Source organism: Musa acuminata, chromosome BXJ3-2 (assembly GCF_036884655.1).
Source record: "Musa acuminata AAA Group cultivar baxijiao chromosome BXJ3-2, Cavendish_Baxijiao_AAA, whole genome shotgun sequence".
Lineage (NCBI taxonomy): Eukaryota > Viridiplantae > Streptophyta > Magnoliopsida > Zingiberales > Musaceae > Musa > Musa acuminata.
In genome coordinates this window covers 24,444,624-24,512,351 of record NC_088350.1, presented here as the reverse complement: position 1 = coordinate 24,512,351, position 67,728 = coordinate 24,444,624, and the positions used below count along the sequence as shown (strand labels likewise).

Here is a 67,728-nt window from a genome sequence, read left to right as displayed (position 1 = left end):
GTATATCAATTGCAGTTTTAATTAATAATATCATATTTGTTAACTAACAATTATTAATCATGATGATATATAATTAAGATTCTAAGTTGTATAAGGGCATCTATATAACTTTGTGATATCTATATGCAAAAAGATCAATCTAAAATAAATTAGCGAAAGTGAATATATATATATATATATATATATATATATATATATATATATATATATATATATATAACTTTCACTCGATGCTCGCCCAGTGAAGCAGAGGCCCCAACGACAGGCCCTCGACCGACAACTGACTGTCCGTGAGGAGGTGGAGCGACTTTTGGTAGCGGGCTTCATAGAAGAGGTCAAGTACCCGTAGTGCCTGTCCAATGTAGTCCTCGTGAAAAAATCTAATGGGAGCTAGAGGATGTGCGTTGATTACACCAATCTCAATCGTGCGTGTCCGAAAGACTGCTACCCCCTTCCGAGGATCGACCAATTGGTCGATACGACCACCGGGCATGCTCGCCTCTCGTTTATGGACGCCTTCTCTGGCTACAACCAGATCAGGAGGACACCCGAAGACCAAGAGCACACGACCTTCCTCACCATTCAGGGGGTATATTTTTACAGAGTTATGCCGTTCAGACTAAAGAATGCTGGGGCTACATATCAGAGAACCATAAACAAGATGTTCGCCCGGCAGATCGGGCAAAATATGGAGGTCTACGTCGATAACATGATCGTGAAAAGCCGTACGGCAGCGGCCCACCTGACCGACTTGGTCGAGACGTTTGCCACATTGCGAAGATACGATATGCGACTCAACCCGACAAAATATGCTTTCGGCGTCAGCTTGGGAAGATTCCTTGGATTCATCATACATGAAAGAGGAATTGACGCCAACCCGGAGAAGGTCAAGGTCATCATCGGTATGCAAGCCCCTCGGACAATCAAGGAGTTGCAACGGTTGAACGGGAGGCTCATCGCCTTATCTTGGTTTCTTTCCCGATCGGGTGATCGATGCCTCCCATTCTTCCGGGCCCTGAAAAACCCGAAAAACTTCTAATGGACGGCAGAATGCGAGGAAGCCCTCGTATGCGTAAAACAACACCTGGCCAGCCTCCCCCGCCTTGCCTCAGTCTCTTCCGGGGAGAAGCTCAGTATCACCTAGTTGCCTCCCGGCATGCGGTTAGCTCCGTCCTGACCAAAGAAGCCTCCAGGGAGCAGCTACCAGTCTACTACATCAGCCATGTCCTAAGCGGGCCCGAGGAGTGATACCAGCCGATTGAAAGACTGGCACTGGCGCTCGTGTTAACGACCCGAAAGTTGTGCCCCTACTTCCAAGCCCATCCAATTGAGGTAATTACCGACCAACCACTCCGGCAGGTTTTGTCTAAATTCGACGTTGTAGGTCGCCTCCTCAAATGGTCGGTGGAGCTCGACGAGTTTGACATACAATATGTATCAAGGACCGCCATCAAAGCCCAATCGATAGCTGACGTCATCTCAGAACCGACTCAACTCGAGGGCGAGGATTCAGAACAGCTAGAGAAGGATGGGTCCTACGCGTGGATAGATCGGCCAGCTCAAAGGGCGCGAGCGCGGGGCTAGTGTTGGAAGCCCCTAATGGATGTTCATTCGAACGCTCCCTCCGCTTCGGCTTTCAAGCCACGAACAACGAGGCAGAATATGAGGCGCTCCTAGTAGGACTCAGATTGGCCACTGAGATGCAGGTAAACGCCATACACGTCCTCACCGATTCCCAGCTAGTGGTCGAGCACCTCAGTGATGGATATGAGGCCTGGGACCCAACCATGTCAAAATACCTGGCAGAGGTAAAAAGCCTAACCGCCAACTTCTCTCACTTTACATTATTTAGGGTCCCAAGGAGTGAGAACAAGCGAGCGGATGCACTAGCTAAACTGGCATCAAAGTTGGATCCCGAAGCCCAACCCGAGGTCGAGGAGCTTCCTTTCCGCGCGATCACGATCGTGGCTGTGTCCTCGGCCGACATGCAAACTACACGAGTACAGGAGATGTTACGCTTCAAGCGGGACGGGATTCTTCCCGCCGACGAGGCTGCGGCTCGGCACCTGCGCCGTATGCAGGCGTGGTACTCCGAGATGAATGGACGGCTCTATAAGAGGTTTTTCTCGCATCCTCTCCTACGGTGCCTAGAACCCGAAGAAGCTCGGTCGGTTCTGTCCGAGGTCCACGAAAGAATTTGTGGAGAACACATCGGTGGGCGAACCTTAGCGTACAAGATCCTTCGCCAAGGGTACTATTGGCCCACCATGTTCCGAGACGCGAAAGCTTACGTACAACGATGTGGCTCGTGCCAGAGGCACGCCTGGATGCCCCGGCAGCCCACAGTTCCGCTTGCCCCCATCGACCGTGCATGGCCATTCATACAGTGGGGATTGGACCTCCTCGAACCTTTCCCGCCAGCCTCGGGGCAGCGGAGATACATCATCGTGAGAGTGGATTACTTCACCAAGTGGGTCGAAGTCGAGCCACTAGCAACAATCATAGAACGTCAGGTGGAGAAATTCGTATGGAAAAATATAGTGACTCGGTTCGGCTTGCCCAAGACCATCATCACGGATAATGGGGCCCAGTTCGCCAACGCGCGGTTCCAAGAATTTTGTGCGAACTATAGGATTCAGTTGAGGTTCAGCTCGGTAGCCCACCCCAGACGAACGATCTAGCAGAGGTAACCAACCAATCCATTCTGGACGGGCTCAGAAAAAGAGCGTCCGCGGCCTGATCGACTTAGGTGGACGAGCTCCCTAGCATCTTGTGGTCCTTGCGAACCACCCCCAAAACTGCAACTGGAGAATCCCCCTACAGCCTCGCATTCGGGACCGAGGTCGTCCTACTGCTTGAGGTGGTTATCCCCACCCCTCGGACGGAAAACTACAAGGAAAAGACATCAATCGAAGGACTCCGAGTCGGTCTTGACGCGCTCGAGGAGCAGCGTGCTGATGCACACTTGAAAGCCCTCTCCTACAAGAGAGTCGTCGCCATAATCTATAATCGGAAGGTGTGCCCTCGACCGATTAAGTTGGGCGATCTAGTCTTACGCAAAGCTGAAGTTAGCGACCCGACCCGAGCGTGCGGCAAGCTCGCCCCTAACTGGGAAGGATCTTATCGGGTGGTCGACGTCGTTGGAATCGGCACGTACCGGCTTGCAATGATGCAAGGCCACCCCCTGCCAAGGACGTGGAATGTGCAGAATCTTAAAAAGTTTTCCGTATAATGAAATCGAGTGAGACAATGAAGAAGTCTGAATGAAAAACCTTCATTTAAAACAAAAATTTAGTTACAGGACCGGACAACCATGTCTTGCAGCGCCTATCGACAAAATGTTACAATAGGTCTACCCTATTTCTGGGGGACTTCCACGTTGTCATCGAAGGGAACTTCTTCGGGCATGTCGACGCCCAAGTCCTTAGGAAAGGAAGAGAAGGGATCTTCCGCGACCTCGAGGTCGGGGTAGCGTGCTCTAAGGCGAGCCAGGGCGACCCGATACCCATACTTATAGATAACCTGCCCCATCCGAGTCAGCCCAAGCTCGAAGCCTGAGGATTTTTTGTAGGTCTCGATCAGCTTCTTGTCCTTCTCCGATCGTTGACAAATCTCGTCAGCCAGGGCCCCGGAAGCCGCACGTGCCTCATCCAGCTTCTGGTTGAGCGCAAGTGTCTCTCCCTTCGCCAGGAGGACCTCAGCCCGAGTCACCTTCAGATGCACATGGAGCTCTTTGTTCTACTCCACAGCCACCTTAAGCTCAGACTTGAGACGCGTCGCTTCCGCCTCTAGATCTAATGCGTGCTGCTCGGCCGCAGCCACCGCCTCAGGAGCTGCTCCCACGCGGATCTCCTCAATCTGCCTACTCAGCTCAGCGTTGCGATCGCTCAAGCTGCCGATGACTCGGCCAGTGTCGCGCACCGGTCCATCAACGCCATGGCATAGTGCTGGCCCTGTAAGAGGAGTCAGAACAATACCACCCAAGTACAGACGGGAAGCCGATGGCGAGATGCTTACCCACAGCAGCGACTTGGCAGATTTACCGAGTAGGACTTCGGATGACAAGGTGTACAACTCCCGAGCCATGTCAGGATGAAGCCCTCCGCGGACGAACAAGGTCGCGGAATCCCCGTCGGCCCATTGCTCGAACCTGGTAAGGCTCGTCCTTCGTACCCGCGGGAAGGCGGTAGAGTTCACGAACGGAAGGCTCTTGAGGCGCCTTCCCCGCCCCCTCCCTACTGGGGCCGGCCTCACCCCACCCGAGGCTCCTCCCCGCACGATCGGCCGGTTTAGTAGCGGCTCCTCCCGACTGGGCCACTGTCGCGTCGGATCCCTTCGTGACATAGATCTTCGCTTTCTTTCGAGGCCGACCGGCCTCGACCACCACCAACGCATCTTTCAAGCTGATTCTTGGCTCGGTCGGTGGGCGCAAGGATGAAACCGACGAAGCCCGCCCCCCACACACGGATCTAAGATTCATCATCTCTGCGCGAAAACACGGACATTGGTCAGTATTCTGAATGATCCGTAAAGACCCTAAACCACCCACTACGGGCATACCTCGAGGCGTTGTGCTAAGATCCGCTTCGATCAACCACTACTCAGTCATGTTCCGGATGGCTCGGGAGGCGGGAAGAATCTCCTTGAGCCTCTGGAGGTCCCTGCGCTCGTCGTCGTTCAAAACCGGGGCAGTATTATCGATCATGTGTGTCGACCATCGGAGCCCAAAATTCCAGCCCCTTGCGTAGCAAATGTAAAAGAAACGCCCCTTCCATCCTTTGTTGCTGGAAGGGGCCCCGCTAACCTGGAAGCCCGACCGCGCTGACAGATAATAACCCTCAGACCCCTTGGAAAGCCAGAAATAAGACAAGAAAAGGGACCGAGTCGGGGTAACATTGGCATAATGACACTCCTCCAAGAATGCCACCAGATAGCGCCAGGAGTTCGGCGCCATCTGTGATGGGGAAATGCGCCACCAAGAAATGCAGGAACTAATGATGGGGTGCAAAGGGAAACGTAACCCCGCCTCGAGGGCATCCGGGGTTAAGGTGGAACCCTTGGGATCGGGTAGTACGCCCGTTGCCCTGGCTCGGGGGCAAGAAGAACATAGCCCTCCGGGATGCTGCAGCGCTCCTGGAGGTTGCTAAGCAACAACTCACTCACTGTGGAGTCAAGGTCATGTGGCCACATCAGGGCTTCAAGGGCCTGAGCCGCCTTCTCGTCGGATGACAAGTTGGGGCTCAACAGCGACGTTTTTTCCCCGACGTTACTAGAGGAGGAAGGAGAAGAGAGTAAAGTCGAGGAGGAAAGGGAGGCCATCCTTACTGACCTTTGGAAGGTAAGGTAGGAGGGCTAACTCGAACGGAAGCGATGAGGTCCGAAAGGAGCGACTGAACAGATGCCCAGTAGGAGGCATGCAGGAAACCAACTGCGCGCTATTTATAGGGAGGATCCCGCTAGTAGCGACCCTTCGTGTCATGGGGAGTGGGCGACAACCCATCGGTGCCTTTCCCGCAAAGCACGTCGCATTAGGTAGGCCAAACGTCACCTCGCCATAAATGAAGCCTGACATGGCAGCCAAAGGGCGCGCGGAGTGAATGTCAAGGCACGATCTTCTCGATTTTGACTCCCGAGAGCCGACGACTCCACACGAGGAATCGTCCCCTGGGATCCCGCGCAGACGAAGATGTACTTGGCCACCCGCATTCATAGATTGCCGCATAACAGACTACTGCTCCAAGTAGCTGCTCGGTCGTATTCTGCCCGAGTCCACCTCTGCGCGGCCTGCCCACCTGAGCCGTGTCCCTCGGCCGTAGTCTGCCCGAGTCCACCTCTGCGCGGCCTACCGCCTGAGCCGTGCCCCTCGGTCGCAGTCTGCCCACGGCCTGCCCGCTTGAGCCGTGTCCCTCGGCCGCAATATGCCCGAGTCCACCTCTACGCGACCTGCCTGCCTGAGCCGTGCCCCTCGATCGCAGTCTGCCCGAGTCCACCTCTGTGCGGCCTGCCCGCCTAAGCCGTGCCCCTCGGTCGCAGTCTGCCTGATCCCACCTCTGCGCGGTCTGCCACCTGAGCCGTGCCCCTCAGCCACAGACTGCCTGAGTCCACCTCTGCGCGGCCTGGCCGTCTGAGCCGCATACCTCGGTCGCAAACTGCATGATTCCTACACCTCGGCGGCACCTGCTTGCCCGAGTCTTCTGCCTTGCTCAAGTCATACCCCACAGTCACACGTCGCATAGGACGACGAGCCAGTAACCGACCATCACGACCCTTTGGGAAACCTCCTCAGCACTAACCAGAGGGCAAACAGGTAGGAACAACCACTTAAAGCAGAAGCCACGCCTCGGACCCCCCTAGCAACAGTCGATGCATGGCTCCCTCCGGGGGGGGGGGGGAATGATGAGGGTAATAATAATGATGGGACACGAACTAACGTCATTTGCTCCCGGGTGACGTCTCCTAGGTCACGCAGACCGAGGAGTTGCGAGGGTCGCCTGCATCGGTCTGACTTGACAGGGCTTGGCCGAAGTAGACCAAAATGTCGACCGAGGCACGTCACCATCCTGCAGAAGCCCGGTCCTTCACGCAACGCCAATGCCGGTGTCAGACGTTATCCTAGGTACGACCATACTCCCTGCAAGCGGGCACTTCAGGAAACGATGACCTTCCCTATAAAAACCCTCACGTTTGGAACGAAGAGACAGGGAAGAAAATAAGAAAAACCCCCTAAGACTATCGACTAACTTGATCGTCGGAGGGGTCGGGCCGAGCTGTCCCGACCCGACTTGTGTGTAGGGACGAAGACAGAGTGCCTCCCACCGAAGGCCCAGGCGAGGGGTCCCCTTCCGGAGAAAACAGTGACCCCGTCGCGATCGGACCACCGCGGTCGACTATCTCAGCAGTCTCAAGGGTCGTTCAGGATGATTTCTAATCATTCGGATTCGAACCCAATCGAATTGGCCCCGAGGCGACGGTGTAAAGACGTCGACACTAACACATGTAATACTTGTACCTGAACTCCTCTTCCATGCCAGAAGCACAAGATAGAGTAGCAACAGCTGAGCTTACTGCTTTGTTATGTACAGGACGACAGGATGACATAGCAGTAGGAATTAGATCGACGTGTTCCATATCGAGAGGTCGCAGAATCTGAAGGACAGGTCCCCAGCCGCGTCTTGGAGCTCGTCGCGCCCGGGAGATGCTGAGAGCGACGACGCGGCAGCAGAAGCTCCATCTGAAGCTCGGGGCACGATATATGGCGGCGACATTGGCGTCGGATGCTCGTCACTTTCGGCCTTGGTGGTAGTGACGTTGGTTTCCGACGTCTCCCACATAAGCAGGTGGAGTAGGATGGGCTTCAGAGCGTGGCGGTGCAGCGAGAGCTTCTGGCTGAGAGAGACGGTGTCGAAGCACCGAATGGCGCCCGACGTGGAGACTATCCATGGCAGAACCTTCTCGGTTCCCACCCTCGAGACCACTAACAGCTTCGATGCTGCCGCTGCTGCTTTGTAGAGCTTCTTGAGTCCTGATCGACCTGCAGCAACTCCGGTACCGTCGTCGTCTTCGACGGATGAGATGTGTATAAAGCCCTGTACCATGGAGAAGACACAGCGTGTGCTTTGGATCAAGTAGAACAATGGACAGAGCAAAAGCAGAAAGATGAAGACCGACCTCCTCGGTGCGGCTAATTGAGAAGCCCAGCTTGGTGTCGCCTTCCCGTGGCTCAATCTCGAACGCCATCTCACCCTCTGCGGGGGCGTACCAAAGCCTGACAGCCCTCACGACCCCGATGTCCACCCCGTGGTAGTCCTCGAATCCGTAGAGGCTGGCGTTTGCTACGTTGGAGAGGTCGGCCAATGATCCCATATTGACGGTGTTGGATGCTGTCTCTCCCGATATCTGAGACACGATGAAGAGGGGCTGAATGGCGTCGTTCGAGGCGATCACTGCGAAGCTGATGATGTTGGATTCGTTACGTACCTTTGTGAGGAGCGACTCGGTCTGGATGTGCATGAAGACGATGGGGACACCAGAGGCCTGAGAGGAGCCGAACCATGCCTCGGCCCGAGCCAAGGTGTCCTCCACGGGGTCGTAGCTTGTGCTCGAGGGGTCGGACGCCTTGGGGAGGACGAGCAGGGATAGGAAGCAGCTGGAGCTGGGCGACGGCAGCGTCTCCTTTATCTTCTTCTCCCACGGGTACGACACGAACCCGTCATGGAGTTGCGCGTTGTTGAGCGCCCAGACCACCCTCGAGCTCCTTGAACCTTCGCACAGAAATGTCATTTCATTGGCTTTGTGAAGGAGAGGAGGAGAGGAGGCGTATGAGTAGTACCCTGGAAGGTGATGCAGTCGGACTCAGAACGGTCGACGAGTCGGACAGCGTGGCGGGGATCGCGGACGGAGCGGAGGACGTACTGTCGCCGGCCGGCCGCCGGGTGGGGCACCACGCGCGCGTGGAAGTCGAGGTAGGTGGCTTGCGGACCGCGGCGGGCGCGCACGACGACGGAGGTGTCGCCGCGCTTATACGCCGCGTGGAGCAGCTTCATGACCCAAGACCGCCCGCCCCGGAAGGGCGACCGAGCCGGCGGCTCAGCCCCGAAGGTGACCTCCTCCACGATGTCGCCCGTCTGCAGCGCCACGGCCTCCCCTCCTTCGTCCCCATCCCCGGCGCCGCCGCTCCACTCCTCCGCCTTGCTGCTCCCCTCCATCACCTCGACGGCCACCACCGCCGTGCCCGTGCTCCTCCTCCTGCTACCCGACCGATCCATCTACATCAGCTTCTGCCCCTCCCCCGTGTAATATACGTCCGATGGAACAGTGGAAGCATGGAGTACCCAAGGGCAGTTTTCGGCCTTGGGGTACGATCCTGCCTGGAAATCCTCGACCTCTTCTCTTAATTCTCCATCCCCCCTACTCGAGATCGGTGCTGAATAGAAAAGGCAATCTAGGAGAGGTAAGAAGGTATTTTTTATGTGGTTTTCCGGGGAATTCTTCTCGGAGATCGAGAGGGAAGAAGGAGAATGAACTGGGAAACGAGGAAAAGGAATAGGAAGGAAAAAAGCAGCCAAAGATGTTACCTTTTTCCTGTAGAAACGATGGATGGACGGGATCCAATACTGCCAGGAATTACTGTACAAGAGGGAGAGACCATGGAAGAGGATGGAGGAGCAGCTGACTTCCTCTTGCCTTTGGTGTTGTATTGCGGACAAACTACGCTCTCCAGGACATGGTGACACAGTCAACACCCGTGGATCTGCAACACCAAAAGGTTTCAAGGAGAAGACAGTATTAGCAGGGGAGCCATCACCGGGGTCCTCGTCGTGTGCCGTGTTGTGCGTGACTGGAACACCAGAGCCCGCCCGCTTCACACAAAGCAGCAGGTAGACGTGGAGAGCGTGGAAAAAGACCAATATCTACTGGGCCAGTTACGTATGCACGGGGAATTCTTTAGTCTCCAGACTGCTATTGTTCCTCTGCACGTCGGTGTCTCGGACGACAGCGAGGAACAGTAAGAGGAAACGACGAAATATGTTCACTTTGGATATTTATTTCTTGCAACAACATGAAATCCAACCGTTTCATACTTGCTATCACCTACCATACGTTACATCATGCCAGAATACACTAAGGGTTGATGCCGGACTCACAACACCATCCTTTTAGTTAGCCATACATACTATTGATAATAATATCCTATGATCTAAATTAGTCTTTGCTATTTATCTGTACAAAATTAAATTAAAAAAGATATTGTTGGCTGAAGAAAACATGGCAAAAGTAATTGGGAAGAAGGATGTGAGTAAATCCTTGAGTTCTGCAAATGTATGGCATCATCACATCCTATCAAAACTTGATATGATATTATATTTTATGCATGTGTATAGAAGAAAAGGTTACAATATGAAGACAAGGTTTTACAATCGAAGTCAAGACGGGCTTCACAGAGGTCAAACAAAGAGCCACTAACCCATCCATCTTGAGAGAAGGCAGTCATCTAGAACAAAAGTCACTGTTTCCAATGGTAGCCGAAAACTGTCACGATATTATGGCTTCCTCATCTTGCTCTACCTTCAAAGATATCTACCAATCACTCCAAATCTCCAGCAACAACTATTGCAATCTTAGCAAAACATTGTAAATTAAAGTGCAAAGCATTATGCCAGTATTAGTAAAACCCTGAATGAAATAGAAAGCAATACATGCAAGATCAGAACTCAGAACTTACTCTGGAAAACTGATATCGTGATAAAAATTTTGGTAGGAATATCCCTAATCCCAAAAGTTCTAAGACATTATAGACAAGCCCGATCTACATTAGAACTCTTAACAATTACCAATATAAATCTTTGAGGTCATATCTCTGGACACTTGAATCATGTCAACAATCATTCACAAGACCATCCGAAAACCCAGATTAGATAGCTTCATGTGATTGCTGCTCTCGCAATATAAGCAGAGTGTAGACACTTTGGAGGGTCGATCATCCACCATACGAATGATGGTCTGAGCCAAGCAGAGCAGACATGGTGCAAAAGATCATAAAGATGGACAAGAGTTCATAATCTGGTAGGTCATAAACCAAATAATTACAGTATCTGCTAACTACATGCTCATGGATCATGTTTGTATCTCCTATTGATATGAAGATTCCTGCAGCGGAATACAAACAATAACAGCCAACAAATAGTTGAAAATATAAAACTAAAATAATAGATATGACAATCTAAAAGAACATGGTGGTGATAACACAAAAAGGCATTGTTCCTTCTTCCTATATCTATAGCTTAAAAAGAATGTAAACCATGCAGACCTCTCTACAGGTCCATGGCCCAACCCCCTCAAGTTTCCTTCACTAACCAGTTGCATTGTTGCACTTGTATTGTGCCATAATACTTCTAATTTGAAAACATGGATATCATGCAAAATATCAGAGATCAAGAATGATTCACCATAAGCATGTACATACCTGTGCTTGTGCGTCCATGATCATGCCACATAGGTTGAATTTACTTAAAGGTCACTCAAATTGTTCATCATACTTGGTACCAGCATAAAACACTGCTATGGCAGAAAAAAAGCACAGTAGATATATACAGCAAAGGGTATGTAAACGCAAATCTCTAACACTTGAGCAATGCATCGTCAACTTACCAGCTCACCGACCTTCCCAATATCATTCCTCAATAGCTGCATTTTGAATCACAGAGACCAGATATAACTCTACGGACCATTCATATATCCTTGAGCATTATGCTACTGTGGAAGTGCAGAAAATTCTAAGGAAAAGATACATACAATCAAGAACCTATCATGCAGTGTCAAGAATGTCCACCACTAAAGAAATGTAACATGAAAGTCATGATATTATTCATGCACCACTATGGATTATATTACTGAGGGAATACGATATAAATCATCAAGTAATTGCAGAGACAATTATTCATGCACCATTAGTAATTCCTACAAGTTGAGGAATCTACTGTGAAGGTCAAATAGTAAAACAAGAAAAATAGCCACATCACAAGTCCAGAAATAATTTACCAAATCAGCACAAATAAAAGGTCACACTTATATGCAAACCTTTTCTAATCCATGAACTAGGGGCTGCAATTGTAACACCCCGGTTTAGTCTCACATCAAAAGTAGGCTAAAACTAATATTGACTTATAAGAACATAATACGTAAACTATTGTTAACTTTATCTTAAGCATTTTAAGTTAGTGGTTTGGGCTCAATGAAGTTAACAGATCAATCATCCCATCAAGTTGGGTTGTGACAATTTATTGACATAAGAGCCAACTTAATATCAGGGCATAGTGAGGGGCTCGACATTGACATCAACCTTAACCACAGGGTTCGCTTTGGTGATGACATTCCTAGTTGTTTACGATAATCAAATGGGCAATCATCATGCTCATCAAAGCAGCAATCTGTACCCCAGAAAAGGTTCCCACGTCGACGGTCGGTCTAACGTTTCCCGCATGTTCTGCATCTATTTCCACCATATTTTGTGTTTGCTCCTTCAGGCCCATTCGATCTGGAGCATTTGGTGATTGTGAAGAAACAATTTTTAGCTTCAAAAGGTCACAACACCACGTATGCGTTACCAAACATCATTAGCTCTTTGCCACTGCCATTCACAAGATTGTTAATGTTGCAAGCTTGGACTGATTCTGTTTCAGAATCATTCCCATGTGGCACTTGAAACATGTATTCATGGTTGCCTTGGTTCCAAAGAAGCCACAGTTATTGTAGCAGAGGATTATGCCCTCCGTGGCTGGGCACCCAGCCTCATGTTGCTGCATTTTCAATTTATCTGCACCTCAATGTCCTCGAATCAAAACAAATCATAAGATCATTCGAGAACACCACCCCACAATCCAATTCTAAGCCTAAAACAGCTGTTCCAACCTCCGACACACATGATTCAGAGAATCGTAAACCAAAGTCACTATAACATAGATAAAGGATGGCACAGAAAGTACATCTCATGTCGGGTCCCTAATCTGAACCCTCAAAACGTTTACTCTTTAACTAAGACACCAGATCTAAAATGCCAGAATTACCAGAAAAGAATCGAGATGAAGTAAACGAATACCCGGATCAAGAACAAACACCAACCTGCTCGAGTCGGATCTCAGCGGTGATCCCTCCCTCCCTCCCTCAACTTAATAAGCTCGGACGATGACAAACAATAAGAAAATAAAGGAGAAGATTAAAGAGGAAAGCTAAAGGATCAAATTGACGCCTTGTGGGAATCATTACCCAAACAAAATAGGAATTCAACGAATTCCACATACAACCAGTAAAAAAACCCTAACCTCGGCGCGGGCAGAAATCTCCTCCCAATCGCGAAATCGAATGAGACGATTTCTCGCAACGATCACACGGGGAAATGAACGGTGATCTAAGGTTGTCGCATATAACATGATATGAGCACACCTTGCAGTACGGATAAAGTCGCAGAGAGACATCGGCTGAGCGAGGCGCATAATTAAACGTGGATTGGGCCCCGCAGTTCGTTGACATTCGTGATGGGCCAACTCAGGCCATCAAATTGGATTTTGGGCTCCCATCTTTCTTCGTTGTTTCTTGGAGGAATGGATTGGCCTTCTATCTAATGCATTGTCGTCCTCCAGCCTCATTCCTCTCAAGAGGACAGTTGGTGAATGACCTCTTCACCCACACCCTCCTATTCATGGGGAACGTAGCTACATATAGAGCATGCATGCATGTCATGGGTGAGAAAGATCGGGGTTTCACCAAAACGCCAATCATCCCAAAAGCATTCACCGTCCTCTCGGGATCACATTCGGGGAAAAGAACCATCAATCGACATGTTCTTTAGTCCCCAGTGGTATGGGAGGTCAGTGAATACTCGGCATGGGGGTTTCCTTTCGCTCTTTCAGCAAAGAAGTGAATGATACCTACCACCATGCCTTCCATTCCTCCTCGGCACCGGATCCTTCTCCATGGCAGGAAACTGATCCCGACGTGAAGGAGGCAGACCATGATTGAAGGCCAAGGCCTTTCATCAGCTGAAACCAGAAACCAACCCCAACTCCGTCAAGCTTTCTTGGGAAGGGGAGACTGACTCTCCTCTTCACCGCGTTCAAGCTGGATCGCGTGCACGCCATGTGCGCCGGCTCTCTTAGCTAGGGTTGCTGCATTCAGTCATGGGCACCGAGAAGAAGTAGATGCACCGGCGTTGGCATTGAAGGACCTACATATGTCTCTCTCAACGCGATGTGCTTCTGATCTCTGCTTGCTTGTTTATACCAAGAAGGCCACATGCCTTTCCTGCGTTGTGTTGCTGTAAGGATTTATTGCCCCCCAACTTGGGATCTTGAGCTGCTGCACTCCATTTTCTTGTCAATGCATCAAATGGAATCGAAGACATCATGGAATCATTATCTCAAGATCAGCTTTGACAAGTGGATATATATATATATATGTTTGAATTGTGCTTCAAGATCTTGTTTTGATGCTTGTATATGGTCTGTGAGAAAAGTAAACAATCATCAACAGATACAGATGGTTCAAATCAGAAGTCAAGCAAGTTGAAAGCCAACTGATGCATGAATACTAGTAGGCAAACGAAATATTTGGAAGGTTCTGTCAGCATTCTGTGTATCTTTTGTCCTTTGCATGGATAGGGAAAATCTTATAAATTGATATCTACATATCAAGGGAAAAAAGAGATTGTTGATATGCGTCAAAATTGTTTGTGTCATAGTACAGAATATTCGTTGTATTTTAGATCTGCATTCCTTATTATGGTGATTGGTTTTCCTTTTGTTCTCTAGTGATATTAGTCTATAATCTATATCTTCAGAATCTGAATTCATTTTCAATGGAAAAAGTAAGACTCAGACCACTTTACTGCGACTATATAAATCCAATTAATATCCTTTTATGATTTAATTCAATCGAGTTATTGGCTGTGATCCTGGAAAAGTTCCCTGGAATGTGTTTTCAGCTGACTGTATGATCACTGCAAGATACATTTCAATCATTATAATGAAAAAGAACAAAGGAATGGTCTCATATTGCTAAGAATTGGAAGTGTGGATAATATATATTTTGTTTTGTCTAATTTTTAGCTGCTCAATTTAAATGGTTTAAGTTGATGTTTAATCTCATCGGTTTGAGTATGACTCATGTGATCAAAAAGTTTAAGATGCCATCATAACCTTCCAAATCTATATCTATCTTGCTGATTGTTCTATCTGATCAAAACAATTTATTCTCTTCTGAACTATTGGTGAAAGTGGATCCAAACTGCACATAGTTTTAGCTGTCCAAAGCGCATGTAATGTCATATTCACCGGTGATGGTGCTGTACAATCAGCTACCATGTTGTTCCAATAATTGCAGCTAAAAGTTCTTGCCATTCCCAGTCTGATAAGAAAAGAAGAATGAGAAAAAGCAGGAGAAGAAAGAGTTCTAAAGGTAATTTAGCAAAGGAAGACAAGTCCATCAATTGAAAACATAAAGATCAAACTACCATGTCAGTGAGTATTCTAAGAATCCAAAGAATGAACCATAAGACTAGTGTGGGAAAAGGAAAACTGGTGCAAGTGCCAAGAACACTAGGAATTTTTTGTTTGGACATCTGAAAGAACTGTAACACCTTCTTCTTTAAGGAGACAGTGCTGTCCCCATATGGTGGAATGTGCAGAGATGGGGAAGAATCACAAATGCATATAAGTGTGTGTATATATATATATACACGCGAAGGATTCATGAGTGATGTACTGGACAAAGTTACACCAACACTCATCCTCCCTTGCAAGGTCCTGAAAATGACACAAAGATATGAAGAGTGTGGGGTTTGGAGGGGCCTTGGGGTGTCAAGAAGACAAGGGAAGGAGACAGTGAGATGAGGCGTCCCAACGCAGGCAATCATCTTGCATTTCTTCCCTTCCTCCTCTCTGTTCCATCTTGTCAACAGTTCTTGTGCCTGTCTCGCTTCATCATTTGGCTGGCTGCATGTGCTTGAAGAACAATGGGTCATCCACAGGGCAAGCATATGGTCAGATCCTTTGAGAGGTGTCAATTCTTGTCCACTTTCTTCATGTATGATAAAGGAGGAATCTCTTGTAATATTTCATGACATAAGAAAAAGAAAACTTCATAAACTAATGTGATTTATATAATTCTCAATCTCTTAGCAATGTATGCATAGTACTAATCCATAGTTCATGTTACACATGAATATTCTTAAACAAAATTGTATTTTCTTTTCTTCTTGTTACACAATCCAACAACAAAATACCAAAGTACTAAACATGGTTTCTAATTGGAAAAGGCCTTGTTCTTGTTTTAATGAATCCTAAACTCAGATCAAGAGTTTTTAGCTTTCATTCTTGTAAACCTTTTTGAGCATTCCAATCTGATTTGATAAACTTCAAATGCCAGAAGGAAGAGAGAGAACATTTTCTCCATCAACTGACTTGCCCAAATATTGTTGTGAGTTGTATCTGTAGAGAAGCCCACATATAATGTCATGATTTGATGATGATAATGATATTAATGCATTTAATTGAGTTTGTAAAGTATTAAAAAATGTATAAACTATTGTAAGATTAGCTACATATATTTTATATTGATTATACATCACCTTTTAGTTGAACTTAGTACCATTTAATCTTACATCATTCACTAATTTTCTGATATATGGGAATAAATAATACATGACCAATCATCATAGCATAGACTGATCAAGCTTAGATTAAGTCACTTAGGTGGGCTCTCATGAACAGACATTAAACTACTCTAATAGTTCATACTCAGAGGGATGAACAGACTGAGGTTGACATGACATACGGCAAGATGTCTTTTGTTGACTGTTTTCTCTTTCTCTGTGCTTGAGGTCAGAATCCAACATTCCATCTTGTGCATTCATTCTACGGATTCCATTCCATCTCACTCATTCAATAACCCTCAACTATCTTATTGCATTGTTCATTGAGCCAAGGAAAAAAAATGCAAAGTGATTGCAGGATTTTGGAAAGCTTTTCCACCTGAGGATTCTGCTTTCGAGACTGCGACTTGGTTACACTTGCAGCAGAGAGCATGACTGGCAAATAGAGAAGGAGAATTAACAGGAGGAATGTATCTGCAACACATCAGGTACAGCCTCTGAATGCATAGGACAATAAATACTTCTGCTGCTGCCTTAGAAGCTATAGCCATGAGTTTTCTTCTGCGCACACCATACACCTCTTCATCTGATCATAGGCAAAGAATGTGGAGAGTCGCCAGAAAGGATGGTGATTTCTTTGCCTAAGAAATCATGACCGGAATTGCTTGTTACTTTTTAGGAGAAGAGATGGATGGGATTTCATCATTAATAATAACAATTTAAGAACGAGTGAGTTGCTTGGTTACAAGATCAAGCTGAGAAATTGAGTATAGGTAAGAGAAGAACAATCAAGAAGCAGATATTGATCCACTCTTAGTCTAAACATTATCCAACCAGTTGATTTCATGATGATACCGGACATAGAGAAGTCGAGCACTGAAGGTTAGAGCAAATTGCCAGGGTTTCGCCTAGCAAGATTTACAAGACACATGATCTTGTATTTAGTGTCTTGCATGGTCTTAACACTCACAAGGAAGAGCAAAGAGGAAGGGAGCTGATTGGAGACTACAGAAGCTCTTACATGTTCATGATCAAGCAAGGGATATCTACGTAGACTGCAACTCCGGTTCACGGTAGCTGATGACGATGGTTGGAGTCTTGCTCGATCTCAGACGACAGCTCGTCGTCCTCTTCGAGGCAGTCGATCCCGTAGGCGGAGTGCCCGCTCCCGAATGCTTTGATGTGGTCCTTGAGTGACCGCTTGTGCTTGAAGTCGGAGCCGCAAGTGCAGTACCACAGCTTGCCGCAGTTCTTCTCATGGGTTCGCCAGTCGCCTCGGACGGCGAAGGCCTTGCCGCACTTCCGGCACATGAAGGGCTTGATGCCGTGCTTCCTCTTGTAGTGAGTTTGCAGGGTTCTGAAGTCCTTCAGTGGCTTCGATCTCGGGTGGTCTATGTTGTTCCTGCAACCCGGAGCGCAGCAGTAGCACGGCAGCCGCAGCATCGCCGTCGGTTGGATGCCTCGCAGCGACTCTGGCCCTTTCCTGTACTGCGATCCATGCCCCCACATGTGCATCTTTCGTGGTGGCCATGCACAAAAGAAAGCAAGAGAGTTCAGCGGCCAAACAAGAAGAAGCTGCGATCAAGTGGGTGGACACCCCGAGAGAGAGAGAGATCATGATGATGATGATGCATGCATGCGTGCATTAATTGAAGCTCTCGAAGCTTGTGTTTCAAGGTCAGTGGGTGGATATTGGATTCAGGAGATGCAGAAGATGGAACTCCCATCTGAATAACCCCTGAAGCACTGAGACCTTTTCAGGATCCCTTCACAGCAGCCAAACGACAACCAAACAGACTCCAAAAGTGCTACATACGAAGCGTATGAGAGCATTTCCTCGTCTGTGTAGTTCCATCACATGAAAAGGAGAAAAGGTGCTCGATGTTTCGGATCAGGCACACATACGGCTTGATGTAAGAACTATTACCCCAGCAAAACTGAGAGAGCGAGCAAGAAAGCAAGCAAGAACGAAGAGGGAGGCACCTTCCAACTCCAATTAGATCAACAAACAAAGAAGAGGTTATGGTATAGCCGACCTGCATGTTGTTGTATCTGTTGAAGGTCTTGCTGCAAACGGGGCAAGGGAACTGGGTAGGGCCAATGAGGATCTGAGAAGGAGTGGGAATCCAGTACTGTCCCCTCCTCAGCCTCCCTATCGCAGGATAACCTAAAGGAACATCGTCACCGAGGTCATGATCTCTATCTTCTTCACGACCTTTCTCTTCATCTACTGAAGCGGAGAAGACCATGGAGCTGAGATCAGCTGCACTCGGACTTGGAAGGCCGATATGGAGGGCCACTGTCACAGCATCCTCCTCGTTCTCTCCGTCGTCCTGCGAGCCTTTCTTCTTCTCATCAGTAGCAGTTTCAGCATCCTCCTCCAAGAAGCTACAGGAGGCTTCCTCCTCCTCCTGGTGGTGGTGCGGTGTGGGGGCGAGGTTGAGGAGGGGAAGGGCTTCCCTCAGGGGAGGGGACGCGGGTGGGGGTGGTGGCAGTGGTGATGGGAGGTGAGAGGTGGCGTAGTTTGTGAAGTTGGTGAGGATGTTGTGCCGGGGAAGAGGGAGTGCAGAGAAGGAGGGGTGGGAGGTGAAGGGATGGCAATTGAAGAATCCTTGGAGAGAATTGGCGTAGGGATCTGCCATGGTTGAAGGATGCTTGCTTGGAGAGGGTGTGAACTGTGGATTGGAAACACACCTATTATAGACACATGCGTGGATGTATGAATGAGAGAGAGAGAGAGAGAGAGAGAGAGAGAGAGAGAGAGAGAGAGATGATGATGATGATGACGACCATGACTCATGTCAATCTCATATGAAATCATGAATACAATTGTTTTTGTTTAATGTGAAAACTATTGTTATTCACATAAAAATGTGACTGATGGGAGTGATGGTTTTAAGATTTACCTGAGAGCAGGAGCAGACTCATGCTCAGAGACTATTGGAGAACAAATACTCGTGATAATAATAATAGTAGAAATAATAGGAAGAATAATCACCAGATCAAGAAAACAAAGAACAGAAGGGGAATGTAAAAAATGGAAAACAAGATGAGATATCAAAAATAAATGGTAGATTTTGGCATACATTTGGCTTTAGCTTTACTCTTTAGTCCTGCTTGCGCTTGATTGCACACATCAATTTGATCAAGGACAGATGAGACCTGGCATTTTGATGGGGATGAGGGTCCCCCATTGAAGTTGGTACATCAACATTTTGAGCAAAGGATTCTTGTCCAACAACAAGCAACTGAACAATTCAAAATATAATCATTTTCTTTTTTTATACAGCAATAAAATGTTTACACTTCTTTGGCTGAAAAGACAAACAGAAAAAAAATTCGAACAATTGACCTATTAACTAAATAAGTTTAAATCGTCGACTTCAAATGTTAAGCCGAAGTTGATAGAAACAAACTCAATTAACTACAAAAATCAACCTAAATATCCATACATACACTTTTAACTTGAGACTAAAGATGTCGAGCTTTTGCTTTCTCTTTTCCTTTTGGTGGTGGAATTGGATAGCCACATAAACTACATGTAACTTTTCATGCAACATAAAGTGAAAAGAACTCAAAGGTTTATTTGAACAGAGGCATGAATGGTACAATGTCTAAAGATCCTCCTCCTCTTCTTTCTTTGCTAGTAAACGGCTCATTCATCGGGCTTTCCCTTTCACAAAGGATTTCGCTTGAGTGCCCCCACTTCTCTCTTAATTTTCTTTCCTTTTCCTTTTGGCACTAGCAAAGCTCATTCAAAGTCCTGCCATGGGTTATAGTGGAGGGTCCAAAACCTGATAAGAGCACAGGAAACACTGAGTCATAGCATACATGCGTTGCAAGTGTTGGCAACAGATTTTTGTGGCCATGGTATCATGCATAATAGACAATAAAACGATGATGGATTCCCATACCTGAACACAAACCAAAGTGGCCAACAGTGCCAGAACACCTTTCCTTAACTCATCATCGTCATCTGAAGCAGTTTCTGCAGCTTGAGTAATCTCTGCATTCAACTTTTGCAGCCCAAAAGGATCAAGAGTAATATTCATGTAGTCTTCAAGGATAAAGATCAGGAGTTCCAAGAAATCACAAGCAAGCTGATGTTTATTATGAGACTTGAAACGGTACTAAAAAAGGATCAGTATATGCTACAATATAACATATTCACAATTACACAGTATTCCTGAGTGTAATTTCAAGCACTTGAAAAGTCAGGTTATCAAAAAGGAAATTTTTTTGAGAAAACTATGATATCCTATATCATAGGCTTTAATTGGTCAAAATTCCAAGCCAAGAAAGACTCTGCTCGCCGTTTCCTCTGTATGTCAAACTTCTGTTTCAACTCGAGACCAAACAGTTCATGCCCACGTTGTGTCATAAGGTCTATAAGTTTGATGGCTTTTCCATACCCTAGATTCTCTAAACTTGCAGCCTCATATGTCAGAAAGCCATGTAGCAAGTTGCCGTGCTGTTTGGAAAGCAAGATACCATTAAGCAAGGACAACCACAGACACACTAAAAGTGACAGACCTATGCAATGTGACAGATTCTTTTGAAGCAAACATGCAAGAACAGCTACTGGTGATATCCAACTCTTAAAGTGAAACCTCCTCGTATTTTTATCGTCAAATGCATACTCCAGGAAGATAGGCCCCAACGAGAAGTCCACATGAATACCAATCCCATAACCCGATCCATTGCCTGGTTTTGCCCTTCAGCTGGATCACCTGTTAAGGGCAGGAAAGTAAGACACCTGTAGTAATTTTGTCATTTTACTTATGGACACTTAATGAAAATATCTTTATCTACTTAACATGTGACATGTTCCATCATTTGGAACTTAACCGACTCCTATTTTCCTCCAGTAAAAAAATAATAATGAGCAGGTTTTGGCCCTTGCTTGAATTTGCCTCCGAATATACTTTGCTTATGATGCATTACTGAATGTATATGCTTGAAATGTGAAAAAGCACGTATTAGTGGTCCATGCTACAAAGGAAGATATGATAAGAATGTCAAATTTTAACACAAGAACCTACACATGATGCTTTGGTATAGATTTGTCTTGGGGTAACATAAACATCACTGAAAAGGCCTCTTTTCATTTTAGGAAAAAGGTTAAATTAAAATGAAATTCTAAGATATGAAGTACTAATTTCTTACAAACATATGGAAAATGTTTTTAGATGAGGTCAAAATGCATGCTCCCTAATTTTTTGCTGCAGATTAAGTTGACTACATCGTGGATTCCAGGCAAGCAGCTAGATGACTTGGGCAGACTTAGATCATTCTATGTCTACCTAATTCAAGAGCAATGCAAGCAGCAAAGTTGGTGTCTCAATTCTAAGACAGCAGGCACAAGCGAAAAAGGCTTTGGTAGTTCAAAATCCAAAGATAGCCCATCAAGGTTATTCATTTAATTCAAAAGTGTAACAGAAGCTGTAAACATTAAGTATTTAGGTTTACATGGAATTAGGAAAAAAAGTATGAATGATAAATATCTTAGAAGAGTAACATGTTATACATGAACTGCTTGTAACAGAGCAGACACAAGTCCTAAAGACAAAATCGGACCTAGTTATTTCAGAATTTTGTCAAAAAGAAATAACTAGTCTTTTGAATAAGATTTAGGTATAAATGATTTAAGCAGGTTTAATTCTAACCCATTTATACTTCCCCATTATTCTAATTCAGTTGGAAACTCACAACTATGGTGCAAGTCTGCAAGAACATTATAGAATGATTAAAACTCAAAACTCACCATTCCAAAGGAGATTTCTCAGCATCCAACTGCACATGAACAACCACAACTTATGCACCTTCTTCATAACCTGTAATAACCTGTGACACTGTTTGACCCACCAATAGCAAATGCTTCATGAGATGAAAAGTTACCAAACACAGGGGCTCTGGAAACCAGGGTCTGTCGTATCGAACCGTACCGGTCCGACAGGTTGTCGGTATGCGAACCACCTGTTACCGGTCCGAGTGCCCTGTAGCACTGTAGCAATGCTACAGTACTTGACACACCTGGGTGTACTGCTCGGTATACCGTACCGTACCGATACCGAGCCCAGATCAAAATACCGGTACGGTACGGTATTGCCAACCTTGCTGGAAACACTATGATTCACAAGAGCAGATTAGTCCAGAAAGAATTAGATCTTTATAAAAAAAAATGCAAAACTAGATGTTTTTATAATTATGTCTTTGAGTTGCCAAATATTTCATAATCCTGTTGTTTATTCTTTCTGATTCAAGGATAAATGTAAAAGATTTTCAAAAGAAGATGTTTGAAAAAATATATCGATAGAAGTTCATAAAAAAGATCTACAGACAGTCCATCTTAAGTACTGACAATTGAAGGCAATTCCCAATTGCATTAATAAAGTAGCCATATAAAAAATGAAGCTTATCAACCAGGAGTGTATTTCATTAGTGTTACGATGAAGATTAAAGATACAAGACAAGATTATCTTCCTCGTGAAGAAACTGCATAAAAGGTTTGCTCCAGTAAATGAAAAATTCAAGTTGTAACCCAAAAATAATTGCAAAGCAAGTTAAAATGCTACAACTCACATAAGTAGAAGAGAAGACAAACCCTTGTCCAAACTAGTACCCGCCAAAATGAAATATTTTGGCTCTCCACAATCACAATGCAAAGAAAGCTCATATTCGTCTCATATCAATTACATTTTTCATGCCAACAGAACAACATAGAAGTGATACCTAACCATAAGACATGCAGGCCCAAGTTCATAGCCTTGTCTAGCATGAGCACTAACCTTGTTGAAACACAACCACTCAGGAAGGCAAGGAAGCTCTTGTTCCACATTGAGCACAAACTGCCAGTACAACGATGATAAAAGGTTAAATAAGAAAAAGGTAAAAGTAGCATTTAACAGAAATAAATTTAAAAGCTAAGATAAAAGACATTGAGGAGATCAGATCACAGAATTTGTAGAGACACTTACCAACTTGGTAAATTGCATTTCATCATAACCGTTGCCACTGAAATTTTATTGCAAATAAAAAATGAAATTCTATATGATAATCTACATTATGTGCAACAAGTTGCAAAAAATTGGCAGCAGATTTGATGAGCATCGCACAGATAAATAGACAATCAAGAACTTAACCGTGAGGGTGATTTTTGGTACATTTTCCAGATTATGATTGGAAAATCAAAGAGGTCAAGTTTGGTTCAAAAATATAGGATTCCTAAGCCAAAAAATAACACCACAGCAGCTACAAGAACAGAGAACTAATTGTTTGAAGCATACCAATGTACTGAAATCCCTTTAGCCTCTGTGCTTAGCCATATAACACATTCTAAGTGAGTATTCTAGACAAAATATAAACCGTAATTACGCAGCTACTAAGATTTGTCACTTACACATCATAGCACGTACAAAAGGAACCATGCAACAATGCACAAAATGAGTTTCTTTGTATTCATCGATGCCCTCTTTTTCTTTATTTCGGAACCCAAAATAACAGTAATTAGAAATCAAGTTCGGATCTTTACCTGAAAGACCAATCGGATACTATCCCTAATGCCAAAGGCAACAGGCGACGCACAAAGAGAACAGCCGGTATGGATAATCCTGAGAACGTCCTCCTGCACCTCCCACACTGTGAGCACCGAATTCGGCCGGAGAACTTCAGCGCTCCGGTAGCGCGGTCCTCAGATCGGCCTGTTCCAGCGTCTCTCCCGGCAACTCGCTGATGAAACCCGCTCCTCCTCGTCCCTCCCGCGTAGGCCCGATGTTCTGCCCTAGCGAGCGAAGAGGAATCCTGATGGAGGAGGATACGAATTGAATGTCTGCGTTTCCAGCCATAAGTGAGACGAGGAGAGAGGGAAGGGCGAGCGGAGCCGAGACCCAAAACCTTGGGTTTCCGCCATGGCCGGCCGGCTTCTCTTGTTTCCCCGGTTCGACGCCACAAAGACCCGTCTGTAGCCCTTCCGTACGGTTCTATTGAACCGGAAAATGTTGGGCCAACCGGTCCGGCTCGGAGCAATGAAATATACTTTTCTTTTTCTTTTCGTCTCTTTTACATATATATCCTTTAAGAAGTTTAAAAATCACGTAATTACCCGTAAGACGAGCAACATCGTACAGTGATGTACAGAACTCTGTTCTGGAAGGGCTATATTGTAATTTTATTGAATGATAAAAGTAATTAGAAGAAAGCTTCTCTCTACTTCTCGAAAGTCGCCGGTTTTTCTCCGACCGGCCTCCGAGGTCGAGTTTCTTCCCTAAATCCCTCCCTCTCCTTCCGCATGTCTCAAGTTCCCGATTTCCTGGTGCAGATCCTCGCGTTTAGGACATATACGATGCATTTCCCCTAATTATTTTGTTGCTTTTTCACGGAATCATTCGAATCTAGGGATTTCTTGCAGGGATTTCGTTCCTGATGCTTTAGGATTTCCGCCGATGTTTGTTGCCCCACACTGAGAGAGAGAAGCGAGAGAGAGAGAGAGAGAGAGAGAGAGAGAGAGAGAGAGAGAGAGAGAGAGAGAGAGAGAGAGGACATGAATAATCCGATGATGGGCGGCGGCTTGCTCCCTGGTTCGGCCACCGGGATCCTTGACCTTGACCCCTCCGTCAGTCAGTGCCACCACCACGCTCCCACCCACGCCCACGCCCACTCCCACATCCATCCGGTCTTCGGAGGAGGCCTCGACTCGGACCGCCAGATGGCCTCACTCTTTGTCCCCTCCTCCGTGGGCGCCGCCACAAGCGACGACGAGGACCACTTCCCTGCAATCGCAGGCGAGGAGGACGGCCACGATCCCGACTCCCAGCCTGCTTCCGAGGCTGGCGGCAGCAAAAAGGCTTCGCCTTGGCACCGCATGAAGTGGACTGACGAAGTGGTGCGGCTGCTGATTTCAGTGGTGGCGTTCGTTGGTGATCACGACGACGGTAGTCTGGAGATCCTCAACGGATCAGCAGCGGCTCGGAGGAGGCACGGGGCCTCCCTCCAGAAGAAGGGAAAGTGGAAGACGGTGTCGAAGTTAATGCTGGAGAAGGGCTGCTATGTTTCGCCCCAGCAGTGCGAGGACAAGTTCAATGACCTCAACAAGCGATACAAGCGGCTCAACGAGATCCTTGGACGAGGGACATCCTGTCAGGTGGTCGAGAATCCTCACCTTTTGGATTCAATGTCTCATATCTCTCCGAAGGCTAAGGAAGACGTGAGGAAGATCTTAAGCTCCAAACACCTCTTTTACCGGGAAATGTGTGCATATCACAATGGGCAGAGGATACCGAATTGCCATGATATTGATTTGCAGGTCTGTGATGTCCCAAAAGTCGCTACTTCCAAGGATGGTGATGGTCATGCAAACGATGAAGATGAAGATGATGAAAAAGATGGTGATGATGGGGATCATGATGACAGGAGCGATGAAACGGGCAACAAGGGTTTAGAGAGCTTCAGGGCCGAGATGGATGTGGTGCTTCATGACACAACAAAGTCACCATGGGAACAGAGGCAGTGGTTTAAAGGACGTGCATTGCAGCTTGAAGAGGAAAGGGTGGAGATTGAGGCTGAAGCACTGGAACTGGAGAAGCGACACTTCAAGTGGCAGAGATTCCGTGGCAAGAAGGATAGGGAGCTCGAGAGGCTGATGTTGGAGAATGAGAGATTGAAATTGGAAAATGAGCGCATGGCATTGCAAGTGAGGCAGAAGGAGCTGGAGCTGGATATCATGAGATCCATGGACAGGGAGCAAGACATCCAAAGGAACTAGCTACAGCAACGTAAGATACTATCCTGTTTAGTAAGCATTTGCATTTGTAGGTTGTTAATAGTCTTCTTTTACTTTCTTGTGTTTAGGTACCATCGGTAGATCTTATTTCCTTTGGCTGTTGTATTGACACTGCAAACCCTTTTTCTCATTCATGAACTTTATCTCTTGATCTGTAGCAAAAATCACATAGAGAGATCACCTAAACTCTGAATTATATATTTTTGTATTTGGAAATTGTGGATTATCTTTTCTCATGCTAGACAACTGGCAGAGTCAGCATTTTGGTCCAGAGGTGAAACAATATGTATAGCTAATAATCATTTGTTGCATGTTATTATCTTATGTCTACTATAAAAATGTAACTGAAAGGAGAACCTCAGATGGCCTGACACTAATCTGAGCTTTTGCTTTTGACTTATCATATGGGATTCACTGAATACAACTTGTGCTCTATGCTCTACTTCTTCTCTGTCTATTGCTTCTTGATGAGAACTGATTTTGACCAAACATCATAGTAAATTGTTGTTTTTGTTGTTTTGTAATGAACTTTGCATTGTAATTTAGCACCTATGTTTTCTGCCAACTATGATGTTCACTATGTTGAGTTGATATCCAGACGTGATTTATCATGGATCAGAAGTTAGAAAGGAGACACTTGCTATCAGTCATTCTGAGTTTGAGAATTAACATATGTTTGTGCATCAGATGAGATGCAAATTAGTGAACTTGTGATGAGATTTGTTGTAACTGATCTCTTTTCTTTTCAGTGCAAGCTTTTGTCTTAATTGAGAACTCAGTGAAATGGACTATTATACTTTTTCAGTTACAGCGACAGCAATAGGTCTTCAAATGTTGTGCCCGGCCTATGAACCTGCTCTAAATCTTTCAGTTTTCATGAAGAGACATGTTCCTTGATGTTTTATATTGTTTGCTTAATGTCGATTGCAGAAGATGGCGCCAAATACTGTGTTTTTTTATCGTTCTCTAGGAGGTTAGATTTCTGTAGGATCAAGTAGTCAATGCTTGGGAAAGCTTCTAAATTCTTGAGGCACCTGCATATTTCCTTGTTAAATATGCCTATCAATCTAAAAGGTGTTTGGAGAAACATGTTCCTTTCTAAAGGTCACCTCCTTCAGAAATCTGATCCCAGTAGCTATAGTTTTCAAGAGCAAACAAGAATGGTTGTGACCTAACTGAAGAATCAATCCTCCTTTGTTAAAAGAGGTTTTCTGTATTGAATGAACCATCTGTGTAACATCATGGTTCATCAATGAGATAAAATGAAACATGGGATGCAACATATGCATGATAGCTTGTGAATCAGATGTGTAGTTGTTACAGGTAGTTTTGAAATTAGAAGGTTGCAGACCTGTTGGCTATTCACTCTGCAACCACTCAATTCTGGCTGTGGATGAGTGTGCTATGAGGATCCTTAAGAGACTGGATACAAGAGTAGTTGTATCATGAGATTAACTCGAAATAAGGATCATAGTGCTCTCTGTCTTATGGATTCACATATGATGGTATTAGCAATGTTCATTATACCTTTTCTGTGTTGTCTATTGGATTTGGGAGTTTGTCAATGACACTGGAACTTACACATTTTTTATTGGTTCATATATGATTCATAGGTATGTAAAAGAAATTGCCTGATTCAGAAATGAACAACCTTATTCCCTGAGTTTTCTTCCATTTGTGAGTATCAAGTTTGTAGTTGCGGTATTTTCCGACATATGAGGTTGATAATGGAACATATTTCCTTTGTTAATTACCTCCTCTTCCCATCTCTTCAACCTATTTCCTGGAGCAACCTAGTGAAAGATCAGGTGATTAGTTGTAGTACTAAGTCAACTAACTTTAGAGAATCACTTGGCTTAAGCAGTCTTGGCATGTCTTCAGCATTCTCTCTCTCTCTCTCTCTTGAGTGAAGTGTTTGTTTAGGTAAAAGATTATCATCTTAAGAAAAATGGGTGATGTAGGTTATGAGAAAATATATGGAAGCCAATCTAGGTTTGTGACTCTCCAAAATGAGTTGATTTCAAGCTATGATCAAAACAGACATCAAACACATCTGTACTACCAGCCACTGGTAGGTGGTGAGCTTCCATGTTTGATCTATTCTATTACTGATGCAAAATGGATATGAATTCTATCAAGTTTCTGCACTGAGAGCTAACCATGTTCACAGTGCATCTAACTTTTGTCAGCCATTTGCTCATGCTTACTATCAGGGCACCACAAAACCCTACTACACATGGAATGTAGTTGCCACTTTGATGCAGAGTGGGTGTGCAGGTAAGCTGGATTCAAACTGTTGACAACCCTATCCAATCACCACTGTTATCCTCAGGACATACTACTGCCTTGTTTACATGTTGATCTAGCAATATGTTGATACTGGCTGGCAATAGAGAAATGCTTCAAGAATTTATGCAAAGAACCCATCCTTACTGTAAAGTTTGTGAAAGGTATTGATTGATCCTATAGTCTTAAGACAAAAAACAAAAAAGAAAGAAGGGACAATTAGTATAAATTATTATAATAATTTATAATTATTATTATGGGAACAGGTATAGGAAGATCTGAAAAGAATTATTATAAATTATAAATATTTAAATACTCTTAAAAATTAATTAAGGATATTGTATTTTACAATATTCGATGATGACAATTAGTTGGAATTTTATGGGCTCTATTATTATTGGATATTTCTAATTCATATTTATGAGATGATAAACTAAAAGAAAGGTTTATATGTGAATTTGGAATGAATGCAGAATACCAAAAGAAATTTTTGGGAAAAAAAGCTACTCCCAAAATAGTATGGTTCAAATATTTAAGTTATGTTAAAAATGATGGTTGTACAAATGCAGAAAATTAATATCAAGAGAAAATAGATGGCCCAAATAATGGTTGATGCTTAGGATATGGATATGTAGGATTCAATAGTCTCTAAATAATTAAGCCTTTATTTCTTGACTAAAATATATTTATTGGTTTCCTAAATTACTTTGTAAAGATGGATTTTAAGTACTAACGATATGGATTTTCTCAGTGTGAGATACGCAGTGGTGAAGAGTTTGGTTCAGCAGCCTCCTCCTCATCACCGCCACAATGCGGTGCTTGGTGACATGGTAACAGCGAGACCTCCCTCGAGGCCGCCGCATGTTGGACGCGCTCTCGGCGATGCTCTCCTCAATGCAGTGCTTCGCGTGCTGCGCCGGCGACGGTGCCGATGCGGTGTGGAGGCCGGACGTCGTGGAGCTCGTCGTACGTGAGAGCATGCCGTATGCTTGCTTTATATGGCATGGTGTGGTAGAACACGTTGCATGAGTTGCCACTTCTTCCTGTAGCAGGCATGGTATACAACACTCGAGATAGGTCATCCCTGTTCCGTGGACTCGATGGAGATCATGCCTTCACCATGTTGCATATGCTAAAGCTTCGTTGATGGTTCCAACAATATCTTTTCTTTGGACTTGCTTTGCCTTAATTTTGCTACAGATTCATCCTTTCTCTCCCTGCTTCTTCTGATCATGGTTTGAGTGCTTCAAGGAATCGATTGCGGCATCTTTTAGGCCATCGATCACTTGAGATATCTTTCCACTCGTATGTTGGTTGATCCATAAGATCTCAAACCATATTGCATTGGAGTCCATTGACTACAAGAAGCCTAATTATATTCCAATGATAAAACAGAGTCATGGCACTAATAATCACTGCTAGCTCACAAGTTGGAATTTCAACAGCTTGATGCTGGGAATTACCAGCCCTATGAAACCTTATAGAAAACATCAATTTAAGTTCCAAGATATCGGACCTGTGAATTTTCTTTGTTTCACAAAAGAGCAAATATTTTACAAGAATACAGAGAAAAGAAAAAGAATATCAGGCAGGTGATTAACCAAATGCCAATTCACAATGTCTAAGACAATTTCGCTTTGCAGGTTTAGTTTTCTGGTCGTCACCCATTGGGATGAAACCTTGTTCCATCTCCCTCTTAGCATCGACCTCATCTGAGTCTGAGGAATTTATCTGGCACCAGACTATTACCCGTTTGTGTTCAGGGTGTTGAGTCGTCTCTGTCTCTGGTCAAGCTCAGCCATCACTGCTGGTTCCTGTTTCTTTCTTTCCTTTGTGATTGTGTTTGCAGTCATAGAACCAATTTTGTCGAAAGCTACCTGTAATGGAACATTGTTAACAATTTACCATGGTCAGTTCTAGATAATCAATCAAGAATGCATTTCTCTTTAAAGATGGGTAGAAAGTTAATAAGATATGAAACAATTCCACTCATCTAATTCCTTAGGCAGGCCGAGTCTTTTTCCTTTCATCTTAAGATATGAATTGATATTCGATAAATTTTTTTCGAATCTTATTTAGCCTGGAGGTTGTATTGGAAATGTTCAAATACTGATGCTACCTCAGGGTAGCATTAGCATTTTAACATCTGTGAGATGCTAATATAATTTTTTAATTTCGAAAGTACCCTATGACTTTATTTAAAATGATAAGATTGCTAAAATAATTTAATGAGTAGCCAAATGGTTTATGTTTTCTATCATGTGAAATTTTATTTATTTATTTATTTTTATATTTTTATTTATTATATATTTAGATCGTATGAAATTTTTTATAAGATTATATTCATTCATTTATTTATTTTATCTATTTACTTATTAATTTAAATAAAAATATGTATTCACTTTTGAATAAATATTAAAAATATTGGAAAGGTAAATTTGTCACAAAATATTTAATGAACTTTTGAAATATAATTTTATCAAACAACACTTATGTTATTGCATATTTAAAATATAATTTTTCATCTACTGTTTATAAAACACACAAAGCATTCTATAACTGCACATTGACTCAAACCGTTTTTTCTAACTGTACATTTAAAATACAACCTGAATGAAATTACTAGCTGACGAGGAATGGTTTTCTACAAAGAACACTAAGGACGGCCTTTAGGGAGGAAACTTGATACAGCACTTATGTCGAGGCATATATTCTCAATAATTTAGTAAAATATGTTCAACAGAAGTAGTTCTGGATACCGAATGTTAATGAAGACAGCACTAGATTTTTCATGTCTCTATCAGTGTACCCTAGCCAATATGATTTAGTAGATGAGGCAAGTAGACACCTAATAGAATCACAATAATTTATCTCAGATTATTGGTATTATTTCTAACAAAAGAAATGTCCTTTAGTATGTTCCAACTATGACTAGGAAATTTCCACAAGATAAAAGGTTAGCATCGAAGGAAGCAAACATTCTTACCGTGAGCAATTGATCGGGGTCATATAGATGATGGGTGGTTGTTTGTAAAATATCAATTACCTCGCCTATCTGATGAGCACGTAGTAAGTCATCTTCCTTCATCTAGAATCACATCGAATGGTTAAAGCAAGACCATGAGAAATGGACATTGTATAGTCCTTTCCAATAATCTACTAAAAATTAATGATCTTTCATCATTTATTATAAAAAAACAATCCAAAATTTCTTGAATACAGACTAGTTTACCCATAAGAGACCGAGATACAAGTGGTATACCTTAAAGATGGCTAGGGCAACATGAAAAAGAACTTTTGCCCCTTCATTGAAAAGAATATCCCAGACCCGCAGGGTTGTCTGAAAAGACATTCAGAATTAATTTATGAAAAAATTGATTAGAAGACTTTACGTCAGATAATAAGATATGAATATAGCATAGGCAAATCCTCAGCACTTAGAAGCCATATCTCCCACATGAGAGCATGAACCTAGCAGCAGAGTTATCAAACAGAAGTTATACTAACAAATGTGCCAGGTGAAATTGTTGCCTAATTATCAATCAAATGATACCAGATTACTGAGTGTAGAATCTAAACAGGTTAAACAAACAAGAAAGATTTTTTTTTCATGACAAGTTGAATTGAATGTAACTCAGCAAGGATAATCCTTTCAGGCAGACAATAGAAAATGAAGTAATACTAAAAGCCCAATAACTCAACATTATTTTCTTTTTACACATTGATGACAAACTAGACATAGTTCTGCATAGTTATAAACTATATGTAGGTCTAGCACAACCATTTCTTAAATTTTCTTTTTGCCTTGAAGTCATTGACAAAACATAACAGATTTCCTTGAATTTAATGTTACCTCAGATGGTACGCTCTTTGCGAAGAGGCACAGGAACCATTCTGTGGCTACAAGAGAGACATCAAACTCCATGGCTTCTAAATGAGCAGCTATCCTGAATGTTAAAGCAAAATGAACAGCTATTAGGTCATGGACATTCGGGTAAATAAAATAGCGCTGGAGGTCATAAGAAATAAATGTAAACCTGGGACACTTTTTTGCTAGAAGATCTTTAAACACCCTTTGCTCTACATGGCATCCGGAAAGGTTATCAGTGTAGCAGTCGTTAACCAACACATTTTCCAAGAGGACAGCAAGCATCCAAAAAGCATCTTCTTCTGTTTTCATTACTAGTAGCAATAGGGCAGCCACATAATTTAGACCCTGTAGTGGTGGTGGCTTTAAATTTCAGATGCTATGGAGGAATTGCAACATGTTGTTTTAGTGTCGGTGAAAAGGAAAACTTCTATTACCTGGCAATAACCAACATCTGAATCTCGAAAAGAATACCCAACAAGGACTCTCCGAAGAGATGCCTGACCTTCAGGGCTGTCCAACCACGGATGAGAGGGGAAAGTTCTTGGGAGATCCTGCATATACATCAAATATTGATTAAAAAAGTAAAAAATGGATGTAAGAAGTCATAATAATCTCATCCATGAGAGAAAATGTCATATTCAACTCCAGTTGTGAATGTATGCAGCTTTGTGTTTTCAATATTGATTCTTCTCCACCAGAACACATATATTATATCATTGTTTCTAATGAGACAAAGATGAACAAAAGAAAACTTAATCTAGATGTTGGATCGAGTGAAGGGGCTCATATGAACCTTTCATGTGCTTGTTAGCTACATGTTTGCCTGTAATATTTACATTGTCTGTTTCTGCTATGCAGTTTATGTGAAATTGAAATTGTCCATACATATGAAAACACTACTAACTTCGGATCCTACATCATTTCGAGGCAGAATAGAGGCAATTCCATGATCTGCAGTATGCAGTATACATATATCCATAAAAAACCATGCATATAAGAATCTGGAATAATTTCTGAGATAAACTATCACGCCCAAATCATAATAAGCACAATGATCAGAGATGATGACAACATATCATATTAATTTTCTTTCAAGCTTAGATACTCTGAATTCTACTCACCTGATCGATTTGTCTTGTGGCAGGTGTAATTTTTCCTTCTGTAGCTCTGATCAGATCATCATAGTAGCTCTCCGGCACCGTGGATCGCTTCTTTGCAGCGCCAGACACCGAAAGCCACACATTTGGCCTCAGCACTGGCGGTATCCCTTTCCTGACGAGCCTCTTCAATGTGATCATGTTAGTAAGCTTTGACAGCTTCAGCGAGGCAACACTGATCCCCTCACCGTTGGATGAGATTTGCGTTTGCAGGTACCAGTTTGCACCTTTGCTTGCCTCGAGGCCACACCAAACCCTACCCTGCTCCCTCACCCTCTCCCTCACCTCGTTCAGAACATTGACATCGTCGATGTTCCCCTCGGCGGTGAACCCGTACATGTCTTCGAATTTGACAGAGAAGGTGCTTGGCTTCTTGGGGATGGAGGTGATGGTGGTGGCCCTGGCGGTGGAGGTGGCCGAGGTTAGCCAATAGGCTCTTCTTCTGAGGGCAAACCCATTGGATGCCTCTTTTTGGGCTTGAGTTCCAAACATCCTGTCTCCAATGGCCTCTTAAGGACGATGGTGGATTCCTTCAAAAATCGTATCTTTTGGATCAGCCGGAATAGCCAATTGCTTCAAACCACAATGAAGACGAAAAAAGAAGTCACATTACCTGAACACAAGAAAAATCTGGTCATCTAAGGATCAATCCTTCGCTTTTGATGAGAAGCCATGAAGCTCCTACGATGGATATCCCACAAAAGGTTCATTGGCACATGGCCTTGGATATAAATCAAAGATCAATGTTCCTTCCCAGACGGAAGAAAGGTGGCTTTTTTTGAGATCGGTTTGGTTGAAGGAAATGGTCAAAATGCATTAGGAGTTCAAATATTGCATTTTGATTAGAAATGAGGAGGAGAAGAAGAAGAAGAAGGGATGCGGGCAGTCCAAAGCGAGCGATCCTAGAGATATCTTCTACCACTGGCTCCTCAAAACATCCCCTCTACGAAGATTAGAACGGGGAGACGATGGTAGCAGAAAAAGATCTCTTCTTTATCCTCTGGCTCTGTGTTGGGAGGGACTTCCCCACGGAAGCGGGACGGCGACGCCATGGATGAGGCCATGAGAGGCGAAAAATTCCATCTGTTTTCCCCAACGGTGAAACCAAGAGAGCTTCCTTCTGTGGCGGACTTCCAGCGGCGGAGAAGGGAGGGCGAACAGGAGACTTTGCGATTGGATCAGATGGTATTACGCCGCGGCGCCGATGATGGTGGCCTACGAGAGCAACACGGACAAATCACATCGCCGCAGCGTGAACGGTGGATGTGACCACATGGTGTGATGGACGGAGACATGACGGGAATCCAATTTTGGAATTCTATTAGATGCTCGTTGTATTTGGCCTCAGCATCGCATCCCAAGTCAGCCACATGTATATTGCATTAGAGTTGAATTGAAATGGGTTGCACTGTTGGGAATTCTCTACGTGGGATACAGGAAGGGAACTGGTTGTCACGTATCGGAGACTCTATTAATGTGGTGGTGTTGATGTGGGTGAGGGACGAAGACCCGTGGAAGAAGGAAAGCTACATGTGATCATGTAGTAATGGAGGGAGGCACACAAGAGAAGAACCTTTCAACGCCCAACAGCCAAGTCCAATGACCGAGTCGCACGTGCGACTTGGCCAAACCAAACCACCCTCGTGTTTGCATATGACTCTCTCCATCTCAGCAATTTAATGGATGTAAGTCTTGTGTCAATCCAACATCACCTTATTAAAAGACAACATGGATGGATAGGTTGGACATTTTGGTCTACTTGTTATCAAGAGAGAACTGTCGGTTTAGGCGTCCGTGAAGGGGTTCGACTTGCGACACCCGCCGCTGCTTTTACCTGCCTCCTGATGATCCTGACCGTCAATCAATTCTTGATACCAACAGTCTGAGGGAATGGACGGTCCGGATCGCTTTTCATTGTTCCCTTGGCGTGCCGGCCTGAGACAGATCCATGTCTTGCGGGCCACGCGTTTTCCGGTGGCTCCCAATGCACCGTCACATTCGAGGCAGGATATAAATATGAACTATTGAACAATAATACAAAAAGGGGTGAGAAGATTTGGTACCTCTTTTACTCGTTCTCCAATCTTGCAATGTAATCGTCAGCCATGGCACCATAAGCGACAATGAGTTGAGGAAGAAAAGTGAGACCACTGTCCTTGTCATTTGTAGATTTCACACGCACGTCACTCAACTGCACAACTAGAACACAGTCAAACAAGCACAAAGTAGAGAAATTTGGAACCAGATCTAACAGATTAAGAGTGCGTGGAAAGAGGGTGTCTAGGATTCAAAGAACTTCCTTCCGTTACTTTTAACATATGAACTGGTTAGATTACAGGAAAGGTAATTGACATCACCATGACACAGTTTGTAATGCTTTTACAACAGTCATTGGAACGAACGCCTCATACTATTTGGTGACTCAAACAGAATTTGAGAAATGGCAGAATCTCTCGAGACTATGTTGGTGGGCAAGCGAACAACAGTGATGCATTAGTGCCACCAAAGCCAAATGAATTCGAAAGTGCAGCTCTTATTTGCATCTTCTTGGAAGTGCTCAAAGGCAAATACCCATCATGGAAAACAGGATCTGGGTTTAGAAGATTGAGCGTTGGTGGTGCTATTCCCTGAAATTAGAAGAAGCAGATGAGCAAAGAAGATTTAGGATGATCACACTCACAACAATGTCAGCCATATGAACTTACATGGCAAATAGCTAGCACGCTAAAGATGGCTTCTACAGAGCCAGCTGCTCCAAGTAGGTGGCCAGTAGCTCCCTGTAAATCACCAATTTTAGGCATGTAATGATTGACAAGAAGCATAGAAGGTAACCTACAGCTTCAAAAGGTTAGCGAGGAAAACAAGTAACAATACCTTTGTTGAGGACAGTGCTAAAGCACCTGATGTTGCATGGTCAGAGAATACTGATTTTATGGCGTTAGCTTCCGCTGCATCACCTGCTTGGTCAAATAGCAGCTTAAAGAAATTGCTTATAAGAAGCACCTATGGGGTCATCAATATTTAAAAATGTCAAATAGGCATCAGAATATGCAAGATACATACCAAGAGGTGTTGAAGTTGCATGAGCATTTATGTAATCTACTTGATTTGGATGAAGACCTGACTAACCTTGGAAAAATTTAAGAAAAAAGCACCTTAAGAGCAGATGACGACTCTTTAATCATAACCAAATAAAATAATTAAATTCTTGTCATAAAGCTAGAGCAAAGTGGGCCACATCAACCACTGCTAATAACTCGAAGCTCAATGAATATATATATATATATATATATATATATATATATATATAATGATGATGATTTGAATATTTCCCAAACAGTGCCCCTAATTCAAAAAGTACCCAAACTGCCCCTCCAACACCATCGTCATTGCCTGCCCTTCTACCTTCCCCTTCTCCTCCTCTCCCCTCCTTCCCCACTGCTCGTCCTCTCCCCCTCTCCTCTCCGCCCACCCACTCCTCTCCCCTCCTTCACCATCGCCCGTCCTCTCCTCCTCCTCCTCCTCCTCCCCTCACTTTCCCTCTCCACCAACGATGGGGCCTCGCAGTGGGAGCAAAGGGCAAAGGCAGCGGAGGCGACAGGCGACAACGACAGAGGACAGTTTGTGTATTTTTGAATTTGAATTAGGGACACTGTTTGGAAAAAAATGTGAGTTTTCTAGGGAAATCGCCTATATAATTGTGTGTATATGAGTGTGCGTGTACATATATATATATATATATATATATATATATATATATATATATTCTGACTTAATTGACAAGTTGAGTACAAACAGGTGTAGCAATACCTGCTCGAGTGCACGTGTCATAGCTAAAATAGCACCCTTCCCATCAATGTGTGGTTGAGTTATGTGATATGCATCACCTATTGGAAAGTATAGACCATTAAATAAGATGTAGCTGGAAATAGAAAAGTTAAACTAAACAAAAAAGATTGAACGAAACCTGACATCCCATAGCCTCGAACTTCTGCATAAATTTTTGCTCCTCGCTCCTTAGCATGATTCAGTTCCTGACATTTAGGAAAGGACAGTGCATAGGACAACCAAGTAGCAGAGAAGTGCTTCTTGCAATAGCAAAAATGGCCACAGAACTACACACATAAAGAAATAGCAGAAAAGTGCTTCTTGCAACAGCAAACATGGTCACAGAAATACACACCAAAGTTCATAAAGAAAGGGTTGTTTAGCATGCAAAGCTCTCACCAATACCAAATCTAGTAAATCTCACTATATGTAACTCCCCTTGGTAAACAAAGATGTTTCCACGACCCAAACACTATACCCAGGTCACTGAGGTTGTTACGTCAAGGCTTGCCATTGTAAAGGAAAATTAGTAAGAAAATAATGCTTAGATAAAACAAAACAGATGATTATTCAAAATCAAACCATGTCATTCTATAGGTTAACTGTAACATATCTTCTGCTTCAGCAAATCTTATCAATGTATGCCTCCTCTTTTGATTGTGAGTATTCATTTCTTGCAATCTCAGTCTAGACCTAGGTTAACTTCATTCCTCCACCCTCTTCTAGACTTTCAACATATATCTGAATGATATTCTTATCGTATCACTTTTTGACTGCCATTTCAGGTAATCAATCCAGATACAGTTGCATCTACTTCTGCAATGGCTTTGCACTTGCGTAGCTTTGTACTCAGTTGAAAAGAGAAAGAAACTTCATCTTCTAACAGCACGAATTCAGGAGAGTTACACCTTGTTTGTCTTCTGCAAAGAAGTCCTTTTTAAAAAAAAAACTGTTCTAACATGATTCACTGTATGGGGAACTCTTTTTTATGTTGATGGCTGATGTGAAATGTGTTTAGTCATAATGAGTGTCGAACCGACCATCCATATATCTGACTAGGAAAGAAAATTTATAAAACCAACATGAAAAGAATACAATGATGATAGAATACTGGGTGCTATTACCCAAACTGAAGTCATTACCGGAGTTATATCATTTACATAATCATACTATAATTAACAGTCCAGACCTTTTTCCACAAGACAAAATATAAGTTGTTACTAACTAAGACCCTCAAGACATGAATCATTAATCTGCAAGTTACAAAGTAAGTACCAAATTGCCAATCCTTATATTACATAGCAGATGACCAAGAGGCAAAAAAAAAGGAGCAACATCTAATTCAATAATTATCTATATGTATATATCTTGATAATTGGCATTATATGTGGTCTAATTGCAAGTAAAATTAGCTACCAACATTCAGGTTTATATGATAAGATAAGCAAAGTTAACATTCACAAAACATCATAAACTTACATAGAAATAGGCTTTTACTTCTCATTGTCAGTCCAATAACAAAACTTCACAATATACACTACTAAAGTATTTTTTTCTAAGCAGAGTGCTGTCTAACAAACTCATAGGGAAAGAGGAGATGCAGTAGGCACTGCCTTATAGGAGCAAAACTAGTCAGTTAGGTTCTCATATTTCTAGAGTCTGACAATATCCTCCAATGTCACTACAGTTTCTAAATCACAAGTTGCAAGGACCTCACTCTACAGAATGAATAACATCATTACCATTACACCTGCTAACCTACTCAAGTAGCATAAACAATTTGCAATGCCCTACAAACAGCTGCACATTATTTCTGAAATAATATACAAGAAAAACAAAAAAAATAGAATCATCATTGGATCCTGAAATATTGTATTGAACAGAAATAAAATAAAGAATAGCCTCAAACATCCCAGGAGATGACTCACCTCCAACACCATCACGCCAGATCCTTCACCTATCCTGTAATTTGATTTATCAGATGACAATATCCACCAGAACCAAAAAGGAAAGATGAAACGGGGAATAATAAAGATAAACAGGTGCAGGAATTATGTCGTACACAAATCCATCTCTGTCACAATCAAATGGTCGAGAAGATACTTGTGGTAGAAGGTTATACTTTGTAGCCAATGCTCTTGACCTATCAATTTAACATGTAAGACCACATTATAGGCAAGTGCAAAGTGCAAGCAGCCAAAGTTACAGAAAAGAAATTCTACACGTACATGCATGTGCACACAAAAATAGAAGAGCAGGCCTAAGGGCAAACCAAAATAACAATAAAATCAATGACTTTTAAATATAGTTTTCAGGACTTCAATCCCCATCATTTGATGCTTCGATGACTTATTTTGGCATTGAATAGCAAGAATTGACAACATTTCAGGGTTAAGAAGCACTTCAGAATGTTCTTTACAAGTTCTATCTATCATAAGATGAGCATATCTTCCCAAATGACAGATATCTTCAACTAACATGTTGTATTTTCAGATCTGTATACTATTTTTTTATTGTACATTTTATATTATTTGGTGCACAAAGAGAAAAACACAAATTTCATGGCTACAAATTTCTGGAAATTGTTATCGAGTTTGAAATACATTTTTCCTGCATTAATGTGGGATCCATTGTGTTGAAGTTTAGGAGGTACAAACTACAAAGTAGAAATGGCATCCTTCATGTTGCAAGTGATCTATCATCAACATGGATCAGAGAACTTATCTTGAAGAGACAAACACTGTTAGATTACGAAGCACAAACTGAAGGATCTATCAACTGAATATTACCTACAAAATCCAGCTATTGACAAAGCATCGATACTGGACTCTGTTCCTCCGGCGACCATAACATCCGCATCTCCAAACTGAATCATCCTTGTTGCATCACCAATGGAATGAGCTCCAGTTGCACAAGCTGTAACAGCAGCATGATTTGGGCCCTACCAATTAGGACAAATAAGTTCAGTTGGTATTCTTTAATTATGACTACAAATGATATTTTGAAACAAAGGGTGAAGATTTTGAACAGACTATATCGATGACAGAAATTCAAAAGAGCAAATTTCATGCCTGGAATCCATATTTCATGCTGACATGACCAGATGCCATGTTGATCAGTATTCTAGGGATGAAGAATGGGCTAAGCCGACGTAAACGCTGTTTTCAAAAAGTAGAGCATGTCATATAATTACTTGATACAGCCGTGCCTCCCATGCACAATCATGTACTTGCCTATGATAAAAACCAATTTATAAAGAAGTCTCGATTCCAGAGAAGAAACAAGAAGGATTTCAATATGGTAAACTTAGTATAATATGAGAAAGGACCTTATCACATATCAGCTGAGCTGCATCTAAAATGTCGGAGATGCTTCCTATCCCACCGCCAATGGAAACACCCTGATACCTTAGGATTAGACGATAACCATATATAATATAAGTTTCTAAACATTTAAAGAGAAAATTTTGGTACCGTTCTTTCCTTCTTTTCTGGTTCAGTTGGTAACCAGTTTGCATCTCTGAGAGCCTCCTCGGTTGAACAGAGCGCATAAGCAATAAATCTTGATGTGGACCTATGGTCCTGAGAAATAGAAAGAAATTAAAGTTTGGGTATAAGAATGACTGAAGTTGATTTTAGAATCTTTTAAGGTAGCAAACTTTGAGGCCTTTGAAGAAAACACAAGTAGCTTAACGGGATAGCATACAGAATATCAATCTTTTGGCTCACAACATGGCCAAAATGGGGGGAAAGAAAAACTAATAAAGAGACATGTGGCATCTTCAGCTACTTGGCTTAATTGTGACATTGAGATGGAAAAATAACTTTTTGTTTTTCCACTCCATGACACAAATGAGATAATAGATCAATTCCTGAAAACCGAAGGATGATGCAATGGAAGAAATTTTCATCTTCAAAGTGTATCATTGTCAGTTGACTCAATCTAAAAGCTCTCAAGAGACATTTAAACTGTTTGGTTTCCACCTTCTAAATTCTTATAAACAATTATCTATTATCTTGGTCCACTTAGCATCTGAAATATTTAGCTTACGCCATCTTTTATTAGGTAGAAAAGTTAGCAACTAATTTGACTCTGTTACCATGCATATTAGTCCTTCCTGACACACTGCAGACCATGCTATTTGCACCCTACATCACAGTTGGATTTCTTCCGTCTCAATGACGATTTGGAAAGAAGGTCCCTAATCCATGAGCTTAAGATTTCACCAAACACATTTGCATTTTCTGCATAAATCCTAGAATAAGGATCCACATACCAACTCAAATAACAAAAGATAACCCCAATGGTGTTTGACAATGGGCCCTAATACACTACCACCGCAACAAAGTGCATAACGAAATCATGACGAACTATGAATCCTCACATTTGACCTAATCTTCTCATTCGGCGCGTACTTAAAAGGAGGGAAGAGACACACATCCAAGATTTCGACGAACACAGAGCTCTAACGCAGAAAAATGAGTTAGACTTCTCGAATACCTTGGACTGCAGCCACTGCTCCTCGTCGAACTTCCCTTCCCCTTTTCCGCACGGCACGATGGCCGCCACCTTGGCCGTCAGCTGGTCGTAGGTGTGCATCACCGTGGCCTCATCGAAGCCGTCCATTCTGAGATCAGCGGGCGTGAGCGCCCGCACGCCGCACCGTTCATCCACCAGCCGCCGCCACGTCTCCCCCACGCCGCATCCAAGCGGGGTGACCATCCCCAGACCTGCCCAAGGCCCCGAGTCACGGCCGCCGAATCGAGATCAGCCGGTGCGGACGAAGGCAGAAGCGGAAGGGGAGAGAGTGCGGGTACCTGTAACCACGACACGGCGGCGAGGGGCGGCCGGCGGCGGATCGAAGGCTTGGGAGGAGAGGAAGCGGCGCCGAATAGGACGGCGGGTGATCCGGCGGAGAGCCTCCATGTCGAGTGGCCCCTCCTAAAACCCTAACGAGACCAATAAGGATGAGCTGCGGTGGCCGGTGTGCATGATGACATAACATAACCGGGAACCATAATTACATTCATGGAGGTACTAAAACATTATTAGCTATCCACTGAGGCTTCTCTCTTCAGTGTGTCAGGAAGCGTCTTACATTCGTAATCAAATTATTAGTCCAACTATTTATCACATTATGTGAGATATCAAATCAATAACACAAGAATACCTATTATAAATTAATTTAATTTAATTTAATTTGATCATTACCCAAACATATTATAAAAAGATATTTAAAGTGCATCAATTGACTAGTAATGGTCGATAATTCAATTTAATACACATATTATGACTAAATAATAATAATATTAATATATACTTTAATTTGACGATTATTTGGACTTGTTATAAAAAGATATCTCAGGCGCATCATTTGACATATCTAAAAATATCATATGTTTGAATCATCAAAATATCTACTAACTCAAGCGATCCTTGTTAAATACGTGGCATATAGTTTTAAGCAAAATATAAAGTAACAAAATTAATGCACTATTTTTTAGAATTTTGATCATTATGAAAAATAATACTATCTGGAAATAAATCCAAAATGGGATTTAGGAAAATCAGAAGATTAGAATTTTTTTTTTCGGAAACTTACCGTTTTTATTTATATTAAATTTGTAGACAAAGAGCAGCAGTAACAATTAACGATGATGCCATCGAGTTCTACGACTTGGCATCAACGTCGTTGATCTCATCGTCTTCGATCTTTTCGCCGATTCAAACAACAGCAAATCCAAACGGTGCTGATAGTTGCCACGTGGAACTAACAAATGGCTGGTAAAAAGAGCAACTTTGTACCTTTCAAATTGTATCTGACGGTGGGTCCCGTTGGCACCAAATGCTACCAACAGTAACGAAGGTGGTTAATTGGGTAGATGATAAATAGGTGGGAAAAGAGTTCATAGCATTCGCGTTCGCGTCTACCTCTTCTCGCCGACCTCTTATATTCTCCCCCCCCCACCTCCTTCCCTCTGTCTCTCTCTCTCTCTCTCCGTTGAAAGGTCGAGGAGCAGCGGAGAAGTGACGCCTGTGGTGGTCAGGGGGGTTCGCCCGATCGCCGTCGATGTTGGGACTCAACGTGACGGCGCCACCGGCGGTGAGCCCGCCGCCGGGCAAGGAGCAGCAAGCGGCTGGGGTGGGGATCCTCCTGCAGATCTCTATGCTGGTGCTTTCCTTCGTCGTCGGCCATGTTCTCCGCCGTCACAAGTTCTACTACGTCCCCGAGGCCAGCGCTTCCCTCATCATAGGTACCCGTCCCCCTTTTTTGTCTCCTCCCTTTCTTTCCACGGCCCGTTTGATGCGGGTGGACTCCTTTATCACGCTCCTTGTGTTCTTACTTGATTCCTTCTGCCGTTAATTTATATGTTGGAGGGTTCTGAAATTGCCTTCTTGGAGATAATTTTGGCCAAAAAATGGTTTGGTTTGGATTGTTTATACCACCGATCGGTTTTGTTGTTCATTATTGCTAGCGATTAAATCGATTATCGAGTATCTGTAGTAACTGAAACCTAGCGCTTCCATATGAAGGGGAATGAAATTAATCATCAGAGGATTTGTTTCATAAACAAATAATTTACACTTGAAGACAAGTTCCAAAGGAGAAGATAGTGTACTATCATGAGGTCTTGATGCTCACACTGGGCTTGTTAAGTTTACGAGTGTATTCCATAGCTCTAGAAGAATGTCTCTCGAGGTATGATAGGATTATGAGACGTCACTGTTCTTTATAGGAATTGTTATCGCGAAAATTTGTGGTTTAAATTGTTCTTTTGGAACAGCATTTTTTTAAAGTTGCAAATTGTACAATCTCTTGTGCAAAGCCAGTAGACATGACGATCCATGATGAAATAGGGTATTCTTAGATTTTTATTGATTTAACTGTTGGCAACGATAAACAAATAGTTTGATATTTATTGTGCACAAAGTTTTGATGCATATAGATTGTTGTTTATGGTGGTAGTGTACTAGACCCACTTACTAGGGGTTGATGACTCAAAATATCATTTGATTTTTCACACCTAAAACATTGGTAGTGGGACCACACCCACTTACAAAGGTTGAGGTCTCCTTTGATAAACTTTATTGGTATACCAGACCTGCTTATCAAAGGTTGACATTCATATTAGGTTGAGGTTCAGATTCTCATCTGATCATTTTTTTTAAAGATTTCTGCTAGCTTGGCTGATAAAAGCTTTGACCACTGATAGGAAGATAAGATGATCAAATCTCATTTTAAAAGATTTGCTACCGTTTGAAATATCTACCAGAGAGGCAGAAAGATTTTTGTTGATTCCTTTAACTAGTACCTCAGAATTCTTCATGTTCTGGCCATAGAATTGCATTCAGGAATCGAGTTACATTTACATGTCAGGTAAAGTATGGTAGATTAGGAACTCAGATTTGTATATCTAGTTCAAAAATTTTATGGCTTCTCTGTTATTCTTGGGACTTGCAGTTATGGGATGCAGTACATGATCATAGTGTGATCAGCAAATGCTGAGACTGGTGGCTCTGTTGGATGGAAAAACCATTAAATTTTTGTTGATCTTTCAATTGTGAGTTTGGTTGCGGGCGTTTTTGAGTGGCTTCTTAATGAAGTACATGGTTGCGGAGTCTCGACAGGTGACACACATTCAGGATTTAAGGATGTGATTTTATTACTAGATAAAAAGGTTCAAAGTTTATGGTCCAAGGATTTTTGTTGTTGGTTTGTAATCCAACGATATGGCTGTGGTTAAATGCATCAGATGAAGTGGAGATCTGCAGAGCTAGTATTTTACTGTCTTTGACTTATTATACCCAACAACAGTGTCATACTTTCTTCCAACTCTAAATCTCATGTGAGCCTTCTTATCCTTCAAATCTCTGGTTTCATTAACGTACATAATCTGGTTGTTGCTTGATGTGTATGACTAGATGGAGTGATATATCCTCACTACTATGAGAAGAACACTGTTCTGATACCGTGTCTACTTTGTTGTAGCAAATACTTGCCCAAGTTGATGATTCTCTTCCTGATCCTAATTTCCTGATTGATTATGTTTACATCCCTTTTATTATGCTCTATGCCTTATTAAGCAAGGAAGAGGGTTGTAGATGAGCTAATTTGAATGAACACTTTGAATGTTTTCAGAAATAAATAAATATCCTGCAGCACATGTAAACTACCTATTTTACTGACAGTTCTGTGGATTAGATACATAACAAAAGACACCAGATTTCAGGTTTTTGAAGCCTTGTGGATGCTTATACTACAATTTTAGTTTCTTATATGATTTGGCATGCTATTCTTTTCCTTCAATACATGAATAACACTAGTTGATCTTCGTTAACACTTTGTTACCTTTAATATCCAGATAGTTATGTTTTCCTGCCCATGTGTTCCTCACATGGCATGTTTGATAAAAAGAAAAAAAAACATGATGCCTTATATACCAATCTGACAGGAAGTTTCTTTAAAAAGAAACTTAAAGTTGTTGCAATTTCTTTTCTTTCTGTGAATACTTTTAACCGCAATAAAGATCAATTGCTTTTATATTTACAGGTTTACTTGTTGGTGGACTTGCTAATATTTCAGATACTGAAACCAGTATCAGGTGTGCATGCCTTATGCCTCATTTTATGAACTCTTTGACCAGTAAACCTGATCCTTAGTGCTTCCGTCTTTTGCTCTATTGCAGGAGGTGGTTTAATTTCCATGAGGAATTTTTCTTCCTTTTCTTGCTGCCGCCAATTATATTATATCCTACTAAGCACATGCTAAAATTATTATTTATTATTTTACTGTTCAATGATATTAGAAGGATTAGTATCATTCTATATTGTATGCTGTTTCTCTTTAACTTTAGCACACCCAATCAGGGTTCAGTTTAGCACCGGTAAGTTTCTGATGCCATATTTATTCTTGAGCTTCTGTTCTTGCATTTAAAATTGTTTCTGATGTATTTGTATAACTGATACTGACAGAAACCATTCTTTTCAAACTTTGGGGCCATTGTCACATTTGCTATCTTAGGAACATTTATTGCTTCAGTGGTAACAGGGGTTTTAGTGTAAGTATGTCTTAACCCTTTGCTCCCCATATTTTACGGGATAAGATTTTGTGGTTTCAAACTTCTTTTCATATCTTATGTGTCATTATTTTGGCAGATATCTTGGTGGTTTAACGTTTCTGATGTACAAATTGCCATTAGTTGAGTGCCTGATGTTTGGTGCTCTCATATCTGCAACTGATCCTGTTACTGTTCTGTCAATATTCCAGGTTTCTTAATCATTCCTATTTATCATATCCTTTTATGGATTATGTATCTCTGGCTAAAATTTGTCTATCAGAAAACATTAGCAATCTGTGTTTTTCTTATCGGAATTTCCCATCAAACTTAGTTTATCGAGGACATTTAATTTTAGAAAAGATGAGATGGATATTAAAGTTCCGTAATCTCTATTAGGCATTCTAGGTCATAGCCTATTGAGGTTCTTTGCATTTGATGAAAGCAAGCTGGTGTCTCACTGTAGTTCTAATGCTTGAAACCGAGGATATAAGTTCTGGCAGCAAGGAGGGTTTTTGCTAGCTATCAAAATGGCACATTATGGCACGCCATGTGCTACCAAGCCAAATACAACACAGTTGTTCTGCTGCTGGCACAGGAAAAAAAAGGAAATAGAAGCAAGAGATAGTAATAGAAAAAAAATCAAAGCAATGCTATTAACTGCATGGTATCAGGAATAGAAAAGGGCAGTGTACTACACTACATGATGCTCCCACCAATGCTTCAATGTATGGAGCCATACCTCCAAGTTGGAATCCTGGTCTCTCAAGTCACAAAGAGTAACCTTAAACTTTCTTCTGCATTAAGCCTTCCTATTTTCCATCCTAAAAAATATGTGCAGTGGCTGTTCTCACTCCCTCACAAGGCTTAAGTTGTCAGGGTTCAGTGAACCCTACTCATGATATAAGAATTGGCTGGCTCCTTGTTGAAGTGTGAACTTGGCCAGTTTGATCATGTACTAGTCTGGCTTAAAATTGTATGAACACATATGTTGAGTAGCATGTTTCAAGATGGGTGTTTCCCATCTTGTTACCCTGCCAGAATGAAACATAATGAGTACAGTTGATAATACATCTTAAGATAATGTAACAATAATCAAGCAACTCGGGAGTTGCTGAGCTATCCTTTGGTTATGTTTATTTCACTGGTTTTGTATATTCTTTTCTGGTTCAGGAACTTGGTACCGATGTGAATCTATATGCCTTGGTGTTTGGAGAATCTGTTCTAAACGATGCTGTATGTTCTGTATCCATTATCTTAAATCTATATTTTTTGCATCTCCCAGTTATCTTGCATGTTGGTTGATTTTGCTGTTATTTTTTGGCAATACAGATGGCAATCTCCTTGTACAGGTTTGTTCGAGAGGGTTTGTTCAAGAGCTTGAGGATGCCTTTCACACTTCTGCTCCATCCTTTCTTTTCAGTGTTTGACAGAATCTTTTTACTTTAGGACCATGTCATCAGTTCAAAGTCATGCCTCATCAGGACAAAATTTTTTTCTAATTGTTGTGCGGTTTCTCGAGACATTTGTTGGCTCAATGTCATCAGGTTAGAATCAGATTTGCTGCTAATATTGTTGTCAGAAATTTCTTGTTGTCTTAATTTTTCATGTTGATGAACTAAATTAAGAATTCTTTGCAAAGTAAGCTTCTTTTGGCTATGGATTGCTAATAGAAGATTTAATTGCTCAGATCAAAATTGATATCATAGTTTATTGAAGATAATCAAACTGAGGTTTAATATGTCTGCAAATCCAGAAATATGATTAGTTTCAACATCTTGGATCTATTAGACCAAAAAAACAAAAATAAGACAGGATGGGCAGGGGAAGGATGAGTGAATGTATGCCTAACCTTGTAGTTCAGTTACTTGTGAGGATAATTGGATGGCTTCACCTGTAACTATGTGCATTGTTTAAATTTTAAAACTAAAGCTTTTGCAAGTAGTATAAAAATTGGCAAAGTTGTGTGATGGATGACGATGTTGGATAATCTCCAAGCAAGTGGGTTTGGTGTGAATAATTTCATTGTGATGAATAGTCTTCATCGGTAAATCTAGGATAACTAAAGTGAGAGAATGTCATATAGAAGATGCATCATGGCAATAGCGTAGGACAAGGTTGTAGAAGTTACATGACAATGGTATTGGACAATTCTGGAAAACACAGATGAGTTGATGTGCCTGTGTTGCAGAAAATATCTGTTATTTAGCAAATTCATACATAACATTATCACCACTTCTCTGGTATAATAACACCATTAATTCTAACCATTCCAACATTTTCTTTGGTTCTGATTAGTCTCTTGTATAGAATACGCTTATGAATAACATGTGCAATGATCAAATTAGAGCTGAAGTTTTATTAATATTTCTAGTACATCTTAACTGTGCCCTTATATTCAGTAATGTTAGTTACGATTAAATTGCTTCTTTGTCAGCATATCTGAGATGTGTTTGCTTTTGTACAGGGGTTGGTGTTGGATTTATTTCTGCTCTGATATCCTTTAATTCATATTTTATTTATCTGTGGTTAAAAAATTTGTGGAAACCTTTTGATCTCAACTATTGTTTTATTTCTTCTGTGACTATTGGATTTCTTTCTTTATTTGTGATACTCCTATGAGTATTTTGTCAACTCTATAGAGAATAACTAGGATGGTCACACTTTGATCATTGCTGATACATCAAAAGATATTAATTGATCCAGAAATTATGGAATATTTTCCAATCAAGAGGAAGGCATAGCTGTAAATTTGTATCTTGGCTTGGAAAGTTGTTCGTTTTACTTGAAAGAAAGTTCTATTTATTCCTAACTCTGTTCTGGGGAAAGTATCCTTTATAAATCTATTTTCATCATGTGGGAATTGACAAACTGGTCTCTCTTTTTAAAGATGACTGGACCTTCAATATCCTTTCTCCTTCTGTGTTTTTGTTGTCAACTGAGGCTTTTATGATCCTTAGAATGCTAAAGAAAGAAGAATACTCATGGTGTATAATGATATTTGATGGGTTGGTTTCTCTGGATATCAGAGCCTGAGTGTATAGATCATAAAGTTAATTAGATTTGTTTACTTCATATTACGTTACTGAAACTAGGTTTTGTCGTGTGTCTGTCTGGCAGTTACAGACATTCATTTCTATTGCACATTGTTGTATTGCTGGTTTATGTTGAATGCTGACATATAGTAAAGTACAATTGTATATGCTGAATGTGTCTGAATATTTGATATATCATTTCTAGCCAAGCATATATGTGATAAGTCATACATCCAGTATCCTCGTATTATAAACAACAATGGTGATGTTACCATTCTTTGCTGCCTTGTAGTTTCATTAGATGATCATGGTCTTCCATTTTGGCTAGGATAAGCTAAATGCTTAGCCAAACAACAAAGGTGTACATTCTCAAGTATCTCCTGTAGGAACATATTTTAACTGCCAACGGTTCCCTTTGTTGGCACATATATCTAATGACTGACAGAATTAACAGTCATCAGTGTTTGGTATGCTATCTATAGGGGAAAAAATAGAACAGAGAAGAAAAAAGATGCAGGAGTGACTTCTTAAATATTGTTTTGCTATCGGTGGTATTTGTCATCACAAAAGGGGAAAAGAGATAAAAACTGTTGCCACATATCAGGAGGGGCTGTGATTGGAAGTTGGTGTTTTGAAGTTTGAACAACCACAGCCCTCATTGCATGGAAACTGATTATAGTACTTGATGATTGTTCTTTAGGCCAAGCCACATAATGTTGTTTTACATGAATCTGATTACAGCACTTGATTATTTCTTTTTAAATTTTTTGGATGTTGATGGATATCTTTGTCACAATTATAAATATGTGTTGAATAGCCTTAACCACTTGATACCTCTTCAAATATGCTGGGTTGGATATCGACAAGTAAGAAATTTTTATCTTTTCTTTATTTCATCTGCTAGTTTGACAATGCCATTTAAAGAACTGATACAATTTCTTCTTGCAGCCTTCAGAACTTGGAATGCTGTCTTTTTGTCCTTTTCCCATACTTCTCGTAAGTAATCTTGTCTTCTAATCTAATTTGTTTTTTCAAAGTACTCATTATCGTCGACTTTTGCAGTTACATGCTAGCAGAAGGATTAGGTCTGTCTGGCATTGTCTCAATACTGTTCACTGGAATTGTAAGTACATATAATTTTAAACAGCCATATTCTGTGCCAGACATTTTTCAAAATGATTATATTATGCTTTGGTTGCAGGTCATGAAGCATTATACCTTCTCAAATTTATCAGAAAAATCTCAACACTTTGCTGCTGCCTTTTTCCACTTGATTTCATCATTAGCAGAAACATTTGTGTAAGATGACATGCAGTTAGTGCCTTTATAATAAGTTTTAATGACTCAAGCTGGATCATACTTCTGTATCTTCCTAGTTATTTACCATGTCTGTCTTTGCAATTCATAGCTTCACTATGTTTTGTATGCAGGTTTATATACATGGGTTTCGACATTGCAATGGAGCAACATAGGTGGTCACACCTAGGATTTATCTTCTTTTCAATTGTATCCTTCCCTATTTATTCATTATCTAAACTTTCTATTACATTTGAAATAGATAAATATCATTTTCTCCTTGACTTTAATCTTCACTAATGACACAGATCTTCATAGGTGTTGCAAGGTATGCCAGCCACCTTTAATTTTCTCTAGCAATGAAAAAAATAGTGCCTTAGTCTCCACAAATATGTTTTTCTACTTTTTTAATATTGATGAGCTTGATGTGGAGAGTGGAGACTGTGGCTCAGCCTTGATTTTCTTCTCCATCCCGTCCTGTACATTGATTTGGTCACTGCCAGTCTTTTCCTTGTTCCTGAATGAACCAACTCATCCAGGTTTAAATTGCTGGCTATTTATTAGAAACATATTAAAAGCCTAATTTAAGCCTGTGATTTGCAATTTTTAGAAGAAATTCTTGTATCTTTATAATCTTGTGGATTCTAATATGTATGATTTGGAAAAATATGGTGTGTCTTGACCAAGGGTTAATAAAGTTGACCCGAAGACTAGGATCAAGTTTTGTCAAATAAGGTTCATTCTTGCCATTTTATGTCTTTTTGATCCATTAATATATTTGAGAGTTGTTGATAAATCTTGACATAGTAGAAGTAAATTTTTTTGAGCATGTACATGCTATGAGCCTATATGAAGGTTGGCATAGCAAAATTAGTTCAATGTTAGGCATGTTATGCTAGAACTAGAACTTGTCTCTCTCATGGTGCCTTTAATCTGTTACTTTAGGTGTTTTATTGGATTCATGATATCCTGAAGTTTTCTTCACAAAAAATTGGTGTACACATTATATGCTAGAGTTCATTTGGGTCTTTTTATGCTTTAGTTTGTTATGTGTTTCATTTTCTTAGTCTTTGCTTTTCCATTTCAGTTCTGGGAACTCGCATAAATGATTTGTTTGAAGGCTTTTATGTAATTCAATGATCATATTGATTAAATTTTAGGGCAGCACATGTTTATGTTTGTGCTAACTTGGTCAACATGGCTCGACCAACAAGTCGCCAAATACCTTTGAAGCATCAGAAGGCACTGTGGTATAGTGGTGAGTGCATGGGCTACTTTGATATCACTGAAGTCTAGCTTAGTTTTTATTTAAAATTCATATACATTATGCACATCCAGGTCTTAGAGGGGCTATGGCTTTTGCACTTGCTCTGCAATCAGTACATGATCTACCTGAAGCACATGGCAAAACGATTTTCACAGCTACCACTGCAATTATTGTTTTAACAGTAGGTGCTTATTCTAGTAATGCATTTGGCTTCAGTCAAATATAATAAACGTGCAAATACTTATCCATGTTGTTATGGCTTGCTTTTTGATAACCTCATGATTCATATTTTCTCTCCTTCAATATGTTCTTGATACTATGATATGTACTTTATGCAGGAGCCATATCATACTTCTGAAGATGTCAATTACCTACTGCTTAGCTTTTCAGTGTAACACAAACATATTTCTTAGCTAACCCTCATCTTGGCTCTAGGATGCTTTTTCAAGTATGTCACACCATATTAAAGTTCCTATAAGTTTGGTAATTCATAGAATAACTTTCCTGATCTGCATGCATGTACAAATTTGGTCGTACATAGGCCTTATTTGTGCAATAAGTCATACTCTGTGGAATTCAAATATGTCTAACTATATCTTTTTGTTGTTTATTGTTGTGGAGCATTGTTCTCGAAGTTGGTTACCTGGGCTATATTGTCAAAAGAATTCTTTGCAGCAACCATCAATGAAGTTGAACTTGTTGCATAAAGATGGCACTTTATATACATGCATACAGTAGTGTCAGCACGCAGTATCTCTATTGTAATAATTTTGAGGATAGGAAAAGCTGTAGAGCAAATTGAAAAGATATGGAAAATGGAATCTTGTGAGTCAATGTTTGCTAGAGCCAGCATGGAAGTGCCTTCTTGAGCTTGAAATATGATGGATAATCTTCAGTAGATTTTAGTGCTGAGATGTATTCTTCACTTAGTTATAAAATCAAAGCAATGGATCATGGACGGTAGTATCCAGAAGTTTCTTTCCTGGAATTTCTCTTTCTTCTTCTTTGGTGGTAGTTGATTATGTTCTTCCCATTGTTTCAGATGCTTCTTCTGATGCACATTCTCATTTCCCCAACATTTGAGCTAAATGATGTTCCAAATTGGAATATTTAAGATTAAAACAATAAAAAATGAATATTGTAAGCTTATTTATGTTTCTATTCAGGGCATTTAAGATTCAGCCAATAAGATCATTTATTATGCTTCAAAGACTTTACATTTATTTTGAAACATTATCTTTATCAACTTGAGGCTCAAGTGTTTTTTCTTAAACAATGATGTGGTTTTTCGTGCAGGTAATATTGGTTGGAGGCTCAACTGGTACCATGCTTGAAGCTTTAGAAGTAGTAGGCGATGGTCAAGATGGGGCTCTTGAAGTAAGTTGTTCTGGCACCTGACAAATCAGTTTATCATTCTTCTTCTGTTGGATAATTAAGATATTACTGGTTATATTCCATTTCCTTTTTTGTTTTCTGTATCTGGTGATCCAAGTATGAGAATGCTGATGTGAAAATGATGCAGCACAGCCATATATTTGACTGACAATCATTTTGTCTGATGCATCTGGACTACAACATTAACCATGCACCACCCTATGAGCAATATCATGAGCCTGAGGGTTCAGTAAAATTGTTGAAGAAATGAGTAAAATGATTTATTATATTATATTTCTTTTAAACCAATTCTTCCAAATAAACAAATTGTTGGGTGTTGGAAGTTCCTTTAATTCTTTCGATTCTTCCTAGAGTACTTATATCCCTTGTTCTTTAATCAAGTTAGAACTAACCTTTAAGGCATGCCAAGATATTTGTGATTCATATATATGCTCAATTCTTTCAGACCATCGAGAGTAACAATGGCTACATTGCCCCATCATATCAAGAAGGAACATCATCTGGGAGTAACCTGAAAATGAGGCTTAAGGAGTTCCATAAAAGGTTTACTTCAGATTTTATAGTTTATATATCCTTGTTTTCTGCAGTATTAGTCATTGATAAGCTGCTTGTACTTGGATTGCTGCTGCAGCACAACATCTTTCACTGCATTGGATAAGAATTATCTCACGCCATTCTTTACTAGTCAAAATGAAGAAGAGGACGTCTCTGGTAAGACAGAATGCCCTTCTTATGTATGATATGAGCTGCATTGAGCGTCTGTGGTCAACTTGTTTTAGTGGAATTTCAACTCTCATACGAGTGCATGCATCAACTTATACGATTATTTGAAATTTTTTTTAACAGTCTTAGTTTGCCTTTTTCTGAGACACCAATTCCCACTATTTCCTCATCTAGATTGCCTCCAAAGAAGGATTGACACCAGAACAAAAGCTTGCCTAATATCAAAAGATCATTGACTATGACAATTGAGTTCTGGAAATATGGTCAGAATAAATTGAGTTCCATTTAGATGCTATATGTTCCATCAAATGGCCCATACTAGCATCATGTCAGTTAAACCTCATTGGATTTCTTTATTTTCTTTTCCGTATATGTTTGCATTTTTATCAAGCAATTGTATGTTAGTGATAATATGCTAAATTGCTAATTCAAAAGAACATGTCACTGAGGCATGCGATGCTTTGATAATTCTTTAACTGTGTCCCTCTCTGCAACTTATACTGAAATAACTGTTGTATCTCCAACAGCACCATCCGACATACTGTTCTCTTTTTATAACTTGATTTGTTCCTGTACTGAGTGTTGGTCATTATTTTTTCCTACCAACAGCACTAGTAAAGAGCCAAAGACAGCTATACTTATTAACTTGATTTTTTTTTTCTTGCATGAGGATTAGATGTGGGATCTCTTGTATTGTGTGCTAAGACTGATATAGGAGCTTGAATCCATGATTTAGCTGTTAGAGATGCTACAATAATTTGCTTCTCGATATTTTACGATACATAATTTGATGCATGTAGGTGTACACTCTTCATATGTAAGCTAAAAGTTCATACAAATTATCCTAATGAATTATTTGATGGAAATAGAGGTAGGGCATCTTCTGTAATCATTGGTAAGCTCATACATTCCACTTTTCTGTATCTGGTGTCTGAAAATGCTGCAGATTTTTGAAATATTATCTGTTTTGTTGCCTGTTTCTGTGTATTGTTACCTTTTGTCTATTCTTTTGCACTGATAGCTGTGTTCTTATGGTTGCAAATCAGATGAATCGATGCGGACTCCTTCAAGAGGAAGATTCCAAGACCGTGCATAGATTCCATATCGTTAATTCGCCTGTGGATCTCGATAACCTGATCGTTCTTCTTCACGAGCATCATGCTCACAGTCGCCAAGCAGGAATTCAACCGACTTTCCCTCATTAAGTGTATTAGCCATGTAAAAGAAATCATAGCTTCCCTTACACCGTGATAATGCAGCAAAATAATTTTCACTATAAGTTTTAACCCAAGAAATGATGAAAGACAGCTTTATCATGTACATATCGTCGATCCATGCTTAGCAGCAGTTCAGTATTATTTCATGTAGTTGCCTTTGCAGGGTAATCACCGTGTATTGCTCATCCATTTTTTTGCTTTAAAAACAGGTGAAAAAGGAAAAATAATTTATTATTATTGTTATTAAAGACAGCTCGATGGGCACATGAGATGATATATCTCACCCGAATGTTTTTATTATGTCAAATAGAGATAACTATAGCAGGTGTTTTATTATGTCACTTGAGATATCTCGTCTCTTGCAACGGCCATGGTTTCAGTTACTAATGGTTATGACGGGGGTCATTCTAAAAGCAGTGGCTTATATGCGAGCCGATATCTCACCTGAACGTTTTATTGTGTCAAATAGAGGTAAATATAGCAGTTCGGAGTCATCGGAACTCACTGAGTTCACTCGAGAAAATCGAGCAGCGAGACAATTTAATAAAGAAAATAATAAATAATAATAATAATAATAATTGGGAGTTATCGACCTCGCTCGCCCTCTTGCATCTGTCTCTCTTGCTCCTCCCTTCGAACCCTAGAAACCGTACAACTCTAGCAATTGCACCGCTGTCGCCCCTCTCATGCGCACCGGGATACTTCAAATCCTCGATTCTTCGTTGTCGCGGTCGCGAATGGGTCTGCTTGATCCGGTGCCCTAAATCCCTCGATCAGAGTAGCTACTTCCACCTGAATTGCTTCCTCCCAATCGGCTCCTCCGGCTCTGGAGGCCCTGTTCCGACGCCAGGAGTTGAGGTTTCTCGACAAGGAGCCGCTTTGGTGGCGTGTCCCCAATCTTTGGTCGGAACTGGGGTATCTGCAAGTAGGAGTAAGCTCGCAACTTAAACGCCCGCTTCATAGATCCTCTGGTGCTGTGCATGAAGTTTCCGACGTGAGGAATTCTAGGGTTTGTTCGTTTTGAACACCTCTCTGAGCTGCTGGACTCTGCTCTGCTGCGACTATGTTGTGAATGGCGAGTTCTAGTGCTCGCAAAGACAATTCGTGAACTTCTTGATGATTTTAACAGAATCTTTGTGGCTGGTTTTGAGAACGTAACTGGAACACCGGTCGTTGGTGCTGCTGTGCGCGAGGTCGGGGTAGCAGCAGCGGCAGTTTGAGCTGGGAAACATAGTTGGAAGTGAAAGAGAGATGAAGTGGACATGAGTAGGCTTTCATTCAGGCCTCGGCCCCTTGACATTCACAAGAAGCTCCCCATTGTCAAATCCGTTAAAGAATTTGATGATGACGAGGCGCCTGCCACAGCCGCTTCAACCCGCAACTCACACCTGCTCCGAATTGCAACTGAGAATGAGGTAACACCAATATCGTTATAGCAGGTTGAACTTGAATTTATCGCAATTATTTATGGTGCATGGATTTTTCTTCTCCTATGGTACTCTGAACAGGTTGTGCAGTTAGAATCTCACACTCAAGTATTCTGAGTGTTGCATGAGGACTATGTATATTTGACCCTTTCCAAATCCCGTATTAGCTGAAGCTTCATGCTCTCGACCACTAATTTTCTTTAGTTATTTGTTTGCTAATATGACAAACTTAGTTATTCATTTGTTATCACTTTTTGTCATTCTTGTAGCGTCAGATTTTTCACCTTTTTCAGTGTCTTTCGGTATTTCATAGGAGGTGCCGAAGGAGGATGTTCTGTCTTTGTATTTCTGTGCCTACGTATGTTCTTTTAGCCAATCTTTTAGACCTTCAGGTGGTTGTCACCCTTGACCACCTGTAATGCCTAAAATGCAAAATGTTTGCAGAAGTGCTAAATGTCCAGTGCTTGCTCTTTTTACCATCAGGCAGCAGTCTAGTTGGTAGTACTTATTTTGAACTGTGAACCATTTTATGAAGTTAGATCAACTAATATGAAAAAAGTGACTGACAGAATTATGTTATTCTTTTTAGGTGCATCAAACTCCAAGCAAGGCAAGTTCTCAAGAAATTCCTACTCCGCAGTTCAGTGTTGTGGACACATATGAAAGAGATTATACCCCTACCTTCACACCAACTGCATCATATATACGTGGAAGAGGAGGTTTTTATTGAATTTTGCAAGATATTACTACGAAGAAAGAATTCCTATTTACATTGCATGTTTTGATATCTTTTTCATTGTTAACATCTTGTAGCTCGGGCTGAGATTGGTGAATTTGTTGAATATGACCTGGATAATGAGGATGATGGTTGGCTTGAAGAGTTCAACTATGAAGGGAAGACTCTTACACCTGAAAAGTAATAGTCATAGTATAGACTTGGTGACCACTATGCTTATTGTATTCTTCAATGCTATTTTGCTTCATGATCTGTAAAATTTGGACCTTCATTGTCCCCCTGGAATGCTAGAAATACATTATTGAAACAGTGAATTGTTATTATGCATTATTTACTCTTAAGACTTTCTTAATGAAAAAACAGGGTGGGTTGGGAGGATTAAAGATGATAAGAATGATAGTCCTTCTTGGTAGTAGATTGATCAAATAAAAAAAAATATTTTACCCACATAAAGAAGAAGAAGAATTATTCCATAGCTGTAATGGTAATGAACTAATGATTACAGTTGTGATTTAATGAACAAATGATTACAGCCGTGATGATTCAATTATTTTTTGGTTTTTGTAATATTATCAATGCTTTAATGTAAGTTTACATTGGAAAAGACCAGGAGAGCTGCCCGTTTTTCTTTTGGACAAACAAGCTGCTGCATGGAGAGAATCAGTAAAGCATATGCTTTCTGACCTCTTCTATAAGTTGATTGCCCTGCACTGGAAGACTTAGAAGAAAAATGAAGAATATAATTTAACACTTTGGTACTAACAAGATTCACCTGTTACTGTTATTCGTTATCTTGATGATTCATTTATTCTCCTCCTCTATGTCAAAAAACATTCAATCAAAGAGAAAAGCCGTTTTCTTTTACTGAAGTTTTTTCAATGCACAGAATCTTCAAGTTTTGTATGCCTATCAGAGGAATCTGCATGGGCTCTTCGAATCTCATCTTAATACAGTTAGCCTTTGCTAAATCAGTTTTCAGAAAATAATGCTGTCATTTCATGGTAATGCTATTTCATCACAGCAGTAATGAGTCCTCTGATTCTTCTGACTGAGGCTATGGAGATCGGGGAAGGTTCAAGTTCAACCACCATGTTTAGCAAGAAAAATAACCTAAGCCAGTAGCCTGCCTGCAATGCGGCAGAGATTCAATAGAGAAGTCCTTCCTCATGTTTATGACCCTGTAGCCAGAGCCACATGTAGGTATTAAATGGGAGCTCTAGTGCACGAGGTTCCTACAAATGTAGTGTCTCATTAGCTGTACCATTATGAAAGGAGGTTGTGGAAAAAGAGGATGCTCCAAATGAGTTGCAACCATAGACTAAGTGTGTTTTCCATGGGACCATCCAGTATGTCACAGGTTGATTTGAGGCACGCAAGATTCATTCTGGAACTGTACAGGAGAACATGCTGCAAATTATGCTTCTAGTTTAATATGTTCTTTCTTTTCGGTGATTACTTTTATGAACTTAAGCTTATTTTAACCCAGGTTTGAGACCATTTTGTTCAAGCTGGAGGTTATGGATCATAAAGCTCGAGAACGAGCAGGAGTCATAACACCTACTTTTGGATCACCTATTCCTGTTCTTTTACAATTTGATGCAGCAGAAGAGGTTAATGACTATATTTCTGGAGTTTGTTTTTTATTATTCATATGGAGTCTAGTTCCTCTCATGTCTAGATCTGTTATTTCTTAGCATTTGTTTACTGTCTAAGCAAAGCATTATATCTAGCATGATAGTTAAGGACAAAAATTCATTCTCCTAAGTGAGATATATGATTTACAGTACTTGTGCTTAAACAAATGGTTCACGTAAAAATATTTTCTGATGTTGATAAGAACTGGGCCATGTATGAGAAATGTTGGTGACACATTTCTCATACATGATTTTTTTTTTAAAGATGCTGATTGCACAACCTTTCACTGGCAGCTAGCTTATGTGCTGTGATTTTTTAAGATGTAATGGAGCTTAACAAGAATGGAATTTTGCCTGGTAGCTAATATCAAAACTCTTTAACGTCGCCAACAATTTGCTCAATTTTTGCAGGCTTTGCAACCCCTATGTGTACGATATCCAGTTTTCCAATCTGTATATAACTATTGGAAATTAAAGGTATGCTTTATGTGGTGAGAGAAACAGAGAGTGACCACCATTTTATTTTTTCATTGTTCAAAATATATGAATCTGAGGTTTTATCTCTGGAGTTGATTTATAGATTCAATCAAATTTATATTTTGACTCCATTGATTCTTACTTATGATTTATTTGTCATTTATCAGAGAGAACAGTGGCAAAAACCTATCTTGCGACGCCTGCAGGTTGGCCCCTTTTACTTTTTTTTCTTAGAATGTTGATGTTCGTTATGTTTTCTAAGGTGAATCTCGTTCCTTTGCTTGCTACACTGATTTTGTATAAATTAACTAAAGCAAGCCATATGATAATAACTCCTTTAAGATTGGTGAAAGAGTCCAAGATGAAGATAGCACTGGTAGCAGTAGTCTTAGATGAAGAATAATGACATTTTTTCTGCCAAATCTGTAATTCTGTCTGATGTTCTGTTATACTATATGTGATTTTGCTTGTATTAGTTTTATATAACTTGCCACTGTGACTCCATACAGTATCCCGGTCCTTACTATTACAGCCCATCTATCTATAGGGTTAAAGGTTGTGTACATTATTGGCAGGAGCCTTGTGCACTAGATCTTCCATCTATGGTATTTTAATCCATTGGTGACAATTAGAACAAGTCTCTTTTGGTTGAAAGGAACCTTTACAAAGTTTATTCATTTATAATATTAACAAACATTTTAAACATGATTGTTGAAATAAATTATGTTGGTTCAGTCCCAGTAAGAAGTCGCTCAAAGATAATTAAAATCAAAAAATTATTGAAAGATGTATCAAGATAACCGAATCTTAAAGTAGTATATAGAACTTTCATACGTTAAACTGCTTTCTAGGGGATAATGGATGATTCCTTGATAAGTTTTGATGCTTTATATAAATATCCAAATTTATAGCAATTGTAGAAATTGGATTTTTCAGATACATGGGGATACTTACCTTTGAGTATTACTCTTTTGATGGTGAAAAACTTAAATTTATCATTTTCTTCTCATTTTGCTGAGCCAGTATATGGTGGAGAATTGAACCTACCATTCTGCTTTTGTGTTTATTCATTACGGTCAATGTTCTAAAAAGTGGCTGACCTGTGCAAGTAAATCAAGGTACCCCATACCTCATGAACAATATGTCCACAATATTTTTGCAAATTTTAGATTTTCCCACTGGGGAATGTTTGAAGTTATAGTTTAATGAAGAATTGAAGTTCATGTAGATAATCTAGTTCTATAATCGAAAAATAAAGAATGGATATCACAAGATCCTGGGCTTGAATCTTGCCTTCGCTACCTATCCTTTGCAAAAAAAAAAAGAAGAAGAAAAGGATTACAAATCAAAAGTTTGTGAAAAAAAAAAATGCTACCAAATAATATTGTCATAAAAAGATAAAATAAAGTAGAGAATGTTATCCTATGCTTGTTGAGATACATATATGCTCAGAGTAAAGGAAACTTGACTATTTATTTTGAGTAACAATATTTTTCAACAGAATGGTATGTGCCATGTGTGGAGCCCTGCTGATACTAAATGATAGAGAAAAAGAATGAAAAATAAAAACCATTTGGGAGAAAAGTAAACGAATGAAATATACTTTAACTAGATTCAACCCATTTGCGATAAGGAGACAACAAAATAAAAACCAAGTTGCTGGATTGATGTCAAAAGATGCACTTGCTATGTCTGCCTTGTCGGATGCAACAGTCTTCGCTGGTTTTTTCGTAAACGTCATTGGTCACATTATTATCATGAGTTACCTTAGCTGCGAGTGGCATTAGGAATTTAGGATACCGTGCAAAGTGAAGGGAGGAGAGGCCGGGAGAGGTAAAGAAACTTGTGATACTCATCCCACTTTATAATTTGGGTTTACAGTGCCATTCTTTTATTAGAGTGGTGTGTGACCTTATATTGTTTAATGTTTGTTTCGGGGGTGTCTGTGTTCCTTCACTGGGCATTTAGTTTTATGGCACCAATTGATTTTATTGTGAAGATTTGTTCTATTTAGATATCTTTTTCTACGTAGTTGTTTTGTGGTGGCATGACTTCTTAGAGAGGTAACGGTCCATAGATTAGGTTCAAGTTGTGGTGAAACAGACTTTCTTGCAATTTGTTCTAACCAGCACAAAAAAATGGAGAATGTTGTGCTTGAATGGCTTCTTTAATGATTCTTATCAGCTCCATCATAGAACTCTCACCTATCTATGAACTTCTGTTAGTTATTATAATGAAAATTTCTTTTGCTATTAATTTGGTCACTGGATGGAACATTATCTCTTGGGTTTGGTGGTGCATATAAAAAGTAAAAAAACAATTGCCTAAAAGTGGCAATGATCTTAGTTTGAGCTGTCCTAGGCTATGGCCTGCAATTATATGTTTGACTGGCTAATCTGTTCTTCTAGCATCGTACTCCATAAAGTTGTATATTTTCATAAAAGCAGTAGATGATTTGATCATATCTAATATATTTTGTGCTTATGCAGCCGCCTCCACCAGTTAATGATACAAATCCCTATAATGTATTCAGACCGAGAGAAAAGGCACACCGTCTTCACACAAGAAGGGTAGGTGCCGTGGAGTCAATTGTATATATAAATTAGTTGTTGACACAAAGGAAAAAGCTTTGTATAATTAAATAGAAAGATTTGCTGAAAGAAATGTAGTGCTTCTTGGTCTATATGCTGGATATTTGATGACTATTTTCTTTTTCCAGATGCAAAGGAGGGAAAACAGTGTTCAGTCATTTGAAAAACTTCGACAGGTAAATTTCATTGCTTTATCGCTTGTAACATAGTATATGCCTATATGGTATAAGGCACTGTTTAAAATGGTATGTATCAACTGGTCAGAATTGTTGAAGGCTGAGGTTCACTGAAGCACCAAGGTTGCTTGCAGCCATGGTACAAGGTGCAAGGCAAGGGGCACAGTATAGTGATTTAAGGGGCACTTAACGTGAAAATTTTTATAGAACAACTAAGATGAAGCAAATCTGCAATTGATATGAACTCCATTCACTAATACTGAAACAATTGTTAATCATTTTTTATTAATTTGCTTGAGTGGACAGCAGTGCTGATTTTAAAATGAATAATGAAATATCTGTAAAGAACATGAGGAGGGAAGATAGCTGGGAGAGGAATAGAAATGAAGGATGGAGAATTATTGAACAAGGAGTTAAAATCCAATTGTCTGATCTCTTTTCCTTTCTAAAGGAAAAATTTATGTATCTGTTGGCCTCTTTATCCTTTTCCGAAGAGCATAACTCTGCTCTTCGTATTATGCAAATCTCATAATTAGTACTAAAGCTACAGTTAATCATAACAAGTAATTTTTAGATTGAAATTCTGTCGAGAAAAGGTTGTACCAGAAAAGATGTTCCAAGGAATCAACTTTGGAGGGACCTAAAGAGATAAACTTTTCAAAAAAATGAAACTTGTTGAACTCACACTACTATTGATGCCATTAGCCTCTAATTTAAAAAACATAATATATATGCTGTGAAGGAGGATATTTTTTTTCTATAATCTCACATATCAGTATTGATATTTTGATAATTATGTGGAAGAGATCGTGGATTTCTTGTCATATTTAAGAGTGGGATGTTGTTTACTTTTATTAATACTGTTTTTAATTGGTTATAGATTATATCTAGTATTTTAAAAGTTGTTACTTAGTAGTGGTGATATATGTCAATTGTCAACATGTATATATGTAGATTATGATGAAAAAACTGGACTCTCAATACATCTGAGTAGAAAAATGGATGATTGAGGTGTAAAAACTCATATAAACCAGTGAATGATATGGCCTATTATGCCTCTTCTATTCATTCTTTTAACAATATTGTAGAAATTGGTTGTGTTTATTATATATGTTTACTATGGCATCAGGATTTCTTGTCATCCTTTACTTACTGTACTTCAGGTCAGGCGTAACTTGGACCAGGCAAAGAGAATGCTTGATTCTTTGATTCAGGTTTCTTTTACAAAGCTCTATCCTAAATGGAAATTAGATCTTCTTACAAGGTCTGTTACATAATCAGAAAAGTCCATATTAATTACATGTATCGCAGAGGGAAGAGAAGAAGCGGGATATTGTTGAGTGCGAGGTCAAAATCCAGAGAATTCAGATGAAGTATAAGGTAATTCCAAATATTGTATTCTTCTTTCTGTATTATATAGGCACACAAGGTTATAATCCATTATCAATTTCTGTTATCGTTGTAAATTTTGCAATTTTTACTGCTAACATTTTTTTTGCCCTGAACCAAGAAAGGCTTTGAATCATGATAAATGGCAAGATTGACTCATAGGAGAACGATGTAAATAATTGTTTCTGATTTGCAGACATTGTTCTCAGTGTTATTCTATTTGTTATTTGTATTTTATTCATGAATTTCCATATAGATCTATCTACTTACGATGCAAAAGTATGTTCTGATTTAAAGTTTTGATTTGATATTGCAATATTTATGGTGATATGACCACATTTTATTTGAGAGACTGGGTTTTTTATAAGGAGAAATAAAAATGTCTTGAAATAAATAAGAGGTCAAGGTTGAATCTTTCTTATACATGGTTTATTTCTACACATTTGATTTCTAAATAACTATTTTCTGATCAAGGCCTAGTGAAGGATCCAGTGATTGTTAAGGAGAGAAGTTATATTGACAAATATATTATTGGTGATGCCTATGATACTAGGTCTTTTTATGTTGCTAGAGAGGGTTCTTTGGCTCTTATCCATATTCTCTGTCTTGCACCAGTATTGATAAATTTTATTTTCTCCTGTAGTCTTTCTGAATGTAAAAGTAACATCCTTCTCTGATAAATTAAAGAGGCTATTAGTTTTGTGATGGTAGAAACTTTTGATAAGGGATAGGCTTCCCAAGGCATGCAGGATATTACGGTTCATTCACTGCTCTGTATGATTTGTTTTGATTCTAGCATTTGATTTGGATCCTTGTTGACTTGGTAATACTCATAGCATGAGGCTCATCTCGTTGAAGATGGAATTGCAATCCCAAGTTTCCGACATGTTACATGCAAATTTACATCAAGTGAGGAGGATTATGTTGATTCAGATGACACGATTAATGGTGATCCAATTGCTGTCCCTGCCACGCTCCATCCAAGGTATGCAGATTTCAAGCTAATTGCAGTCCCAACAGTACGAATGAAACGAGAATTGAAACGGAGACCTTTGTCAAATGGGTGGACGCAAAAGAGGGTATATTTGCTTTTGCCCCCTTTTTTTTGTCTTTTTGCTCATTCATTAAGGACGGGTTAGATTTCAATCTCCATTGATTTGCTCCAAATTTTTGGTCTGGATGATAAACTATCTGTTGTGAAGAAGATATGCGGAACAGTTGTGGAACAAAATGTTCAACGTTTGTTGGTTTTGAATTTCATTTCAATGCAGGATCCAGATGAACCTGTCATGTTATTTACAAAATCTCTGGATCCAGACAAGCTTGCCGCTGCAGGCATTGTGCCACCTGTTTTATCTGCAGAGAATGAGTCAGTTGTATCACCATACCGATTCTGTGGTCGGATTGGTCGAGGAGGGCGCATCATATTCGACCGATGGAATTCTCTTTTCCAAGATCCGGATGCTCAGGAGAGGTCACACTATCCAGCATTAAATCCAAGGCCTCTTCCACCGAATGGTTGAACAATTGCACTTGGTTTTAGTGCTTCATGCGAAGACACATAATTGAGAAAATTGTCATGGCTCGAGCTCACATTAGCTCCTGAAATGATTTTGTTGATCCAGAAAGACCTCTGATCATCAGGATGTTACATGCACCATTGTAGCAAACTGCAGACGTCTGCTCGCTGATGATGCATGCTGAAGGAGCATGGGTTTGTCGAAGTTGAGTTGGGCATTTTTAGATTTCCAGTCAGTTTATAATTATATACTTTGCAGATCAAAAGCCAGAACACTAATTTCTTCATGGCTTGTCTCATTTTCGGTCTGTAAGGGTGCAATCCGATGCCATTGCTATTTAGCTGCTCTTATTCTTAATGAATATTTGTTCATACCTCAATTTTTTTTCTGGACTTTACATTGGTGCTGATAGTCAAACAAGAATTTAAATCTGCAGGTGGCATTATGATTACCTCCATACTACTGCCCAATGGAAAGGTCTTTCCATAGCAGCAGATTAATTTGTTCCAATCAAATGCCATGGACCTGTTACTTTTTCTGTGAGCACCTACTTCTGTTCATTCAGCTCATTTGTCATTCAAATATGTGCATATTTTTCTTACTCAAAAGTTGTTTCTGTATTAGTCATAGCTTAAAATTACTACTACATTGTGGAAAATATGAGATGGTTTGCTTCATTTCATTATCTTCTTTGCTTGGTTAATATGTATATGCATATATTTATTAGGAGGAAAGTAAAGAGGCATAAGAGAACTGTTAATGCTTATATTTATTAGAAGGAAAGCAAAGAGGTATTAGAGAACTATTAGAAATAATAGAAGATAAGAAGAATTATTGAAGAAGCTTGAATGTATTAACATATCCCTTTCTTATTTATACATATTAGGAGAGAGAATTTCTCTTAACATAATAGAAAAATTTTTTGGAAAAAATTTATCTGTTATCAAGAACTACTAATTTGTTGATTGTTCTTCAATCGATTCTTCTGTGACAGTCCATAAATCCATGTACACGTCAAAGTCTGTCATGGATGGTAGAAGAAATCCCTCTACAAGTGAGCCAAATTAATGGAAAGGAACAGTAGCATTTGAATCAATCCCTCTGATGATCATAAAACTACTAAGAACTTCCTGGATTTTTCTGATCCAGAAAGAATTTTCCCATCGATCGATAAAGTGCATCAAATTACTTCTTTAATCTGATCCAATTTCTTGAGTCCATGATTCCATCCAACTCATGAGGGGTTTATCTCCAATCAACTGCGAGTGTTGGTGTAGCAGTTGCTTTCCGCTTCCTTGCTTGCATCACATCTGTCCCTGAGAGGGACTCATGATGTCCAACTTCTCCTTGTAAGATTCATGGTGGCTTATCAACTCCTTAGTCGTCAATGTGTTCGTGCAAGCTTTCCTCACCTTCTTCAACCGGTTTGACTCACGATACATCTGATATGTGCGTACGGGATCCTTTCTTCAAACCTAGCACAGGTGGGCTGATGATTGATGACAGAAATCTCCAGTTTCAACACACACACACACAAAAGTCCTATCAATTATTCACCGAACCCAGTACGTTATTTCACCCAGACCTCCATTACTAGCACACACATTCCCATTAGACCCATTGAGGATGTTAGATTCCCAAAACCTCATACCGATCACTGCAGAATGGGTGCTTTGACCCAGATCACTGCAACTTATTTTGCATTCAATATACTTGTATTTTGATAATAGATCTCGAACATAGATAGAAGAATTCAAAATATATAAATTTTATTTTACTCTTAGAAAATAGCTTAAGGTTTCTATATTTTGATGAAGAATTAATTTACCAATTACATAAGGAATTACTTAATCTCTATGAAATTATTGTCTATGATCATTATATCATCTACAATCTACAGACTATTAGATATATAATACATCTCTTTTGTTGTCAGAGGAATAAAGAGCTATCGGATTTGGAGTTGATGAAGCCAACTAACATAGAAAACGAGCTAGGTTCTATATATCAAGCTCTTTGAGCTCTTTGAGCTTGTCGAAATCTATAATAGCTTTTTGTAGTTTATAAATATGGTTTGGATATTGTAGGTGGATGAAGCTAGAAGGTTGTTGTATAAAAATATCTTCAATTAAGGTCTTTTGCAAGAAAGCATTATTAATATCTAGTTGACGTATATGACAATCTTTAATGATAGTTAAAGGATGAGTCGAATTGTTATTGATTTAACAACTAGGCTGAAGGTCTCTATAAAATCAACACATTGTCGTTGGTGAAACATTTTGGCCACTATAAGTGATTTGTATCTGATAATGGATCTATTTGGGTTTCAATTAATTCAAAAGATCCATTTACATCCAATGATATTTTGTGTGAGATGAGATGATACAAGAGTCCACGTGATATTGTGGAGTAGAGCATTGTAATCTTCACACGTAACTTTATGCAAGCGTATATATTTTTGGGCTCAGGTGATACTTATGGGTTTAGTTGGGTCAGGTGGAGAGCTTCTAATAGCCTAACGATTAAGGATTTAGCACGGTCAAAATATGTTTTTTTTTTAACGTGTTATCATGTGATATTCAAGCTCATTAGTATTACTGGGTTATGTTGATGGTATGAGAATTTGTGAAGAGTTAATGACATGTACATAATTATGCTGATGCACTTCGATATCACTTAGTCTAGGAGAGAACAAAGATATCATTTGTGGTGCCAAGAGCATTGC

The 67,728-nt window shown here is 40.7% G+C and overlaps 8 protein-coding genes across 28 annotated transcripts; 3 read left to right on the top strand and 5 right to left on the bottom strand.

The window, feature by feature from the left end:
• Positions 1 to 7,003: 7,003 nt before the first annotated feature.
• Positions 7,004 to 12,878, bottom strand: LOC103974838 (uncharacterized). 15 transcript variants are annotated; one of them, XM_009389730.3, is made up of 8 exons: positions 12,819 to 12,878; positions 11,149 to 11,184; positions 10,964 to 11,055; positions 9,075 to 9,250; positions 8,330 to 8,923; positions 7,978 to 8,261; positions 7,669 to 7,896; positions 7,004 to 7,586 (listed from the first exon to the last, which is right to left on the bottom strand). In XM_009389730.3, exons 5-8 carry the CDS (start codon positions 8,763 to 8,765, stop codon positions 7,110 to 7,112), a joined length of 1,425 nt encoding a protein of 474 aa, XP_009388005.2. In that variant the 5' UTR covers positions 8,766 to 8,923; positions 9,075 to 9,250; positions 10,964 to 11,055; positions 11,149 to 11,184; positions 12,819 to 12,878; the 3' UTR covers positions 7,004 to 7,109. The 15 variants fall into 15 exon arrangements, with proteins under 15 accessions (XP_009388005.2, XP_064994263.1, XP_009388002.2 ...); XM_065138191.1 differs by lacking the exon at positions 12,819 to 12,878 and adding an exon at positions 12,619 to 12,805 and having other exon boundaries at positions 10,964 to 11,058; positions 11,149 to 11,253; XM_009389727.3 differs by lacking the exon at positions 12,819 to 12,878 and adding an exon at positions 12,619 to 12,805 and having other exon boundaries at positions 11,149 to 11,253.
• A 4,103-nt stretch (positions 12,879 to 16,981) lies between these two features.
• On the bottom strand, positions 16,982 to 18,799 carry LOC135631067 (zinc finger protein WIP2-like). Its single transcript, XM_065138456.1, has 2 exons — positions 18,181 to 18,799; positions 16,982 to 17,659 (listed from the first exon to the last, which is right to left on the bottom strand). Exons 1-2 carry the CDS (start codon positions 18,784 to 18,786, stop codon positions 17,213 to 17,215), a joined length of 1,053 nt encoding a protein of 350 aa, XP_064994528.1. The 5' UTR covers positions 18,787 to 18,799; the 3' UTR covers positions 16,982 to 17,212.
• Positions 18,800 to 20,616: 1,817 nt separating this feature from the next.
• LOC135631537 (uncharacterized) lies at positions 20,617 to 24,263 on the bottom strand. The gene is made up of 6 exons (XM_065139272.1): positions 24,246 to 24,263; positions 23,676 to 24,199; positions 23,122 to 23,158; positions 22,933 to 22,992; positions 21,909 to 21,996; positions 20,617 to 20,874 (listed from the first exon to the last, which is right to left on the bottom strand). Exons 1-6 carry the CDS (start codon positions 24,261 to 24,263, stop codon positions 20,723 to 20,725), a joined length of 879 nt encoding a protein of 292 aa, XP_064995344.1. The 3' UTR covers positions 20,617 to 20,722.
• Positions 24,264 to 24,352: 89 nt separating this feature from the next.
• LOC135584628 (uncharacterized) lies at positions 24,353 to 29,420 on the top strand. Of its 2 annotated transcripts, none has more exons than XM_065137990.1 (2): positions 24,353 to 25,914; positions 28,960 to 29,420. In XM_065137990.1, exon 1 carries the CDS (start codon positions 24,684 to 24,686, stop codon positions 25,902 to 25,904), a length of 1,221 nt encoding a protein of 406 aa, XP_064994062.1. In that variant the 5' UTR covers positions 24,353 to 24,683; the 3' UTR covers positions 25,905 to 25,914; positions 28,960 to 29,420. The 2 variants fall into 2 exon arrangements, with proteins under 2 accessions (XP_064994062.1, XP_064994063.1); XM_065137991.1 differs by lacking the exon at positions 28,960 to 29,420 and adding an exon at positions 25,991 to 26,158.
• Positions 29,421 to 29,718: 298 nt separating this feature from the next.
• LOC135631220 (uncharacterized) lies at positions 29,719 to 34,686 on the bottom strand. The gene is made up of 8 exons (XM_065138703.1): positions 33,850 to 34,686; positions 33,201 to 33,766; positions 32,514 to 32,630; positions 32,246 to 32,424; positions 32,062 to 32,155; positions 31,471 to 31,548; positions 31,195 to 31,296; positions 29,719 to 30,085 (listed from the first exon to the last, which is right to left on the bottom strand). Exons 2-8 carry the CDS (start codon positions 33,726 to 33,728, stop codon positions 29,954 to 29,956), a joined length of 1,230 nt encoding a protein of 409 aa, XP_064994775.1. The 5' UTR covers positions 33,729 to 33,766; positions 33,850 to 34,686; the 3' UTR covers positions 29,719 to 29,953.
• Positions 34,687 to 35,517: 831 nt separating this feature from the next.
• Positions 35,518 to 42,094, bottom strand: LOC135631252 (3-oxoacyl-[acyl-carrier-protein] synthase, mitochondrial-like). Of its 4 annotated transcripts, XM_065138768.1 has the most exons (14): positions 41,882 to 42,091; positions 41,565 to 41,794; positions 40,538 to 40,645; positions 40,393 to 40,464; positions 40,136 to 40,222; positions 39,854 to 40,005; positions 39,127 to 39,207; positions 38,993 to 39,026; positions 37,204 to 37,270; positions 37,047 to 37,123; positions 36,300 to 36,360; positions 36,111 to 36,193; positions 35,942 to 36,013; positions 35,518 to 35,863 (listed from the first exon to the last, which is right to left on the bottom strand). In XM_065138768.1, exons 1-14 carry the CDS (start codon positions 41,988 to 41,990, stop codon positions 35,696 to 35,698), a joined length of 1,401 nt encoding a protein of 466 aa, XP_064994840.1. In that variant the 5' UTR covers positions 41,991 to 42,091; the 3' UTR covers positions 35,518 to 35,695. The 4 variants fall into 4 exon arrangements, with proteins under 4 accessions (XP_064994840.1, XP_064994842.1, XP_064994841.1 ...); XM_065138770.1 differs by lacking the exon at positions 40,136 to 40,222 and having other exon boundaries at positions 41,882 to 42,094; XM_065138769.1 differs by lacking the exon at positions 39,127 to 39,207 and having other exon boundaries at positions 41,882 to 42,092.
• Positions 42,095 to 43,031: 937 nt separating this feature from the next.
• Positions 43,032 to 55,203, top strand: LOC135631759 (sodium/hydrogen exchanger 6-like). Of its 2 annotated transcripts, XM_065139626.1 has the most exons (22): positions 43,032 to 43,318; positions 45,616 to 45,667; positions 45,752 to 45,811; positions 45,925 to 45,949; positions 46,038 to 46,123; positions 46,221 to 46,332; positions 47,294 to 47,356; positions 47,453 to 47,472; positions 47,570 to 47,667; positions 48,588 to 48,616; positions 49,990 to 50,021; positions 50,104 to 50,151; positions 50,218 to 50,278; positions 50,357 to 50,454; positions 50,586 to 50,661; positions 50,760 to 50,779; positions 51,612 to 51,709; positions 51,790 to 51,899; positions 53,015 to 53,095; positions 53,559 to 53,656; positions 53,745 to 53,824; positions 54,883 to 55,203. In XM_065139626.1, exons 1-22 carry the CDS (start codon positions 43,135 to 43,137, stop codon positions 54,930 to 54,932), a joined length of 1,581 nt encoding a protein of 526 aa, XP_064995698.1. In that variant the 5' UTR covers positions 43,032 to 43,134; the 3' UTR covers positions 54,933 to 55,203. The 2 variants fall into 2 exon arrangements, with proteins under 2 accessions (XP_064995698.1, XP_064995699.1); XM_065139627.1 differs by lacking the exons at positions 43,032 to 43,318; positions 45,616 to 45,667 and having other exon boundaries at positions 45,784 to 45,812; positions 45,924 to 45,949.
• Positions 55,204 to 55,649: 446 nt separating this feature from the next.
• Positions 55,650 to 65,382, top strand: LOC135631911 (enhancer of polycomb-like protein 1). Of its 2 annotated transcripts, XM_065140027.1 has the most exons (13): positions 55,650 to 56,047; positions 56,183 to 56,468; positions 57,070 to 57,199; positions 57,294 to 57,396; positions 58,703 to 58,826; positions 59,262 to 59,327; positions 59,495 to 59,533; positions 61,817 to 61,897; positions 62,047 to 62,094; positions 63,258 to 63,308; positions 63,406 to 63,474; positions 64,320 to 64,562; positions 64,755 to 65,382. In XM_065140027.1, exons 2-13 carry the CDS (start codon positions 56,316 to 56,318, stop codon positions 65,004 to 65,006), a joined length of 1,359 nt encoding a protein of 452 aa, XP_064996099.1. In that variant the 5' UTR covers positions 55,650 to 56,047; positions 56,183 to 56,315; the 3' UTR covers positions 65,007 to 65,382. The 2 variants fall into 2 exon arrangements, with proteins under 2 accessions (XP_064996099.1, XP_064996100.1); XM_065140028.1 differs by having other exon boundaries at positions 55,650 to 56,468; positions 64,320 to 64,468.
• Positions 65,383 to 67,728: the final 2,346 nt, after the last annotated feature.

What these genes read in the sequence shown, in the direction of transcription:
- LOC135631067 (XM_065138456.1), bottom strand. Translation starts at nt 18,786, where the DNA reads ATGGCAGATCCCTACGCCAATTCTCTCCAAGGATTCTTCAATTGCCAT. An exon ending in ACAGATACAACAACATGCAG is followed by an intron (nt 17,660 to 18,180) that starts GTCGGCTATACC and finishes CCACCACGAAAG; the next exon opens with ATGCACATGTGGGGGCATGG.
- LOC135584628 (XM_065137990.1), top strand. Translation starts at nt 24,684, where the DNA reads ATGAATAATCCGATGATGGGCGGCGGCTTGCTCCCTGGTTCGGCCACC.
- LOC135631759 (XM_065139626.1), top strand. Translation starts at nt 43,135, where the DNA reads ATGTTGGGACTCAACGTGACGGCGCCACCGGCGGTGAGCCCGCCGCCG. An exon ending in GTCCTTTTCCCATACTTCTC is followed by an intron (nt 50,152 to 50,217) that starts GTAAGTAATCTT and finishes CGACTTTTGCAG; the next exon opens with TTACATGCTAGCAGAAGGAT. An exon ending in CTTAAGGAGTTCCATAAAAG is followed by an intron (nt 53,657 to 53,744) that starts GTTTACTTCAGA and finishes TTGCTGCTGCAG; the next exon opens with CACAACATCTTTCACTGCAT.
- LOC103974838 (XM_009389730.3), bottom strand. Translation starts at nt 8,765, where the DNA reads ATGGATCGGTCGGGTAGCAGGAGGAGGAGCACGGGCACGGCGGTGGTG. An exon ending in CGACTGCATCACCTTCCAGG is followed by an intron (nt 8,262 to 8,329) that starts GTACTACTCATA and finishes TTCTGTGCGAAG; the next exon opens with GTTCAAGGAGCTCGAGGGTG. An exon ending in CCGAGTCGCTCCTCACAAAG is followed by an intron (nt 7,897 to 7,977) that starts GTACGTAACGAA and finishes ATCGTGTCTCAG; the next exon opens with ATATCGGGAGAGACAGCATC.
- LOC135631911 (XM_065140027.1), top strand. Translation starts at nt 56,316, where the DNA reads ATGAGTAGGCTTTCATTCAGGCCTCGGCCCCTTGACATTCACAAGAAG. An exon ending in ACCGTCTTCACACAAGAAGG is followed by an intron (nt 61,898 to 62,046) that starts GTAGGTGCCGTG and finishes TTCTTTTTCCAG; the next exon opens with ATGCAAAGGAGGGAAAACAG. An exon ending in CATTTGAAAAACTTCGACAG is followed by an intron (nt 62,095 to 63,257) that starts GTAAATTTCATT and finishes ACTGTACTTCAG; the next exon opens with GTCAGGCGTAACTTGGACCA.
- LOC135631252 (XM_065138768.1), bottom strand. Translation starts at nt 41,990, where the DNA reads ATGGAGGCTCTCCGCCGGATCACCCGCCGTCCTATTCGGCGCCGCTTC. An exon ending in CTCAGCTGATATGTGATAAG is followed by an intron (nt 40,223 to 40,392) that starts GTCCTTTCTCAT and finishes TTTTGAAAACAG; the next exon opens with CGTTTACGTCGGCTTAGCCC. An exon ending in GCGTGCTAGCTATTTGCCAT is followed by an intron (nt 35,864 to 35,941) that starts GTAAGTTCATAT and finishes TTCTAATTTCAG; the next exon opens with GGAATAGCACCACCAACGCT.
- LOC135631537 (XM_065139272.1), bottom strand. An exon ending in GTATCCGATTGGTCTTTCAG is followed by an intron (nt 23,159 to 23,675) that starts GTAAAGATCCGA and finishes ATAAAATTTCAG; the next exon opens with TGGCAACGGTTATGATGAAA. An exon ending in AAATGCAATTTACCAAGTTG is followed by an intron (nt 22,993 to 23,121) that starts GTAAGTGTCTCT and finishes TTGTACTGGCAG; the next exon opens with TTTGTGCTCAATGTGGAACA.
- LOC135631220 (XM_065138703.1), bottom strand. Translation starts at nt 33,728, where the DNA reads ATGTTTGGAACTCAAGCCCAAAAAGAGGCATCCAATGGGTTTGCCCTC. An exon ending in CAAAGAGCGTACCATCTGAG is followed by an intron (nt 31,549 to 32,061) that starts GTAACATTAAAT and finishes ATGTCTTTTCAG; the next exon opens with ACAACCCTGCGGGTCTGGGA. An exon ending in TTGCCCTAGCCATCTTTAAG is followed by an intron (nt 31,297 to 31,470) that starts GTATACCACTTG and finishes ATGTGATTCTAG; the next exon opens with ATGAAGGAAGATGACTTACT.